Source organism: Crassostrea angulata, chromosome 5, assembly GCF_025612915.1.
Source record: "Crassostrea angulata isolate pt1a10 chromosome 5, ASM2561291v2, whole genome shotgun sequence".
Taxonomy (NCBI): Eukaryota; Metazoa; Mollusca; class Bivalvia; order Ostreida; family Ostreidae; genus Magallana; species Magallana angulata.
Genome location: NC_069115.1, coordinates 35,944,959 through 36,017,047, shown reverse-complemented (window position 1 = coordinate 36,017,047; position 72,089 = coordinate 35,944,959). Strand labels below are relative to the sequence as shown.

General features: G+C 32.6%; 5 protein-coding genes, 1 long non-coding RNA gene and 2 pseudogenes across 9 annotated transcripts; 4 read left to right on the top strand and 4 right to left on the bottom strand.

Moving 5' to 3' along the window:
* The window catches only part of LOC128185382 (uncharacterized), a 2,194-nt pseudogene extending 2,159 nt beyond the window's left edge, over window positions 1-35 (top strand).
* Window positions 36-8,476: 8,441 nt separating this feature from the next.
* On the top strand, window positions 8,477-10,594 carry LOC128184361 (uncharacterized). The gene is made up of 3 exons (XR_008243726.1): window positions 8,477-8,556; window positions 9,208-9,268; window positions 9,623-10,594. It is a non-coding gene; the product is annotated as an uncharacterized LOC128184361 (long non-coding RNA).
* Window positions 10,595-14,073: 3,479 nt separating this feature from the next.
* Window positions 14,074-15,180, bottom strand: LOC128184359 (uncharacterized; annotated as a pseudogene).
* Window positions 15,181-16,243: 1,063 nt separating this feature from the next.
* LOC128184357 (uncharacterized) lies at window positions 16,244-19,620 on the top strand. Its single transcript, XM_052853800.1, has 2 exons — window positions 16,244-16,320; window positions 16,558-19,620. The coding sequence occupies exon 2, from the start codon at window positions 16,565-16,567 to the stop codon at window positions 18,104-18,106; it is 1,542 nt and encodes a 513-aa protein (XP_052709760.1). The 5' UTR covers window positions 16,244-16,320; window positions 16,558-16,564; the 3' UTR covers window positions 18,107-19,620.
* A 1,286-nt stretch (window positions 19,621-20,906) lies between these two features.
* On the bottom strand, window positions 20,907-23,338 carry LOC128184360 (polyadenylate-binding protein 4-like). The gene has a single exon (XM_052853803.1). It carries the CDS (start codon window positions 23,282-23,284, stop codon window positions 22,796-22,798), a length of 489 nt encoding a protein of 162 aa, XP_052709763.1. The 5' UTR covers window positions 23,285-23,338; the 3' UTR covers window positions 20,907-22,795.
* A 4,274-nt stretch (window positions 23,339-27,612) lies between these two features.
* Window positions 27,613-31,655, bottom strand: LOC128184919 (uncharacterized). Its single transcript, XM_052854557.1, has 2 exons — window positions 31,598-31,655; window positions 27,613-29,397 (listed from the first exon to the last, which is right to left on the bottom strand). Exon 2 carries the CDS (start codon window positions 29,391-29,393, stop codon window positions 27,747-27,749), a length of 1,647 nt encoding a protein of 548 aa, XP_052710517.1. The 5' UTR covers window positions 29,394-29,397; window positions 31,598-31,655; the 3' UTR covers window positions 27,613-27,746.
* Window positions 31,656-33,055: 1,400 nt separating this feature from the next.
* Window positions 33,056-60,700, bottom strand: LOC128186314 (neuropilin and tolloid-like protein 2). 3 transcript variants are annotated; one of them, XM_052856110.1, is made up of 9 exons: window positions 60,450-60,700; window positions 48,507-48,750; window positions 43,543-43,717; window positions 38,816-39,006; window positions 36,754-36,951; window positions 36,271-36,436; window positions 35,337-35,410; window positions 34,201-34,353; window positions 33,056-33,756 (listed from the first exon to the last, which is right to left on the bottom strand). In XM_052856110.1, the coding sequence occupies exons 2-9, from the start codon at window positions 48,607-48,609 to the stop codon at window positions 33,191-33,193; spliced, it is 1,626 nt and encodes a 541-aa protein (XP_052712070.1). In that variant the 5' UTR covers window positions 48,610-48,750; window positions 60,450-60,700; the 3' UTR covers window positions 33,056-33,190. The 3 variants fall into 3 exon arrangements, with proteins under 3 accessions (XP_052712070.1, XP_052712069.1, XP_052712071.1); XM_052856109.1 differs by lacking the exon at window positions 60,450-60,700 and adding an exon at window positions 55,036-55,703; XM_052856111.1 differs by lacking the exon at window positions 60,450-60,700 and adding an exon at window positions 55,036-55,700 and having other exon boundaries at window positions 36,754-36,936.
* Window positions 60,701-67,643: 6,943 nt separating this feature from the next.
* Window positions 67,644-71,483, top strand: LOC128182928 (ankyrin-2-like). Of its 2 annotated transcripts, XM_052851709.1 has the most exons (3): window positions 67,644-67,865; window positions 67,970-70,865; window positions 71,066-71,483. In XM_052851709.1, exon 2 carries the CDS (start codon window positions 68,027-68,029, stop codon window positions 70,859-70,861), a length of 2,835 nt encoding a protein of 944 aa, XP_052707669.1. In that variant the 5' UTR covers window positions 67,644-67,865; window positions 67,970-68,026; the 3' UTR covers window positions 70,862-70,865; window positions 71,066-71,483. The 2 variants fall into 2 exon arrangements, with proteins under 2 accessions (XP_052707669.1, XP_052707667.1); XM_052851707.1 differs by having other exon boundaries at window positions 67,970-71,483.
* The last annotated feature ends 606 nt before the right edge of the window (window positions 71,484-72,089 follow it).

Here is a 72,089-nt window from a genome sequence, read left to right as displayed (position 1 = left end):
ATGGAAAAATAAAAATCCTGAAATATTTGGGTTAACCTTTGATCGGCATTGAAAGTACATAGCCGGTACATATCTGGCATTGCACTTTATGAATGTGACACATTCGTTTGACTGCAGTCTAATTAAATTTTGCGTGATATTATATATTTGTTTTGTTTGTCCTGATTTTTCGATGAAACCATATGTATGTGGTAATATATGCTTATATACGTATTTGAATGCATTTAGCAGTGATTAATGTGAATCTAGAATACATATCGATACTTTCAGAATTCATGTCCTATGACAGTTAGGCACAGAAAACAAATGTTCAAGTTTTTAATTCATCTGCAAAACACATTATGTTTTTTTCTTATATTTAAATTAGGGTTGAACATCATTGTTAATTTTAAATCGTCAGTCGATGACCAATACGAAACAAAGTTATCACACGATACTTCAGGTCACTATGGCATGATTTATAAAATGGTAATCAACGTTGAAGTAACAATGACTTTAAATCTCAGTTGCAAAACTAAACCAGGGGAGTGATTTTGTTTCGTGAATAATTACAACGGTGTGGAATATTAACCAGCACCCATTAGAAATTAAGCTGCATTTTTGCAATTTCATGGCAAAACTGGTCCAAAGTTCAAGGTAACTACATGTATAAGCTGTTGATAAACATCACTGAATTTTGTTCAATATATTTCAAGAGGAAAAATTGTAAAGCACACATATATAAACGTGTATTAAGCTTGTGTATTTACAATTTAATATCTTGATGTATTTTATGAGAGAGAGAGAGAGAGAGAGAGAGAGAGAGAGAGAGAGAGAGAGAGAGTTTTCACGGGTATCACTCTGGTTTTTTTTTCAACTTTGAGAAGATTAAAATTCTTTATCAAATTTATCAAGAAGGCTGGATGGATGTGGCCATTTTTAGACTATATATATTTTCTTGAGAGGAAGAGTGCTTTGTAAAGATATAGGAGATATATTCAAATTTCCAAACAGCCTCATTAACAACAATTTATTATTTATTTAAAAAATTCAATCTCATTTTGTCAAAACTTGTCTACATGTACAAGTATAGGTAGATAATGTGCGCAGGTGGATTTATTTGAAGAACACTTTCTTTGATGTAACCAAAGGATTAAGGGCCACCAAATAAAATTGTTTTGTTTGTACTAAATTTTGATAATGTTCTGATTTTGAATAAATGTTGGTTGTATCCCTCAAATTTTGATTTCAGCACGTCACACATAATATTCTATTATTAAGCTTAATAATTTAACAACTAATCATACTTACTTTAAAAGAAATAGAATGTGTATTTAAAATGTAATTAATATTATCTTAAATTAATTTTTTTCTTTGCTTTTATTGTTGATAAGGTTTTAGAAATTTGTAAATTTGAGAAAAACAAATTGATGTAATATAATCACGTATGAAAATCTATCAATATTTAAAAAACTAAAAAAGTTAAAGAAACACATGATTATACCCCATGTGGCAAACTGCAATGAGTAAATTTTTCACAAGGTATAAATTATGAAGAAAACAAGCAAACAGTTCTCACAATGTCATGATATTGTATTGAACTGTTGTATTGGATTATTCATTTCCATATAAGTTCGACCCTTGCCCATGTGATTTCAAGACTAAGAAGGTTCATACACTCCTTATGGAGATTGTGTATACTAATTTTGAACTCATTGTTAATCAAATAACAAACCTAGCAACCGATTGGCGCAAAACATTATGCCCCTATGTAGACAGGGCCATAAAAGTTGAATTCAAATCATAAGTATGATATGCAAATTATTTTTTAAAATAAAGTGTAATTGTTGCACATGTATTTAACTTCAAGAATATACCAATATCTTTTTCTTATATAATAGTTCATGAAATTAAATATTTTTATTAGCTTTTAGAATTTTTCAAAAACAATGTTATCTTCTTCTGTCTTTTGTACTCAATAGATTAGAATTTAAATAAATAAAATAATAAATGAAATATGTGTTTTACTTTGATTTACACACTGTGTATATTGTTATTCAGTTATAATGTAGTAGAGATGTAACATCATGAATAAAATGGGAACAAGAGGCCCATGGGCTACATCGCTTACCTGTGCAACAGCCAAAATAAAACCAGCTAGAGGCCCCTATGCCACATCACTCACCTGTGAAACCGTAATCATAATAAATATAGCTCTATAGAGTCGTATACAAAATTTTTAGACAATGTAGCACTTCTAGTGATTTTTACGGATATTCTCATGTTAAATATTAAGACCCTTTTAAAAGCAGGATGAGCAGTAGCTCCCGGTATGCAAAAATGCGGATGGACGGGAGCTACAGTGCCTCCCATAATAAATAACTGCAATTTACAGCGCACAAAAATTGCGTTAGTTTTGGAATTAATAACCATATTTACCAGTAATCCTTGGAGGGAAAATTGGGACCATTAAATTCTTCATTTGATTTACTACTGATATCGTATCTTTTTTTGCCTCAGACTTTCTCCGTAACACGCTAACGGACCTTGGAAAATGAAGTATGTTCAATTCACATCGAGATCGGGAGTCGCCATTTTTACGTGCAAACAAAATGCACCACTTTTCTTTATGGGGCTGGTGATGGTGTTGAAAGGGGACCATTGGCAAGTAAAGAAACGTTGTCCATCCGAATTTTTTCAAACCGGGGCCCACAGATCTACGCTAAGTCATATCACAAATTAAGCATGAAAGTTCTCGTGAAGATTTTAAACATAAAACTACATCAAACTTTGAACCCCTTGTAGGGCCCAAAAAATATACAGGGGCTACAATCTAAACAGATAAGAGTTAACAAAATGTCAAGATGACTGCATATAATACCAAATATATCAACAACAGAGTTTATGAAAATGATTTTAAAAACTTTCCTAGGTAAAATCTGACCCCTAATGTGGCCCCACCTTACCTCCAAAGATCATGATTTTGACAAAAATAAATCTACACTAACTGAGGTTGCTTTCATTGAAGTAACAGATTTTTTAGGCACATGGTTTTTATGACTGAGAAAAAACCCTATAATATGAATTATTTGAACTGAATTTAAAACTAATCAATGTGAGTTTCCAGCACAGCAATTGCTTCTTTGACCTTCGCCTCCAAAGACTCTCGGGATTGCAATGAATGCAGCAACTCTGAGTTGTCAATTTCTAGCATCATTCCTGTGATTTTACCAGCATAGTTTGGACATAGTTTAGAGATAAGAGGAAACAAGCCTTCTCCAATCATCTGCTTCTGTTTATCTGGTGGAACAGAGGCCAACATGACAGCTGTTAATGGGTCTTTGCGTTGATCCGTGAGCTATGAGCACTTTGTATGTGCAGGTATTGGAAGCTGTTAGTAGGTTTGAGCGAATATGAGCGAATGTCTAATCTGTGGCTATCTGAGAATCTTGTTCCTTTGTATGTAGTCGTGTCCAAGAAATTGACACTGGTGTGAGATAATTCATGAGTAAATATCAGATATTTATGACAAGAGTTCCCTATGTCAAAAAATTCTTTAATTTCATCCGGGCTTCCATTAAATAGAATAAAGTCGTCATCTCTTTATCTGCCGTGATTTTTTGACTGAGATATATGCAAAAGGCTATGAGTATAGGACAACTAACAGCTACAGGTCTGCAATATCTGCTTTGTATTAATGGGAATTGGAGGCAACGAAATTGGTAAACATGACCTCATTTGTCAACTTATGACAGAAATAATTTTCTCTCATATATGATATGCATCGAAAATAACAAAGATTTGTCACTGAAGGAAATTGCAATAAAGCTCTGTAAGCTAATGGCTCTTGCTTCAGCAAGCAGGTCATTTGAAATTCACAAATTTGGTATTGAAAACATGAACATCACTGAGGATGAAATTATATATACGTTGAAAGATTTAACAGTCAAGGCGAGTCGGACAAAGCCCAATTTTCTGTCAAGTTTTCAAAATATGAAGAACACCCAAAATTATATATTTTTTCTTACACAATGGAATATTTGGAAGAAAACCAAAATTATTAGGGCAGTAGAAAAAACAGTTGTTTGTGAGTTTCATAAAACCACAAAAAGCAGTTAAATCCTGTACAATAGCAAATATGTTGAAAAATCTGTTAGCACTGTCTGGAATAGAAGTTTCTGTGTTCAAACCCAACTCAACAAGTAGTGCAAGTACTTCAAAAGCTAAAAAGTATAGTATATCAATTAAACAGATTATCAACAAAGAAAATTGAAAGTAACGTTAAACTTTTAAAAAGTTCTACAATCGCCCAATTGTTGATGATGAAAATAAATTTCAGGACTTTGTTTTGAAACTATAACTCTTATGGGTTTAATGGGGGTTGGTTCCTGAAATAATAGTAATGTCAATCATCCAAAACCCTTTCAGATATAAAGAGGGGACATCAAATGTTCATTTATTTTATTTGTAATCCATTTCACATGCCATTTTTTTTTTTGAAATATAGGGCTTCAAAAAGAAATAATAATTTTCCTGAAATTATTTCTAAAATTTCATAGAGAAATTAATAAATTAAAAAAATCAAACAAATATTTATAGTTTGAACAATTACTAGTCATGATTTTAATACAGTATGAAATTGGACACATAAAGTAGCTATAAAAGTAAAATCTAAGTCAAAGTATAAAAATTCTTGCTTTACTGGTGGCTTCAAAGGCCAGTACACAATGAACACATCAACAGAAAATACAAAATTTTGGAGTAATTAACTTATAACGCAAATAAAAATAATCATAGTGATGTCATCTTTCCAAAACTTTGTATACAAGTAGACATTCATTTAATGTCTAATTTAAAAGTAAAACAGCTAGGGGTCTCAAAAATTTGAGATATAGCATGAAATAAGCTAATTTCAGGCCCAAAATTAGAGTTAATATTTTCTTTACTTTTATGAAATACAAGCTCAATATGCCAACATCTACCCAAATCAGCGAAGCGTATTGTAAAAAACCGTAAATTGCTCCAACCCAGGTTATACGAGCATAACTTGGGTAGATATTGAGTTCATTCCTTACAATTTAATTTTTGTAATTTGCTGTACAAATTGAGTCCGTTTTAATAAATTTTCTCTATCCAATCAAAGCCGCGTTACAACAAGATTTAAATTATATGAATTTATCAGTTTGTAGTTTTCAATGCATATAATGCATTTATTAGTTTCTGTTTACCAGTGTCATATAACAAAGAATACATATGTAGTTGTTTGTGACTGATAGTCGTGTTTGTTTTCAGAGACAAGGCTTTAAAAGTGTATCAGATGAAGAGGAGTGAAAACAGCTGACTGGTCTGGAGATGCGCAGGAGAGGCTGCTGACATTCAACTTATCAGCTGATATTATTGCTTTCAAAATTGCGTTTTTAGCTTCAACCAGATAGTGAAATTCTACAAAAATATTATCCTGCATCTTATATTTTAAAAATGAAATAAAGTTGTCGCTAAAGCGCACTTATAAAATTTTCAATTTTAATATCACTGTCAACAATATTAATCATCTGAGTCCTCCAACTGTGCAAAGTAAAACTAGAAACAAAAGATAAATGTTGCACTCTGCCACTATTGTGACTTAATTTTAATTCCAAATAAAATAGATAAAACCAGATAACAATAAATCATTATGTAATAATCACGTTTTATAATATCAAAATCAAATTATGAATATTTGATCCTTTCTGCACAAAATCATATAACAACCAAAATAATGATTTTTAAGAGCATGTCTACGTGAAAACCATGCAACTATAGAAAAAAGTTGTGGTGGCAAGTCTCAAGAACGAACAGAATTTTATCATAGATTTAAAGGATACCCATCTAGAGTCAGATATATGGTGTTTGTTTTTGAAATTGATGTTTCTATTTATAGTAACGGCCAGTATTGCACTCTGGTTAATTAGCCTCTAAAGGCCGGAAAAGTTAAGACAAAAATTGTCAAATTCAGTAATTAATTACAAAATGTATAAACGATGTTTGAAAAAAATGACTATATTCTTAAAGAGGAAGTTCTAACCTTTAACCGTTGCATATTTTTTCTATATTTCTATACTTCTATATACCAAGGGTGTAAATATTGGCAAGATGCCAAGAAATGATAATTATACATTTTTTTTGTCAATTTTTGAGAAAGAATTTCTCAGAGAGTTAATATATATTATGACATTGAATGATTTTAATTGCATACAAATTGTTCCGTCTTGTTAGTGTTATTCAGTATATCACACATTGAAGTTTGAAGGAGGAGACTTGTATCTAGTCTAAACTGCTATTTTCTGTCCCAATATATTTAGGCAGCACATTTGGACGATTTTTAATCAAAATATAGAAACATGTGATAGAATTTCAATTAAAATAGATGAAGGGGAAATTCTCCAAGATAATCTCATTCAGATTATCATTTTTACTCGACAAAATCCACAGAAACGAGCACTGATTTCTTACAAAGATTTATAATGGGGTATGTTGACATCATTCGGAATTCACTATGGATGTCTCGTGCACTTTTTCATCGTTATCACCAGAGTCTGTAGCAATAGACATCACATTTCTGTAAGTGTATATATCACTGGCCATCTATAAACCACCCTGCAGGTGTTAAGGTTAGACGCCTATAAGCATTAATTTTGACTGTTTGAATTTATTACGCAAACAAATTATTGTACATCTTTTCAATGTGATTTGCATTTAAATTTTAAAATCATAATTAATCACTTTTATCAATTACAACTATACCTGTACGCAGTATCATTGCAAGTTCTGATCCGCCCAATTGAAGAATTTAATGTCAGCTATTGTTCATTTCTTTAATCGTTCTTTTTACATATGTTTTATGGATCAGACTTTTTTCTAAGTTATAATATTAATGGAATCTTGAAATGCCGGGGAAGGGGCCAGGGTTTTTTAGTTCTTGAGAATGTAACACAGTAAGTACATCTGAAATAAATTAAGAGCTCTACTCCCTACCTTTCTATTAACAGTTTGTCTCCTCTTGGTAAAACTTAAAGTTTGTACCTTTTTTAAAAATTAAAATATAGTTGTAAAGGAAAAAAGGAGGTGTTAGGTTATCCTTTCCCCCGGGGATCTCAACCTACGAAAACTGCATATAAAAAAACATGACCTATAAAAAAGTTATCCCAAATATTAATATGGACATCATAACTTGTTTTTGTGGGATTTTTATTTGGGATGATATTTAATCATAGCCCATCATAAGAAGACCTGGTCCCAGAATTATGAAGAAGTCTTATAAAATAGTCAAATTATTTACACTCTCTTATTGTCTTGTGATTAAAAAATTGAAAAAATGAAATGCTAATAAAATGTGTCTCTATATTATATTACGCTGATATTATGCTGATATTTACAAATTTTAAGTGTAATTTATGATGTATTATATTTTTATTAACGATTTTTTGGGCTTGAAATTGGGTCCCTCCACCCCTCAAACAATAAAAGTTCAATCCTTTATCCTGTCGGACAAAAATAATTACCAAATCTGCCTTATTCTATGATTATTTAATGTGATGGACATTCACTGGCAATGGGTTTCACACTACTTCCGCATTTTAAAAAATCGTTTGTTACATTCAACAAATATATGCTTAATCATTTTTTTTCATGGAAGTGATCTTTTTGGTTTATTGTTTTGTTTTTGTTTGTTTGCTTGTTTTTGGTTTTTTGTTTTTGTTTTATTTTTGTAGTTGTTGTTTTTTTAAATTTTTTTTTGGGGGGGGGGGTGTAAAAAATTTGGTCCTACTAGTGTATCTTGTTAGTGCTAACTCTAAATGACTTTTTAAATTATATTTAAACTTAACTTAGAATTCTTAACCATAATTTGGTGAATTATGCGCAATTTTATTCTTTAAAAAGTCAAAATGCTATTTTTAGTAACAGAGCTGCAGGACCTAGTTTTGACTGACGATATCAAAAAATTTTTTGTGGCAAATTAATTCATATAGATGCACATTGTTACACACAAAATATGAAGTTGATCAGAGAATCTTGCTCCTACCACCTTTTGCATGGTTTTCTCGTAGACATGCTCTTAAATAACTCAAAAAATTAATGACGTAATAGATTTTTAATTTAAAAAAAAAACATTCCTTGTGTAAAATCCTTGTATATGAGAACGTTAGACCTATTTGTCGCTATAGCAACAAGAGTCCAGTGTGTATTTATTTTTACATAATGTGGCTAATACAAATCATCGGTTTTGTTCCAATTATATTTCATATAATGAAGTTCTGCTTTTAGCACTTCTTGGAATTAGACAATTATTTTTCACTATTTTTCTAATCCTAATTGATCATAGATAGTCAATGTAAAGTATTGCTCCAATTATATACATAATGTATTGTTCGAGAAAAGGAAATACATTTTCATAAAACCGTATTTAATGTTGGTTTTTTTTTTTTATAGCAAACAAGGAAGACTTTTATTTAGAATGTTAAATGTGATCACAAACAAACGTTTTAAAGTGTAGACTTAATCAGGAATGTTCCATAAGTTCTCTCATCATTTATCAGCGTAAGTATAAAAACGAACATTTTTAGGACTTTTTTCAAGATCAGTCTATGTAGTGAAAGATTTATAAATGAATTGGAGCTTTTGTTTTTAAAATCTTGAAAAGCAGAAATATCGCATTTCTAGGGCCGACTTACCTTATACTATGTTTAAAAAGATCTTATAATACAGTTCTTACAAATTTTTTTTACTTTTTTTTTTAAATGCCCGTTTGGTTTTTTATGTTGTATGTTCTCGACTGCTCTGTCTTATTTTGAATAGGCTTTTTGTGAAATGTTCTTTTTTATGCTTTTGAAAATGCATATTTATACTTATATCAAATATGGCAGAAAATGATAAATTATTAGATATTAATTGTTTAAAATTTTCTCAAAATCCAAATGCAAACATGATTTATTATTTTTTATGATCTTATCGTGAAACAACAAGATTCGAATTTGATACATAACTGCTTTAAGCATTCAAACTAACAGGTTTAAAAAAGTAAATTAAAAATTCAAAGGAACTCCCGACATAAAGTTTGATAAATCCAGTTAATTTTCATTTAGTTTCATTTAGCCTATCATTTTAGTTCTGATGTTCCGCTTTCGCTGCCCCATTTTTTATCAAAAAGTTTAACGTGTAATAAATTTTAATAGTATATTTTCTTTTTAGATTACCTCAAGAAAAATGAGATTTCCATATGTACTAGCTGTATATGTTATAGTCTGTTCAGGTGAGTTTGTTTAAAAGAATAAAAGAGGAAAAAAACTTTTATCCAACCATACTCTAAATAAGTCTTTACCACAATCATGCGTGCGTTGAAAGAATGGATATGTGGGAAGTTCAATCGGGTCAAAATTTGTAAAATTTATGAAATTCGTTCCTGAGTGGTCGTAAATAGGATGCTATTTGGCGAATTTGACTGAATAAAAAGACGCTTAAAATATCATTGTTGGAAATTAATTCAAAAATAATGTCAATTGCAATATGCTGTCTTTGAAAAATTACGTTTAGATGTTAGCAATGAGCCAAATGGAACACTTATTGTTGTATTAAATTACAGTTAAATATTTTATTATAATTTCAGGACTTCAGCACTTATTCCATCCAAATTTCAAAGCAAAACACGTCACATTCGTAATAGATAGTCATAATATTACTTATGACTTTCTTTCGAAAAAAATTCCATCTGGAGGAAGGTCGATGGGAAAGCATACCTATATAGTTGTCTTAAAGAGAAACAACAATGACGTCGAATTATTTTATCAGGAGTTAGAGTCCTTAGTATCACGTAAGATTACAAACAGAGCTTGTCGAAAGCAGAACAAAATGCCGAAGCAGAACAAAATGCCGAGATCCAAAGGCATATGCAAACAACCTAGGCCTCCATATTGGATTTGTTCTTTTCAAATGAATGAGTTGAAAACAGAATCGTATCTAGCCGAGTTCTACGTTCAAGACAGAGGGTCTTGTAAATTTTCAGTAAACGGCATGTTTGAGTTGGGAGGAGAAATGGTGACACAAAACAGTATTTATGTGGACCACCTCGAAAAGTCCTCGTTAGATTCCAATACCAAAAGATTTTGCGTTTAAAAAAGCCAAAACGGGGGTAGCTGACTACTACTTACTACATGTCTAAATGAATAATAATAATAACCCGTTTGGTAGCAATTTTCAGTTGGATAAAATAGACAGTTGTACTAATTTCTTATACTCTTTTCTCGAATATCATTTTTTGTATCATTCTTCATGTTAAAAATTCAACTCATCCATTTCATTCAATGTTTCTATTGTATTCTGTGCACAGGAGTGATTTATCAACATAACAGTAACAACATCGTCGGAAACCCACGGCCAGTCTCCCATATGCGAGACTGGCCTTGGGTTTCCGACGATAGCAAAAAGTGGTGGAAGCAAAAACTCGGGACAGAGTATAGTCTTTTTCATAAAAATAAAATACATGTATCATTTTTCGATTGAAAACTCATTCACCAGTGAATATTGCTTATATTATTACAACAATTATTCTTTGATGATTATTGTTTGTTAATTATTACATATTTTCCTCATTATTTATGTTTTTTGTTGTTGTTTTTTTAATTACGGAATGGCTTTGCAACAAAAGCAACACCTGTACAGATTTCTAAAACACACGTGTAGACCTGGCAATTTGTTGCCGAGGCAATTGCAAAATCGCGATAGAAGAAAGTTCAGCAAACTGTGCATAAATTTTGAAAATCAAAAATTGTTTTTGAATAATAAAGCTATATAAAATTATGTTAAGAATTGTTCATGGTTAAGTATCAAGTAATGTCCAGCAGATTCTATGCAAATGCAGTGTCATTTCGCGCCTTTTGTCGACGAGAGTTGAGACGAAACTGTTAACACTGAATTTGTGTCATTGTGAGCGTGTTTGTGTGTGTTTGCTACGGTAATGAAAAACTACATACAGCGATTTCTTTGTAAGTTCGGTGTTTATAACTTCAAAATCAGCTGAACAGATTGAAAATTCAAATAATTTTAAAGTCAGATATCTTGGATACGGGGTTACCAAATTCCATTCTTGCTAAAAAATAACCCCTGGGTCTTTTTTCTTCAGAAAAATCCGCTTATTCTACAGCAAGTGGGGTCATTATTCTACGTAAAAAAATGACCCCCAGTCATTATTCTACGGGGTTCACAATTTTTTTTTACACCGGCACCGATTATGTGTAATAAATATTGTTTATGCTGTAAAACGAGAAAATTTGGAGCAAACGTATTTTAACGCAAAAGCAAGTGCCAATGCACTGGCGCAATTAAATTTTAGCGCGTGCAACTTTTTAAAAACAGGTTAAATAAAATATGTTCTTGTTCTAGCTACAGCTACGCTAAAAATTTTATTCTATGTCACTCAAGCACGTAAACCCAACGATTTTTATTTCTTTTTTGCAAACGCAGTAAACTGTTGTTGAAAACACATGATACACTTAGATTTGCTTAAATCGTCATTAGATAGATATTAATAAAACTTCATTTACTGTCGATGATGTATATGTTTTTGTTGGTAAACAAGTTTGAGTTATCGAACCATATTTACATTCACTTTCTTTCCCTCTATTAAATTACATTGGTTGATTTGAGTGATATTTACGCATAACACAGAAGACCCATTCACCAATTCTGGTGCGTAGGAATACTTTCAGTATTCCTTCAGTATTTCTCGAAGAACATGAGTTGACTCTTCTCGCGACTTCAAACCGGATCACGACCTGATATTATACTTACGCTGATTATAATATTTCATTGATGTAAATATATTTTGACGGTTAAATAAATTCAATTGATTAATTTCTTAGTGTACAAAAAGTAAAATCATTAAATCACAGAAAGTGAATAAGTCAGAGCTTTGTACAAACAAATCATATTTACGGGAAAGAAATAAATGTTTAAAAACGTAAATATAAGCATTGAATCATTATTCTTTTAAAGATGTGGTCTCATAACTGCAGCGGTGTGTGCAAACAAATTATCTTAACGCGCTAGCGCGCGTTATTCATTTCGTATGCACACACCGTTGCAGTTATGAGACCACATCTTTAAAAAAATAATGATTCAATGCTTAATTCAATTTAATGTACCGACTTAGATATCACAAAAAGAGTTCGGAAACTAAAGGGAGGGAAATAGAATGCTACCACTATGTTTTATATAAGCGAATCTTTTCACAGTAGTTTTACATTTAAATAACACAAACGGAGGTACTCTTATCATTTTTTAATTCGCTAAAAAGATCGCTAGAAATTAATCAATCATGTATTCTTAGCGTGGATGATCGACATTATTGATGACATTTTCACTTCGAGGCATACAATGGAAAAGACACGGCGAGAAGCCCAATTTTACGAGTGCTAATAATAGATAATACAATACTTACAATAATAAGCAATAAACTTGTATTATTCAATTCCCGTTTTAGTAGAGCTTATTCGATTACGCATGATTTCTGACACCAAAAACTGTACGATTCTTTAGCACCCTGTCAAATGCAAATTAGCTCACAGCTTTCCTGCCCTCTGTTTAATTGACGAATAAGTTTTAACAAATACGAAGAGGAAAGGGAAGAGGGTTACCTTCCTTTTCCGAGTTCTCGTACAAATCGTTTCGTATTCCGGATCTTGAAAAGATATGACTAAATTCCATGACCTCGTTTTAAAAAAAAATATTAAGTCAAAATCATATCCGCCATTCAATAATAATTAAAATTCCAGTTCAGTTTATAGAAAAAAAACCTTTTATGTTACACAAGATAAAAATAACAGTCACTTGTAATCACCACCATTAATTGCATTTTTTTTTAATGTAGGAAGGTAACTGTAGTGTTTACAACTGGCAATCACACGTTTGTTTAGTTAAAAAGTTATATGCATTATTTGGTACATGTATACTTATTTTCATCATAAAGTCGCCCATATTTTGATAATGAACCTAAGCTTTCGCGAGTCTTCCGGGTTTTGGTTAAATTAAAATAAAGCGTTTAGAGCGTATAATGCTAACCGCTTAAAATAGGTTATAATTGATGCAGATTCATTCAGTGCCAATTAAATGAAAAATTAAAAAGCACGCACTTAGGTATTTAACAACAGTATACACTAAGAAGAAAACATAGTTAATTTTTCAAAAATATTGTTCATACCGAGTTACTTTGTTTATAATCTTCGCTGTGTTGGTGAATGCGTTGATTTAGTGTTTCATTTGTATGAGTAATCTCATGGCGTTAAAATTCAGTGATATCTTCTTCATTTCTTACCTAGCTAAAATAAATACTGTGGCTAAATTTTGTATTTTAAAGGTCAAAAAAATGTAGTTAGTCTTGAATCACGCTGTTTTTCATCATGATAACACCCAGTCTAATTAAATAAAATCTTTGATCCGCTCCCGGTAGATCGTTACACAAAGTGTAGCGATCTACTATACTCTGTCCCGAGTTTTTGATTTCACTACTTTTTGCTTGATATTTTGATAATCATAAATACCTTTGTGCTCAAACTATACGTTCATCCACTAATATGAAAAATGTCCAGATTATCGTTTTGAAACGCCCACTCTACCGCTTCAGGTTTCAAATACACATTTAAAAATAGAAAGTCTACGGAGATTTTGCATTGCATCAGCCATTAATAAGCCCAGATTATAACGTTGAAAAATTGCGCGAGGTATCTCGAATACTTCCGAATGGAGAAAAGATGTAAACATTTCCCATTATAAATCTCTGTAAGAAATTTTTTTTCGTTCCCGTGAACTTAATGAGTAAAATGTGATAATTGCTCAATGAAGATATCTTGGATATATTCCCTTTTATCGATTTCAACTGTATTTTCTTTTACATGTATGTGTATTTTTTAATAAAAAAATCATTGAAAAAGTGATGGAAGCAAATAACTTTGGACAAACTATAGGTGCGGATCAATTTATAATTTTATATAGATTGGGATATATGCATCACTCCATATATATACTGCAATATCATTTAATTGAAGATAATCTATTTCATTTACTCTAGTACAATTTCCAGCCATTAAAAGATGATCGCCAGTCTGGATGACTGTTGAGATTTCCAGAGTGGTTACCTGTAGGGTGAATCCGAACAAATACTATATCACCCTGGTTGACCTCGACAACCACAATGCCAGTTGAGCTTCTGATATTAGAAGCACCCTCTCCGCTTGAAAACATAGCTCCAACTACACTGGAGTTCACAACAATCTGAGAAAATATGTATCCTCCCGTATTACAGTAAATATTCCAGGTAAACACGTACACACCGTGTTGTGGCGCGGTGAATATTCCAGAATGCCTATTATAATGGTTGCCGATATTTGTAACAATGGTGTCAAAGTGAATGGTAGAACCCTTGGATATTTCCGTTGTATGGACATACATGTATGCAGAAAATGCAACGTCATCTGGGAATGGCGTTGGGGTTGACTGAATTCCTGAAATACATCAATGAATTAGAATAGCATTACAGTGTGGTAAAGGTAGTTCCCGATGTTCTCAATGTTATCTGTAAGATGAAATATTGTCGAGTAAATGTATATGTTGGTATTTAATATATAGTTTACCTGTCAGGAGACGTTTTTCTTGCGATACACTCGGTTTTTTCTCTAACTGCCTAATTTTGCGTTTTACCATTGAAATTTGGAGTCTTGTCTTCATCTCATTGCCGTGAGTTGTCGATGTTTTGGTAGTCGTGCTTTCTTTCCGTGAATAACTTGCTTTCAGATTCCAAAATAATGAACTTAAATAGTTTTCATCAAAACTATAGTTTTTGTTCGCTGTTGTCAATCTGGATTTCAGAAACCAACTAGAAGATTCTAAATCTGCGATCCTAGCTTCAAGTTTCTCCGTCCTGTAGGTAGAAGTAAGAACAATTTCTTCTAAAGATTTCAGTCTTCTTTTCAAATAACTATTTTCGTCTTGAATATCGCGTCATCTTTGGTGCTGTCCGTTTGATGGTTTTCGAGTTTCTCATTCAATTTTGCTAAAAGTATCTCATGATTTATCAAGCCTCTCTTTGCAACTTTCATTTGACGACAAACCATAGACATTCACATCAATTTGAAAGAGGACGACTACAAGAGTTATAGTCTTTGATGTTGCCATTTTTCTTTGCACTAGCTTCGCACTGTGTGAGGTTTGGTTCGGTTTGATAAGCATTCATGAACTTTATCTAGATTCGTTTTCCCAACTTGCCAAATGATAACACTAAAGGGGGGTCATTTTTTTAAAGTTGAATATTGAGATCAAATGTATTCATGTAATTAAGACTCTTGTCATTTGAAAAATGAGGCGCGTCGTTGAATTTTATTTAAGGAAATGGTTCTAAATCGAACAAAAAAAAACCCTGATGAGTTGACATTTTTACTGTAATTAATTATTACAAGATACGCATTGGCCACATTGCTCACCTAAACACAGTTTTCCAATCTTTTTCAAAATTTTAAGAATGTGAAACTCTAATATATTGTACAGGTCACAAACATTCTCAAATCGATACTACTAAATTAAAATAATAGACTCGAAATTTTTGGCCTTTATACCGAGATATCAGAATAGTACTGTCTTTTGTTTTAAATATTTTTAATATTATTGGTATTTGAAGATTACCAATTTATTTTTATTTTTCTCAATCAGGCTTCGCTAATTAATAATCAACGAAAATTCCTTTAAAAAATCCGGAAATTGTCTGAATTTTTCGGATTTAGAAATCTTGTGCATGTGCATTACATTCACGCTAAATCACGGGATGCTCTTTAGTTTATGTTCCCACAATATTACATTTGCATGGATAAACTAAAAAACGATAATACAAATACATCTAAATTTTCATTAAGAATTTTCTATATAGTCTGTTCATGAAAGAGAGTACGGTAGATAACTCTAACTCAGTGCGTTTCATATGAAAAATTCGGAGAGTTCTGAATGTCAACATGGTCTGCAAATTTGATGTATCTATTTCGTAAATGCCAGACATAATCGCAATGTCAACCCGTGCACGCACGGGTCAAAGTCTAGTATTCATAAATGAAACAATATATAACAAATTTAAAGTTAATAATTGATTGAAATACAAAAAAATCCCATTTTTTTCGGCATGACAACAGTATACACATACCATATTACAGGAGCAGATATTAAATATTAATTCATCAACACATTCCACAATGTGTAGATCATTCCACACGCCATTTACTCCATACATTCATGGGAGACTGACTGGACGTGAATATGGCGACTCCACTGGTAATGTTCTGAAATGTTTTTGCATGATTTTTATTTTAAGAGGGCTGAATGGCAGTGACCAGTTTAAGAATATATATCATTCTCCTTGAAAAGAAGAGCTTTGAGCAAAGATAAAAGAAAAACTAAAATCCTTAAGTAAGGTGTGTGTTTCTTTTCAAATGATATGCATGTATATATAGAAAAACCTAATTTTCAGATTTGTAAACGGAATTGTTATTGAAAGTATCTATATTGCAGTTATAGAATGGCTACTCCATCCGACAGAAGTCGCCAAATGCAGAAAACTGCCACCAGTACGTCGTCTTCTGGATATCTATATCATCAAGTATGCAAGAAACACCCCAACTTTCGTGCTTGTATTGGATGTCAAAAATGCGACGTTCCAGTCTGTGAGAAATGCCTTGTTGGAGAGCACAATGGACACAATCTGATAGAATTAGAAAAACTGTATCAAAACAGGAAGGAAAAACTAGAGCAGAAGCTACCAACAGTTCGCTCTGAGCTTACAAAATTTGAAACTGAGTTAGAGAGGGTAAAAAGGAGACAGAAAGAAGTGTCCGAAAACATTGACACAGTTAAAGGAGAAATTGAATGTCATTTTGAAAGTGCTATCTCTGCTTTCGAAGACTTCAAACGACAACTTTTGAACAGAGTTGATTTGAAAACTTCAACATCCCTACATTTGCTGAAAGATCAAGAAAAACATTTACAAACATGTATCCAAAAAATGCTGGAATACATAGTCAACTTTCAAAATGCAGATTTAGAAAAGAAAATATCATTTATTTTATACAGTGCATGTTCTACAGAAGAATTTATACCGGAACATTGCCCCTTATCTTTTAAGCCGGGAATTGTAAAATACTCAAAAGGCTGTATAGAGAAAAGTGTTATGCACAAACTTTCTGGATATGTTTTTGAAAAACAAGATAATGCCACAATTCTGGAGAAAGAAGCAATACAGGTGATAAAAACTATTAATCTAAACCAAGCAGATGTGTTATCACTTTCTTCGGATTCAGGCTTATACTGGGTCTTTTTATCAAATAAAAATCATTTTGAGAAATATAACGAGAAAGGCGTTTGCGTTGAAGAAATCAAAGTTGATCTTCAGAGCACAAGAAACAAGCCATTTTGCATCGTAGACAACACGGGTGTACATGCAATTTACAGAACCGGAACTAATAAACTCTCCATGTTGAAACATTCACAGCAGAAATCGTTCATTGATGTTGCACCTTTGAGGATTACGTGTCTTTGTTTAACCAGAATTGGTGAAATATTGGCAGGATTAGTAAAGCTTACAAAAGAAAACTATTTTGGAATTGCTCGTTATAGTCTTGAGGGTGAACGCAAACAGTTTATAACACAGATGATGAAAAAATGGGAACGAGAACCCATTCTGGAAGGTTTAGTTTACCGTACATATATCACGGAAAATATTAATGGGGACATTTGTCTGTCAGGTGAAACATCCTTGACGAAAGTTGTGAATATTATCCGACCCAATGGAGATCATAGGTTTACCTATGAAGGAAAAGAAGCTTCTATGTCTCAGCCGTTCTTACCCCGTGGAATATGTACCAATGAATTAGGTAATATTCTTATTGCAGACGAGAGCAACCATGGGATCCATGTTTTAAACAAGGACGGTGGATTCCTGACTATGTTAACCATTCCTGACGATCCACGGGCCAGTCCAATTTCTTTGTGCCTAGACCATCATAACAATATCTGCATTGGATGTGCAGATGGAAAAATAAAAATCCTGAAATATTTGGGCTAACCTTTGATCGGCATTGAAAGTACATAGCCGGTACATATCTGGCATTGCACTCTATGAATGTGACACAAAGCACTGGCTTTCCATTCGTTTGCTAATTAAATTTTGCGTGATATTATATATTTGTTTTGTTAGTCCTGATTTAACTTTTCGATGAAACCATATGGATGTGGTACATGCTTACATACGTGTTTGAATGTTTTTAGCAGTGATTAATGTGAATCTAAAATACATGCCGGTACTTTCAGAATTCATGTCCTATTACTGTACGGCACAGAAAACAAATGTGTAATGTTTTATATTTTTTTAATTCATCTGCAAAACACATTATGTATTATCTTATGCTTAAATTAGGGTTGAAAATCATTGTTAATTTTGAATTGTCAGTCGATGACTAATACTATCACACGATACTTCATATCAATATTGCATGATTTATAAAATTTGTAATCAACGCTGAAGTAACGAAGACTTTAAATCTCAGTTGCAAAACTAAACCAGGGGAGTGATCTTGTTTCGTGAATAATTACAACGGTGTGGAATATAACCAGCACCAATTAAAAATTAAACTGCATTTTTGTGCAATTTCATGGCAAAGATGGTACAAAGTTTAAGGTAACAATAAGCTTTTGATAAACACTAGACTTTGACCCGTGCGTGCACGGGTTGACATTGTATATGTTATCGGACATTTACGAAATAGATACATCGACACACCGTTTTGTTGCCATTTACATAATAAAGCTTAAAGCCTACAATAATGCTATTAATTTCACTACACTCTGCTTAGTTAGAAAAATCTAAATGTGTCTCGGGACAGGCACATACCACAGTTAATATGCCTCCCATATACCAATGTATACCCGTAAAGTAGCAAAAAATTGTAGAATCGCTCCGAAACGATTTTAGAGAACATTAATGAAGCTGCATTGAAAATATAACAGTCAAACCATTTTGAGGTTGTAAATACCTTTCATCTAAAAATTTAATTTATATATTAATGAAGAATTCAACACTTTCTCCAGCAACGTTTTTCACTCGCTTCGAGTTGACATTCGGAACTATTGGGATTTTTCATATTAAATGCACTGAGTTAGAGTTATCTCCCGTATTTCCTCTGATGAACAGAATATATATGTGACAAATTTTCAATGAAAATTTACACGTATTTGTAATATTGTTTCTGAGTTTATCCATGCAAATGTGCAATTGTGGTAACAAAAACTAAAGAGCCTCCCGTGATTCAGCGTGAATGTAATGCGCATGCGCAAGATTGTAAAATCCGAAAAATTCATATGATTTCCGGATTTTTAGAAGGAATTTTCGTTGATTTTTAAATTGACTGAGAAAAAATAAAAACAAATTGGTAATCTTCAAGTGCTAATAATGTTTAAAATATATAAAACAAATGATAGTACTCTTCCGATTTCTCGGTATTAAAGCTAAACAAGTATTCCTTTTAAAGGAATGATCGGCAATAATGATAAATAGATAGCTAGAAGCAATTAACATGATCAGTTTGAACACTGTATTTTATCAAAATATATAATATTCTGAATCTGTACACCATAATTTCATCATTATAAACCGTGAACAAATTTAATTTTGAAATAAATTTGGGGAAAGCCGTACGTAAACTCATTGTCTTGTTTTATATTTTTAACGTAATTATTAAATGTTAATGTATTTTCTTCTTATTCTTCAGAATACTAGGTAGGGCTCTTCAAAGAACATTAATACGTATACAAAGAAAGAGTTGTACATGTATTAAAATAATTTATAGCGACTGAAAAACATTGAATGCCATCATAACTTGCTATTGAGGTCGCATTATAACGTAACCTTGTTTATCAATCAAGCCGTCTTCCTAGCTACTATTATGCAACATCAATAGATCGAGGTCATTTCATGGAACATCTTCTTATGATCGAGGTCAGTTCATCGATGTCAACTGCATTACTGAATGAATCTTTCGATCGAAATTCTTACGCGTGAGACAAAATGTGCATTCTCGAATTAACAGGTCGAACTCTATTTAAGGTATGTTCGCATCTCTTAAGGTAAATGAATGGAAATTAAACTGAGTAAAATGTTATCTAAATACTAAACCAAAGCTTCAAGTTTTATAAGAACTACTTGTGCAAGCGGAATGTGTGCGCACTTGGAAGCATTTGCCGGATGCCTCATATGGACACAATAGTGATCGGCCGAAGCCGATCACAAAAATTCTATTATTTTAATATAGTAGTATAGATTATTACCATATTATTACATTGTTGCCCCGAAATTAACATTTTATATCTATAGACATCACTGAATTTTGTTCAATGTATTTCAAGAGGAACAATTTTAAAATGTGAAACGCATATACATGTATTTAGCTTGTGTATTTACAATTTAATATATCGATGTATTTTATGAGAGAGAGAGAGAGAGAGAGAGAGAGAGAGAGAGAGAGAGAGAGAGAGAGAGAGAGAGTTTTCACGGGTATCACTCTGTTTTCTTTTCAACTGTGAGAAGGTTTAAAATTCTTTATCAAATTTATTCAGAAGGCTGGATGGCTGTGGTCATTTTTAGACTATATATATTTTCTTGAGAAGGAGAGTGCTGTATAAAAATATAGGAGATGTAATAAAATTTACAAACTAAAATGTATGAAATTTTTTCCCCCAAGGAATAGCTCATACCGTAGCTTAAAACAAAAAAACTAAACAAATTTGGTAGATCTGATAGTTATGTGGAATCATTTTGTGAGTGCTAAATTTTCGTGGTATTCGTGGGTAGCCCCCCCCCCCCCCCCCCCCCCCCCCCCCCCACGAATCTAAATCCCCAATGAAAATAATTTTAGAAAGAGTTATCTTTGTTACTGAAACAGTTTGACGCATCCACGAAATAACATCCCCGCGAATGAATAAAAAAACTCACAATCCACGAAAATTGGCCCCCACGAATTTAAATGATTATACTGTAGTTATTTGTACAACTAGCCTCCTATCAACAGTTTATTATTTTAAAAAATTCAATCTTATATTGTCAAAACTTATCAATGTCTACATGTAAAAGTATAGGTAGATAATGCGTGCAGGTGGGTTTTTTTTTTTTAACATTTTCTTTGATGTATCCAAATTATTTACCCACGTGGCAAACTGCAATGAGTAAATTTTTCACAAGGTATAAGAAGAAAACAAGCAAACGGTCCTCACAGTCTAATAATTGTATTGCACCATAATTATTCGTTTCAATATAAGTTCGACCTTGCCTTTGTGACCTCAAAATTAAGAAGGGTCATACACTTCTTATTGAGTTTTTGTATACTAATTTTGAACTTATTGTTGATCGGACAACAAACCTAGCAACCGATTGGCGCAAAACATTCTGCCCCCTATTTAGACAGGGCCATAAAAGTTGCATTCACATCATAAATATGACATGCAAATTATTTTTAAAAATAAATTGTAATTGTTGTACATGTATTTCACTACAGGTACATAGCAATATATAGCAATATATTTTTCTGCTTTGATAGTGCATGGCATTAAATATTTTTTATTTGCTTTTAGAATTTTTCAAAAACAATGTTATCTTCTTTTGTCTTGTGTACTCAATAGATTAGAATATAGATAAATAAAATAATAAAATACTTATGAATATGTGTTTTACTTTGATTTACAAACTGTGTTTATTGTCATTCAGTTATAATCTAGAAGGAATGCAACGCCGTGAATAAAATGGGAATAAGAGGCCCATGGGCCACATCACTTACCTGTGCAACCGTAATCATAATAAAACTAGCTCTATAGGGTCATATACAAATTTTTTGGACAATGTAGTAGTATAGATCTTGTATAAAATGACTTTTTATTCGGATATTCTCATGTTAAATATTAAGCCCCTTTTGGATGACCTGTAGCTCCCGGTATGAAAAAATTCGGGTGGACGACCTGGGAGCTACAGTGCATCCCAAAATAAACAACTGCAATTTACAGCGCACAAAAATGGCGCTAGTTTTCGATTGAATAACCTTATTTACACACAAATTCTTTAGGGGGAAAATTGGGACCATTTAATTCTTTATTCAATTTACTACTGATATTGTATCTTTATTTGCCTCAGACTTTCTCCGAAACACGCCAACGGAACTTGGAAAATGAAGTATGTTCAATTCACATCGGGAGTCGCCATTTTTTCGTGTAAACAAAATGCACCACCTCTTCTTTACGTAGTTGGTGATGGTGTTTAAAAGAATACCATTGGCAATTAATGAGACGTTGTCCATCCGAATTTTTTTCAGACCGGGGGCCACAGATCTGCAGCTAAGTCATATCACATATTAAAGTTCTCGAGAAGATTTTAAACATAAAACTACATCAAACTTTGAACCCCTTGTAGGGCCCAAAAATTGTACAGGGGCTACAGTCTAAACAAATAAGAATCAACAAAATGTCAAGATGACTGCATATAATACCAAATGTTATAACATTTGAGTTTATGAAAATGATTTTAAAAACTTTCCTAGGTAAAATTTGACCCCCTAATGTGGCCCCACCTTACCTCCAAAGATCATGATTTTGACAAATATAAATCTACATTATCTGAGGTTGGTTTCATTAAAGTAACAGATTTTTAGGCACATGGTTTTTAAGATTGAAAAAAAACTTTAATATGAATAATTTGAACTGAATTTAAAACTAATCAATGCTTGTGAGTTTCCAGCACAGCAATTGCTTCTTTGACCTTTGCCTCCAAAAACTCTCGGGATTCCAATAAATGCAGCAGCTCTAAGTTGTCAATTTCTAACATCATCCCTGTGATTTTACCAGCATATTCCAGACATATCTTAGAGATAAGAGGAAACAAGCGTTCGCCAATGATCTGCTTCTGTTTATCTGGTGGAACAGAGGCCAACATGGCGGCTGTTAATGGGTCTTTGCTTTGATCCGTGACAACATGTTCCGAGTGCATAGTCCAACGAGCTTGCAACACAGCAACCGCTTCTTCTACTTTCGCCTCCAATGATTCTCGAGATTCCAACAAATGCAATAACTCTGTGTTGTCAAGTTCTAGCAACATTCCAGTAATCTTTGTAGCAAAAGCAAGTTCCGGTTGCATTTGGGAGACGAGAGGGTACAAACGCTCACCAATCATTTGCTTCTGCGCCTCCGATGAGTCGGTGGTTGACATGGCGACTGTCTATGGGTCCTGATCGTGGCTGGCGAGAATTCTGTAGCTTGATGATCTAGCTTCGAAAAAAAATATTTTTTTTATACTCCAATTTTTAATTTTGTTTCTTTGCGTGTTAGAAAGATTTAAAGAGGTGGGTTTTTTGGTAATCAGATACTTTTACTTAACTTTAAATAAAGCAAAAGAAGTTCCAATTTAACTCATTCTTTTATTGTGTTGTAATATGTAACAATTAAATTTTAAATTTGTATTTAATAGATGCTATTGTTTAAATTAATACATAAATATTTATTCTTTAACAGAAAGCTTTAAGAACAAAACTTGGACTTGATACACTATTTAAGAAATATACAGAGAATAACTTTTTATTCCACTTAAAATTGTTCCCTATCCTAACCATCCCGGTAAGTCTTTCCCGAAACTCGATGAATCTGTTCCCAAATATCGTTTCAATAGTCATACACAGGCTGGCTTAAAGAAATATTTATCTATATACGTCTTATGTGTTATCTTTTGTTTGTATTAAATTAGAACAGACTTGGTACTTATCAGTAAATATCTTCATTTTTTTTTTTGCCCTAATCGTTTTTTAATACACACGATCTTTGTTATTAAGGTTGACAAGTACAACAATGCTTGATAAAAAAAATCAATTTTTTTTAATGACCGTGAATTTTAATAAAATTGTTTTTGATTTATCTACTTAGCTATGGTTTGGGATATTTAATACAAATGGTATGTTACATAAAACAATATCACAATATCGTTTTCGTTAATTTGATTTTTGATATTTTTATTAATATCATATACTCTTTTGGGGCCTTTTTACAAATTTACTTAAGGAATGATTTCAATATTTATTTGTTTTATATGATATAAAATGGTTTGGGGAAGTTTACGCTTTATACACCGCGAAGCGGTTTATAAAAAAGCGTAAACTATTTTAAACAATTTAAAATGACGTAAAATTGTAGAAATACTCAAACGTAACGTCAGGCGTATTGATACATTTTTGACATTGGTCTAACTATGACGTAGGCAACATTCTTTATACGATATAAAATTGTTTTTAGCCAATCAGAAAGCGCGTTACAACCAGAATTAAATTATTTATACATAGTTGGAAACTATTTAAATTGAATATAATATATGTCAATGTCATTTTCTTAGGGATAAATCGCCACATTTTGAGGTCGGATTGATCAGCAATAGAGTAATTAATAACATATACTCAAATAATTCAGAGATGGTTTGGAAAAAGAAACAACTTATAAAATGATTAGAATTTTAGAGGTGGATTGACCGTGCGAATTTGTTTGAGGACGAAATGACTATATCCTTTTGGTTGACCTACATTTTTTCATCGACATTCGATTGTATATTTTATGGTATGATACTTAAGTATGACTGTCTAACATTAAATAAATTACCTTAACGTTCCTTTTTCCTTGCCGTTAATATACACTGTATATAACAATGTACATGTAATATGTCAATTGCATATGTACACGGGACACAGAGATCGATGTCAAACACGAGTCTGTTTGTACACCCGTAAATCGGTATCAATTTAAACCCACTAACGGTCAACGCAAACCCCACAGTGATTGATTTCGGTTAACTTAACTATAAGGACTTAGAAAGGTCGCTTTGGATAGGTTTAGAGGTAAAATGAATATATGTACATGTATATATGCGCATACTCTGAAAATGCTCTGAGTTTACCAATTTGTTCATCTGCTTAATGTCTGCAAGTGCATTTCTCCAAGTGATTTTATATATTTCACAAAATTTGCTTGAAGCTATTGACGCAATATTTCTATCATATATATGGTGTTGTAAATGTAGTTTATCTAGGATAAAATGAATACTGCTACTCCAGCTGCTTTTGTTTTTCTGATATAAGAAATTGTTTCATACATTGCATTTTTTAATAAAGAATGTTCAGGGAGAGCTTCAATTCTTTGTAAACAAACATAGGGAAACGACCAAGTACACCAAAACTGCTTGGTTACAAGCTTTTTTATGTGCACCACTTACATATTTCAAAAATTTAATATGTAATTTTTCACAATAGAACTTATTGAAGAAGATTTCTAAACAATAATTGGGGCGTTTAGTAGAATTCACATTTGTATTTATTGTTCCCCAAATTTCACAAGCGTATAATAAAATTGGCTTAATAGTATGGTCAAATAAATGTATTAAATTGTGGACACTTTGTTTATTATTTCCAAAATACTTTTTAAGTTTTAAATATGCTTTTAAAGCTCGTTTGTAGAGATCAAGCTGGCAATTTGTAAAAGTACCTGAGGAGCTAAACACAATTCCTAGATATTTACATGATTTTTATACTAGAATGTTTGAACCGACTTTGAGGTTTTTATTTTTATTTTTTTTTACAAAATACCATAATTTCATATAGTATATCTATAACTTCAATTTCACTCAATTTCATATCAAATTTTTACATAGTCTCCAAAAAGGTGGGGGACCAACTTCATGATTATTCAATTTTTTATATATGTAAATTTTAAAAAAAAATTGTTGCTGCGAGAAAAAGTGCCCCCCCCCCCCCGATGCTACGTGCCTGAATTGTATAAATACATATTGTGTACGTATCACTGAAATAAAAAATATTGCTGGTAAAAAGAAATTGCTGAAAATACAAAAAAAAAGTGTATAAAAGTTATCATAACCTTTTTCGTTCGGCACGTGTTTACTTATTATAGTTAAAACAGAGACACCCCTGCGAATGTGTTCGGAATGTTTTCTTTATCGTTGCTAAGTATGTAATAAATCCAGAGGTGCTCGAATGAAAAATCACGAGACTTCACCGAGATTTGTTCAGTTCCTGTGAAATTTCGAGCGGAAGTATAAGTGTTCTGATAATATTCTCAAATTACGTAAGTACTGGTCGTTTTTATATCATATCCTACTTGGATTCATGTTAAAACATGAAAACCTTTTAAGATGTATGTCTTATTTCACCATATAGCGGTTATTTACATAAAACGATAATAATCAGGTCAGAGTTATCGTTCGTGTTCAACCACGTGCAGAGTGGTTGAAAAAATAAACATTGGGTTGCTTAATAAAATCATAGTCATGTTTGATGCTTATGGTGTGCAATACCATGTTTTTAGAAAAATAATGGGTATCTGTTTTGCATGAAAAACTTAGTATATCGAGCAATTTTCAGGGAACATTCTGCATAAAATAGTATAGTCTGTTTAACTGTTGATGCTATTACTAGGTCAGGCGCGGATCGAAAATTAATCCTCAGGGGGTATATCTCTACAAGCATGTTAATTGTTGCAACAACAGACAAAAACTATATTATGTATTGTCGCATTTATTTCTAGAACACATTTTATCCACCAATTAATGAAGATAAAGTTTAAAATCAATAAACCTCTAGATTTTATATTTGACTACAAGTACCTAGATTCTATGAAATAAACTATAAACACGAGGCATGATTTTTACTGCGAAACTGAAAGGGTCAAATAAAAACACGTGGTCTAAAATTTAAATGACAATAACATTCGCAGGGGTGAGAGAATTTGAATCTCTTTTTAAAACACACTATCATGCTATGCATTCTTTTTTTTAGATGCTTCATTACACCGAATACTCGGCAACATTTACAAAATTCAATTTGCTAAATATGAAACGGATTTATAAATTTAACAATATCTTTAATCTGCCTTGAATTTTGCAAATGATGATTGCATTTAAGGGCATTTAAAAGTATAGTTTTAAAATTGGCAATTGACTACTTTTAATTGTAGGAATTGTTGATCGATATCTTAACTGCAACATTATGTAATTACATTAATTAAAAGTTCATTATTACAAAGTACGAAGTCGTTTTCATGCAGAAAAGTTGATCTTACCCCTTCACACTGCATGGGAAGCTTTGAATAAATGTTATACCGTATAGCAGATTATTAGACTACGTGAGTCTTTTGCATTATAACTTCTAAATCACACATTTTAAGTTAATTGTATGTCTTCGAAGTTTGCTTATAGTGTCACACATTTCTGCCGTTTACTTATACGCAGCAAACGCTTTTGATGCAGAGGTATTTATTATATTAAAGGTTATGAGTTTGAGTAAGTGTCCACAAAAGTAATGCTTTTATTTTTTTCCGTCAATTTCACTTCCTGAAGTAATATCCATCAAATGGTTGATAAAACATCTATGAGAAAATATATTTCTAATATTAATTTTTTAAAAAGGTTAATCGATAACGTTACCTAAATTAGGATTTACTGTGCTATTGTTACATAAATACAGTTTGTCCAGGTAAATGTACTATGTTTTGTTTTATTGTATAAGAACACCTTCAAAGCAAGAATATACATGTACAAACTTGTTTTAATTTAATGATAAATCATATATCTAGGCACTGTACAATCCATCTGTAACAAGCATTATCTGTCTTGCAAGGTAAGATTACAAGTTGCCAAGAACTGATAAATAGTCGATAAATCTAATCTTCCCATCAGAACACCCAACACACAGACAACGATTTATATCAATTGTCAAAGATATGGGATAGCTTCTGTTCAGTCCAGGTAGTTTTACCATCTTTAGCAAACCACCATCTTTGTTTAGAATGTGAATGAGGCGGCTTCTTTTATCTGCAATTAAAATGTGTCCGAAATCGTCGGTATATATATCTTGAGGAAGGAAATCGCTAACATCTGTTAATTCTGGGTAGGAGAAGCGATGCTGAAGATTTGAATCGTAAACTTCTACACTTCTGTTTGAAAAACATATATCCCCGTTCACGTTTTCAGCTACATATGCCCGATTGCGTAAAACAAAATATTTTTTGTATACATCATTCCAGGCGGAGTCTTTTCTAATTTCTTTTTCTATAACTGCATCCTCTGTAAGCCAAAAAAATCCGCCATCGCTTTCATCTTTGTCTAAAAACCCAACAATAACACCACCTTCTTTTCTTGCCCATAAACACAGTGGTGCAGAGTAGCTGGTAGTAAAAAACTCTTTATCAAAACCGCAGTATTTCTTCTCATTGAGAGTGAACTGTTTTTGTCTGTAAATGACTGTACCTGAACGAGAAACAACAACTGGTTTATTGTTTAAAGTCTGAATGTGTGCCACTATTTTATGCAAAACGCTTCCCTTCCTGTCAATTTGAAATATGTTTCCATCTGTATATAGCCAAAACGTGTCATCTTGATATCTGTAGGCTAAAGACTTAATATCATTGTTTCCCACAGATATATCTTGCAACGTTTTGGTGTAATTTTCGCGTTGAATTATGTTTCCCTCAAAGAGACGACCACAGAGAGAATTCAAAGGAACTGCATCATGTAATTCTGTTTTATACTGAAGTAGTTCTGGAAATTGTGTCCTCGGAATACCATTTGGCATTGTTGCACCTACATCACAATTTCCAAATAAGATGAAATGATTTTTTGCATTGGTTTTGAATTCCGACATAAACGTTTTCATTTCTTTAATGTATTCTTCAAACTTTTCTTCGTGCGACTTCAAATTATCCATGACAACTGTTTTGTTTTTACGCACATCTTTTATCAGCCTTGACTTATGATTTTCAATTTGGGATTTGATAGTTCGAAAATGCTTCTCTATCTTCTCTTCCAAATGGTCGCCGTTTTTTGCAACCATATAGCTTCTCTCTTTGATTTCTGCCAGTTTTTCTTCATATTGAGGAAGCTGAGAGGAAATCGCCAAATACTTTGCTTCGAGCTTTGGTTTTTTCTGCTTAATTAAATCCGGAATGCTTATTACTCGGTGTCCATTGTGATCGGGTAGAAGACACTTTTCGCAGATTGGTATTTCACAATCACCACAGCAAATGCTTATTCTATAACCGACGTGCTTGCTACAGACCTGTTGAGAGGAAAAACGTTCCTCATGTGCCTGGGAAATGGAACTGGAACTCAACAAAACAACTTCATGGTCAAATGACGCCTTACTCCTACTGTGAACTACTTTACATCTAGGACACAGTCTATCCTGGCAAGTTATACAAAGATGCTCTGCTGTTTCGTCGCACGTATCACAAGTAACCACACTTTGCATTTGGTCATCCTGAGATTCCGCCATTTGACTACAATCAAGATACATGTTATATAAAAATACATGTACGCGTTTACGTTTTTGTTTGCAAGAATCTATCAGATGTATTATTCAAACTCAATATCATTTTGTTGTACAATTCAAAACTACTAGCATTCTGTAAATTTATTACCTTTAGTAGTGAGGATGGGGGTGGGGGCAAAGGGGATAAATATTTGTTTCATGACTCAGAAATTATTACAGTTTTTCAGAATTGTTTCGAGTTCGCTTTGCCTTAATTTTGAAAAAAAAGTAAAGACAAGTATTTCATTGTATACGGTATGTACATACTGTATATATAAAATTTACATCCACTATATATTTTTAGCCGGGCTCTGCTGAAAGCAGAGTCCTGGCTGTAGGCAGGCAAATCGCCAATGTTACTATAAATAGTACAACTTCAAAAGTAAACAAAAAACCGAACAGCGTCAAAGTAAAAGCTTCCGCTATACCAAATAGTTACAAAAAGAGCCACGTTTTGTTAAAAGTGTTGGCATTTTGTTTCTTTTATTTTAATTTCGAGAGAATTGTCTATCTTTTTTAGTTTTCTTATCAATAACTTGTTTTAAAAGCAAGACTATCATACATACAATGCGCATGAATTTTCATGAACTATTTTGCTGCGCGTTGAAGAAATAGGGATTGAATATATAACGCTTGTTGCAAAATTCAAGGCAGCAGCTGTTGAACTTTTTTCTACTAGACAGACATATTTTTGTTTATAGCCGCTTACAAAATTTGGTCGCTCTCTGACACTTTGCCGACATTAAAACATGAGAGAGAGAGAGAGAGAGAGAGAGAGAGAGAGAGAGAGAGAGAGAGAGATTTTCAGTCTTTACCACACAATATGCATAAAGACACACCAAAAGAGCCCGGCTTTCAGTACTTCAGTACTTTGATTTTATCAAGGACTTAATAGTGATTCATATAATAGTGTCGTTTACTGAATTTTGTTTTATCAAATTAAATTACTTAGTCTAGTAAGTACACAGCTATAGTCGTGTTCTTAATGCAATTTGATAAAAATCAAATTCAGTAATAAAGAAATTGACAAGACAAAATTTTTATACCAGTCTATCTCTTTCTAATTAGTTTCTAAATGACCTGCTCAATTATATGAATATACTAGTACGCGTTCCTTTACGAAAACCGCTTTCATATGCGTTGTTTTACTTATGGAATTTTATCTAAATACTTATAACATGGAATGTTTACATTGCTCATTGATGTGTTTCTTATAAATACTTATCAGGTTTATCTAAATTGGATTGTTTCGTGATCTATCGAAACTTTGCCTATATTGAGAACACAAAACTAACGGACTGCAAGTGTTGATTTCGGATTTTAATGTTGTGGTATTATGAATTATTATTGGTTGTTACTTCTATATAATGTGCCGATCGACTATAATGACTGATAATGATTTAAGTACTTATATACCCTTTATTTAAATATTTGGGGGATAAGTTTATCATTACTGTAAAATGCTTTCTTTGGTTTTTTATACGGGCTATGGATGGAAGCTATCATTGAAAAAAAAATATTAACCCGCTTGTACGATTTATGCATTTTGTCTGCAAAGATCACTACCTTCATACACACATAAAACACACAGAAAGCATTAAATTTTATATATGTAAGCATTAAAAAGCAGTTTTAAAATCAGTTATGGGAAATTCGAATTGTGAAATGACTGAAACCCAAATTTTCGTTGATATATATTTGAAATTATAAAAAGACAAATGATAGCCCCCACCTTTTCAAAAGAGAGAAAACAATTTATGCGTATGCTGAAGATCAAATTACATTTTAGTTTAAAAAGGGCCGAAAAGCGTTCCATACATATCATAGTATAAAAACTGCAGCCAGAGTTCGTTTGCTAACTTTGCACGATTGTAATGCTCACTTTTGAAAACTTAGAAATTTAAAACGATCAAATTAATCTTCCTTACTCCTGTAAATGCAACTCCAACTTAGCAAACCAAAAATTGATATCTATATTTGTTATATTTCGAAGAAAAAAATTGCAACAGGAGCTATAAAGTAAACAATTGGAAATCGGGATATAAAGTAACCTTTATTGTCTAAGAAGCCTCAAAGTGGGAAGAAATATTAAACTTTAAAAAAAATATATTGTTTCGTTCATTCTTTAATCATACACTCATTGATAATTATGAACTTACACCACCTACCTTCTTGTAGACGAACAACATAGGGACAACTGGAATGCGTCGCTTTACTCCATTTTGGAGTATTTTATGGAACACCATTGGTGTGACCGATTAAAGTCCGATTTATGTACAGTATGTAATTACTATTTTACTAACTGTCGCTTTGTATACAATCATAGTGCAATATCTACAAAACGACATTTTCTTTACTATTTTTCTTTACTATTAGTAAAATTATAATGACATGAGACTTGATTAAAAATATCTTAATTAGTTTTATGATGAGCCTATATTAAATCAGATAGTTCTTGTCGGCAAAAAAATCAAATAAAATTGATTTTTATTTATTTAACTTTTTAAAAAATAAGAAAGAAAGAAAGAAAAGAAAGAAACTATGACTGGTTGACGAGCATTTGAAAAATCTTGTAAATAAAGGTAATTTGAGAAAACAAACTTCACCTATTTATTATTGATTTCTAGCAGAATAAAGACAACAAAAGCAAATTTAATTATCTTCTTATGCAATCATTTAGTGCTGTTATTATTAGTTTTATTCTTGAAAAAATATTGTTGCATAAAATTAATTACAACTCAATTATATATAATTTACGATAGTTTGTCAACATTAATTACACTCTTCAATATGTAAAAAAATTAAGGAGTCATTTAGAAATAGGTATGATCAATATTCAACTGTAGACTTTTTGAAATTCATTGAGTCTTAATCTATTTTTAATGTCTATAATAATGAAATGTGCATTGTAATGCTCGATAGGAATTTAAATGTAATTAGTAGATTTACAAACGAGATACATTTATAGCTATAGGGTTCTGTTTTGTAAACAAAGTTTTTGCCTATAAACAAATAAAGTCACTGTAACGATCACACATGTATAATTACTTAATCAGTTTGTACTAATTGCAGTGATGTTCGATATTAATTCATCTTTATATATTTTTAAAGAATGAACTTACAAATGCAAACGATTTTACAAATAGTTAATTTCTGAAAGGAAAAAATTTAATACAAAATTGCAAAATTATGTGTAAATATAACTCAACTGAATAAAATAAAAGGATAATTTGCTTTGCCCTCGTTCACAACATATTCCCACTCATTCAGTAAGCTTACTACATATTGTACATGCCTCAATTTAAATGATTATCAAGCGTTTTAAAATAGTCAGAAAAAAATGTTTCGAGCCAATTACATATTTTGAACATTTTCTATTACATTGTTTTCATTTACCAACAATGCTTACGTCAGTTTTTTTTTATAATTTTTATTCATCAGAGACGTTAATAGGAGAAAGGTCTATGTATGTAGAACAAATTTGTTCTACAAATAACTTTTGAAAAGCAGAACTCTGAATACTTAATATTAAAAAATGAATATTCAAAATTACCATAGTTTGGTTTTGATTTATTGAACTTATATTCAAATTTAAAAAAATAAACTGTCAAGTTTTTAGAAGATAAAGATGGTAAAAATGCATACATTTAAGTTTTATTTTATAAATGAAAGATACGAAGAGCTTCTTGCGATTTGCTAATCAAATTTTTCAACAAATAAAAAGATGACACAAGGGAAAGCAAAACAGTTGTATAAAATTTTCATTGTAAAATATCCGTTCCCTCCATGTTAAACTCTTGCATCAAATGATAAGATGGTCTCTTTTGATGAGTTCTATAATGTTGCGGTGGCGTCCTTAAAGCGCCATCCACGTGAACACGAGTTGCTACCTCTTTGACATTATTTTCACTGCAAGGTGTTACTATATGTTTCCTGTCTCTACCAGCTTCATGAAGCTGAACGCCTCCATTCACACTGTGTCTCTCTGGAGAACGCTTGAACTCTTCCATGTCAATATGATCTACGATGGTCACACGCTTGCTGTCTCGTTTTGGAGACGACTCAGGGTTAGCGGAATGTTTGGATGTTACAAAAGAGGTGGTATGAATCAGAGGTGATCTGTTAGTGACTGGACTGTTTTCTAGGCTTCGGATGTGAGGGGAAACCCAATGAGTTTGAGGGGATGCGACGCTCTCTGTAGATTTCACAATATGGAGCTGTTTCCGCTTGTGGCGACGATAACAATACACCACGAGAATTATGATCAGAATTAGTATCACAGACGGCACTGCAGCATATAACACTATCATCAGGATCTTGTTCACACCTTGGAAAAAAGACAAGTCAAACTAAATGGCCAATAATTGTTGCTTTACATTGTCAAGATTTTCTTCATTCAATAATCATTTATGCAATTTAAAATTGGCTTCAAGTTAAGATGCACATATGGTACTGTAAATGGACAAATAATCACGATGGATTAATTTTATTATTCTAAAAAAATATATATTTTTAATTTTAATTTTTTTTATAATTAAACCCATCGTAAATATTATCATTAGTCTTTAAAAACGATTCAATGTTTTATTTTTATTAATTTTATCACAGCGTGTATTTGAAACCATTTCAATTGGTAAAAGAAATCGTGAAATTTTTAACATCGTGGAATTAAAACGACTTACATTCATAACCTTCTTAAATTCATCTTTTGAATTTCATATTGTAAAAGAGTTAATATCAATAAAAAAAATTGAAATATAATGTTATTTACATTTTTCTTCATCACTTTTGTCTGAGTATCCACAATTCGGTGCATCATTGCATTGAAGAGACTTGTCAATACAGACTTTCAGCTTCGACGTGCAAGACTGTGAGTCTCCATCCTCGCATGGCTCTCCTTTGCACAGAAATCTTGGACAATTGTCTGGGGGAAAGTTTGAATAGAAATAGCTAAGTGGTGCACACAATTTTTAATCAGGTATTCGAGCTAAGTGTATCAATAGGAATGGTTACTCAGATTGCATATTCAAAATGAATTCTTCTTTAAAGAGAAATGTACAAGTCATGTGTAAGTGATGTTTCCCATATATTTTGTGGTTTGCTAGCAGCGTTTTACAGATTAAATGTATGTTTAAATTTTAAACGCAATATACAATCTGATATTAATCAAATTTGTTTTTTTCTGATTTATTCTAATTGAGTTGGGGGTGAGGGGTGCCAATCCACCTCACCAAAGAAACATTTAATACTATACAAAAATAGAAAATGAACTTATAGGGGCATGGTCAAGATTTGGGTCAAAAATTATTTTTCCCATTGGAATAGTTACAATGCTTTAGTGGGGCATTCTTAATAGGCAAACAAAATTTGAGTGTCATTTGTTGAGTTATAAGCGAGTCACAGAGCATACAATTCTTTGACATGTAAACAAAGCTTGTGTTTACATTTTGAATGTTGAAGTGAAAATTTCAAATTAAGACCTAAAATGAATGTGTTAAACGTTAGGAACTGTTTATCTATGCATAAAATTAATAAGAAGATAGAAAAATCAGATAGAAAAAGGTTTTTAATTGGTAAATTGAACCTATGTAAACAAAAACAGGGCACGAGCCTTGTTTACATGACACAGATTTTTGAGCTCTGTATCTTGCTTAAAACTAAAAGACTGACTCTCAAATTTCATTGGATAATTAGAAATGCCCCAGACCCCCCAGACTCCCCCCAATCCGGCAAACTCAAATAACCGTCGGACCCCCTCGCCCCCTGGAAATTTGTTTTGGATCCGCGCTTAAAACAATAGCTCTTAACAAGACAAGATGATAAATTAGGTCAAAAGCTGATAATTTAAAGGATATGTTATATCATGTGAAATAAAAATTCATTTTGAATGAATATCATTATGCCTACCATTTTCCACTAGTTCAACGGCTGTCCAAGATAGTTTGAATGATAGCATTGGACCATCTATATCTGTTTCAAATCTATAACAGAAATTTAAACCATAGAAATATTATCAATAGAAATAAAAAAATAAATGTAAAACCAGCTAACAGAACATTTAGATATATCCGTTAAATAATTCCATCTTGCTTTTTAAACATTTTCAATTACATGTATATAAAACACCCATTGTAGCTTTTATTTATTTTTCTCTTTTTTTTTTTTTTTTTTTTTTTTTTTTTTTTTTTTTTTATAAAATGTTGAATGTGTCTTTTAAATCATTATACAAACTTTCATTAAAGGAATAAGAATGGATTGACCTTCAGGACATGAAACTATCCATCAGATTTGCCTTAAAATTTTCACTTTGATTCTTATACCATTTTTTTTTTACAGAAAACATTTACAACTTCTACCTTATTTAAGATACCTCACTTCACCTAGACTTATACTTTTTTGAGACATTACGTCGCAAAATGTTCATTTATATGTTTTGTTGAATTGTTTGTATCAATTGTTTTGGTTGAATAGTGTCATAGCTCAGTGGTTAAAGTATTTTGTCTGAGAACTACAGATCATGAGTTCGAATCCGCCTGAAGATTTTGTTCACATTTACTGAATAAAAGTTTTGAAAATAAAATTTGTATTTCAAAATTGCCCATTTTTTCGCCAATTTGACTTATCTACTTCTTATCCATTATGCTGTCTATCATAGTCAAGTAATTGTCTGCCGTTTTAGAAACTATATCAATGTGAAGAAAGCCACCGTAAACTTAAATTTCAAATATAATATCTATACTAGTACAGAGCTCTTCTATTCCAGGAGGTTGAAATAGCGTCAGACATGGCTACGACCATTCATCCCTTTGAACACTATTGAACCTTCATTAGTGACACTGACCGGACAACCACTCTGCTGGACGAGGACCAGTACTCCCTCTTCCCGTAATAGACATCAGCCATTGGTGCACAGTAAGCCCTCTCTGGAAGCATCCCGGGTACAGCGAATCCGTTGTAGAAGGCTAGGCGAGATCTTCCACATAGATGCTCCTCAGTACCTTGATTATCTGTAGATTTTCATTTGAAAAAAAAACTTATCATAGTTGACTGCTTTATTAGCATATAACATATCAACAAATCTAAAATACAGATGAATGAATATAGTTTTGGACGACGGGTTATCTTTGAACATTTCAAAAATAGAAAATCTTTGGTCTAGGATGAATTCATATGGATGCAATATAGATGTTATTATGTTATGTTATGTTATTATGCAAACTTGTATACAAACAATACACTTATTTATTTATTTTTTATGCGTATGGTTTTATTTTGATCCATTTTAAACATTTTAGACATAAAAGTAAGACAAGTAATAACCTACTGCTACTGGAAAGGTCAACAAGGGTCAACAGAACTTTCTCTGTGTCCTCCACAATGATGATCCAGGTACAGCTGGATCTTGGACGGGCGAGGCTGGGGTACCCCGGTGACTGGATGATTCCTCCTGACCCCAAGAGAAATTCCGGCCCACAACCCATTGTGGATGGTCCAAAGTAATGCCAGTCTGCGGTAGAATATTCTACGATATTTGTATTAGGCTGTTAAATAGGCAAAGCTAGGGGTACTGACTATTGATATTGCATATTTTAGCTTGGTACTATTTAAACGTAATTCATTATCCTATTTAATTTTGACAAACGTTTTTCCAATTTAATCATTTTTTTGTATTTAATTTTAAACATAAAAAATAAGAACACTCTAGAAATCTGTTTGTTTGATGCTTCGAGTTACTTAGCTGTTATTAAGGGAAAAAAAATTCAAATCGCAAGGATCGTTTTTTTTTCGGGGGGGGGGGGGGGGAGGGGGGGTCAACACTTAAGGGATGCCCTTTTTCATAAATTCCCACAAAGGATTTCGAACACTTTAAAAAGATGAATACAACATTAATCAGGATATAAAAATTCTTCACAAAGATTTACTCACACATTGGAATCAATATGATAAACTTAAGGTAATGGTCCATACCCCAATAGATAAATAAAATGCGTACAGAATTTTTTCATATTTTTCAAACATGTATCTGAGGATATGTTCTCATCAAATTTTATCCTGTTGGGTGGTCCATCGGTATTATAAAAGCTAGGGTCGTTGCTAAAAATAGAACCGATTGCGGAAAATGGCGCTTTTTCATACATAAAGAATAGAAGCCTAAGCCTGAAATTAGAATTTCACAAAATAATTTTTTGACTTATATTCTATGTAAAATAAAGGAATTATTATTTCAAAACAAAAATTTTTATGTTACACTTGCTTATTTATCAAAAATTGATAAATCTGCATACAAATGAGATAAAATGAAATAAATTTTCAAAGAGAATTTAAGCTCTTATAATTTTATTTACGTACAGAATTCTCTAAAATTTTGATATTATTTACACATTAACGCCCTTAATCAATTGAAAATAAAATTACCCAAGGGATCGGCCTTTTCAGGATCACAATGGGCGTATTTTGGGTAAAAATCATTAAAATATATATTTTGAAAAAAGATCCGTAAAAATTAAATTGTGCATAGGTTTATTATTTCATCACTCTAAAAAAAATGTTTAGATTATTGTTGAATAGAAAACATGATTGAAACAAACTGTTGATCAATCTGTATTATCTAGTCCGCAAAAGATTGTATCTTTGGATATCGGTAAGTATTATGGATCGAGATCGGTATTTAGAAGTTGCAGTCCCACGCTTGGATAATGCTAACTACCTGATATATGCCTGTAAGACAAAACCTCTATTCAACTTTTTTTTACTGGTTTTAAAGACTGTTCTTAAAATGAAATAACTTTTCTTAAGCGCATTTTTAATTCTAAAAACATTTTTTGTGGGAAAATATATCTATGCTCGTTGCTAAGCGAATATAGAATATAGATGAAATAAGTCAAATTATTTCCCCTTGTGTATTTATCTCCCTTATGCACTGGAATATAGATCTCGGTCAGGATGTTTATGCTTCTTCAGGGATTAACGTTCAAAGAATTGGATTAAGTTCAACCTTGTAATGAATTGATGTTTATGCAGGACAAAAGTAAGCGGTATGTATTTTCAAAACGAGTACTCAATCGACACAACCCAGTCAATTTCTCATTTCGCTGAGTAATAGGCTAATTGATTGCAGTTTTCAGGATTTTTAATAGATTTGTTTTGAATTAATTTCTAGGTCAGCTTGATTTTTTTTGTTTTGAAACACATGTACACCTTTTAGCGTTAGGTCTCGATTAGATCGGGCACGGAAAAGACGTAATAACGCGTGAATTACGTCAGACGTTGTTTTGTGACGTATGGATCATTACCTTAAAAGCGAAATTCATACATGTACGTGGAGAACAAATACCGGTACATATACAGCTGTATTTTGTATTTCGTCGTTATCCTTGATTACTTACTGTCTCCTAGAAAAGTATAGTGAGCCAGAAATCCGTTAGAGTGCTTGGTGAAATCGGATACAAACAGTATCTCCATTTTAGGGTGATGAGAAATGAAATCTTTCGGAGTGTTGGTCCCACAGAATCTGTCGATCAAGTCCTTGAAGCCGTTGTTATTGACGTAGTATATTTCCAGGTAATCAAATGTACACCTGTAATTAATTAAATTAAAACAATCAGTCATTGGACACGTTACATGTAAGTAAAATTATATATCCCATTACCATTACCATCAATCGGAACTTGCATGCATTTTACATTTTTTATTAGAATATTAAACGTAAGGTTGAAAAAATACGTTTATTATTCCTCTTTTTGTGTGTTACTAGTTCGTCTAGTGAATATAAATTTTATGATATAAAAAAAAGTAATTTTGAATTAAATTTTTTTGTTTACAAAGGTAATTTTGTTAAACACGAATGTATATGTAAGTTAAGATTTACTCCGTTTGAAACTCGACACTATATATTTTCATCCTAACTTACTTAGAAGAATTTTAATAAATATGCATGTATGTTTTTTTGGTGTTAATTCTATGCAACAATACACTAAAAATGCAGCGTACGTAGAGGTAAATTGCCAAGTTTTTTTTCCTGAAAATTATTATTTCTTCCTCTTTCGGAATATAAATACATCTTCCTTTTTTGTATCCAATGATTTTCCCCCGACATTTGTACTATTAACTTTTGGTGATTTATAACATTATTTTTATGATCCTTTTATGATCGAACAAACCACAAAACCCAGAGAACATTTATTTGTCGATTTTTTATCGAGTTCTGTCAGTTTTTATTCCCTTCTTTTAAGTAATAATTCGGGGATAAGGGAACAATATCAGAAATATAATGATGATGGTTGTCAATAGAGTCACCATAAATATGCTAAACGGCACTAGAAAATAATTTATGGATTGCATAACAAATAGAAACACTAAACAGCTGATTGTCCTGATGTGAACAAGTATTTTCATAAAAGATTAAGAGGGCTGGATAGTCGAAGCAAATTTTAGGACTGTTTTTAACTCCAGGGATGAAGAGCTCCGTTGAAAAACATACGGAAATATTACAAATCAATTATATTTTTAATCATTATTTTTTCTCTCTCTCTTCTTTGTGATAGTTTATTCACAGCTAGACAATCGTATCAATATTTTTCAACTGGATCTAATCTGTTAGCTGATCGTCGAGCCTTCAAATGTATTTCTTAAAATAACCCTGTATTTTTTCAGTAACGATGAGAGATATATTATTCAGGTAGGTGGTGTACATTGATGAAGAAAAGTATATTGCTCTACTAGTAATCATACAGAAACGTATTCTTATATCCGTGGTTTCGCGGGTTTAACTTGTAATAGAATACATGTAACTAATGTTCATGTACTTTTCGAATCACAACAATATAATTTTTTTTTGTTCTAAACTAGTTACTTGCTGATTATCCTCTGTTTGGCAAAGCTATCTGTATCTTTTAAAAAAAAAGCCATCAAAAAACTCAAAGTGGTTTCGTTTTTTGGTTTCTTTCATCTATCAAATTATTTAGGAATAGGAAGCAATGTCATATATGTGCCCGTCTTAATCCATTATTTAAAAACAAAAACGTTAATAATTTTTTATTAGAATTAATGGCAGAGTCGACTGACTGCATTTTCCGGGGGAAAATGATTAATATGACTCTGAAACGTCCGATTCGTAGACAAGTACAAAAATTCATATTGTCTAGACCATTGAAAATGAACTTTCCGGGATGATGCTTTTCGAAAATAACTAACGTTGATAGAGTCTGCCACATTTTGTCATTCCGCTAAGCCGATCTTTTTTAATATACTTCTACTGATTATAACGCTGCGTAATAGATTTTTGAGCAAATGAATTCTGAATATGGACGCAGAAAATGAATTTTTTAAAAATAGAGATCAAAAGCAATTCGAGTTCTCTCGACTGGAACTACAGTTATCGAATAATAGATTTAGTATCTGATCATGAGTAAAATTTCGACTTGACACGAAAATTGAAATATTGATCTGTAAACACGAGGATTTTAGTAAATTAATCAAATAAGAAATAAGGGTCATTAAATCTGATTTTCCATAGCAATGTCAATTGAATTTCCTATAACAGATTGAAAAATGTAATTTCTTTTATGTATACATAGATAATTTTGGTCCTATCTTGTTACATAATTACAGCATCTCGCAAACTTCTCAACAATTGATAATAAAAATCAATTTATTTTAATGAAAATATAAAATATAGGAAAAAATCATATAGCAAGTAAAATCAAGGGATAAAGTTATGTCCACCGGGTCTTTTAGTTTTAATATGGATATACATGTAACTTACGAGGCTTTAAGACATGGAACTATTTCCGCCAAAACTCAAGTTATCTGAAGTAGATATGCATGACTAACTATAACTGATTTGTGAGTTTCTTAATCATGCATGGTGGATACCTGAAATTCCTAATAGTTTGATGGTGCATAACGTATTTTGCAACATTGCTGTGAAAACTTAACCTTCAGGGTAGATGACTCAGAATGATGATACTAATGACACTATTAGTTGTAGTGTTTCAAAGGTACGCCAAGAAAATGCAATTATTTAATACTGGATCTAAAAGAACATTAATTCGCCCACTAGATGTAAAAGAATACCGATTCCTTCAGAAGAAGAGACATTAAGGCAAGATCTTAATCTAGTTCGGTTTGAAATTAAAGTCAGTCAGGAATTATTTTTTGCCAGACAAAGTGACCCATTTCAGAGGCTATACATTTTGATGGCGAATTATTCGAACCTTTTGTAATAGACTTTATGGTAATAAGATGATAAATTGTATCAACTTTGGACAGATTAATGAATATGTCTGACGCATCTGCCTATCCACGTATAACAGGATGTTGGCATTTTTCAATTTTGGCCACAGGAACCTAGAAATTATTTACCATAACGTATACGTGTCTATGTTTTAGCAAAATTCACCAAAATCGTAATAATATAAAACTATATAAACCAGCTTTTATTCGCGTGTGGCAACTTTACTTCCTCTGTATTTTATAAAATATATCATGATAGACTCAATATCGGTTTTAAAATTAAGTCACTGCAAAATAAAGATGCGGCAAAAAAATTGGTATAATACAGAGTACATTGTATTACTAGACTAAAGGTATCGACTCTTTAAGTATAAACCATCTGAATTGGCCAAATACATGTACATGTATTTTACTTGTTGAATTTTTCATTCACAAACATTCATTCAAAGCAGACAATATAATTATTCTTTTGCTTCTTTTTAAATTTTATCTTTAAAACTTTCACTACCGTTCCAAATCGAGAGAGAAAACAATTCATTCAAATTGAATTCATGCAATTTGTTTTATGTGAAACACTCCTAGCAAAAATGTCTATGTAGATATATTCAGGAGAATACATTTGTATCGTTTTAATTTTCTCCTTCAAATGAGGTAGACACCATGAAAGTAAGATATGTATACATGTACAGGGTTATTTTCGCCTTTCTACACTTTCAAACAATTTTGCCCCGTCCTTAATTCGCCCAGACACAATTTTGTTTAAATAGATAGTTTGAGATACTGGAATTTGTCCAGTCTTAAATTCGCCCGCTGACAATGAGGGCGAAAGGGGCAAAAATGAAACAGGGGTGTCGATTTCCCTGTATACGGTACATGAATTATCCCTATCAAAATGAGAACTTAACACGGGCAGAAGTCAATACAATACTTCTCTTCTGTACTTCGTGGAATGATAGTTTGTGATCAATTTGTGTGCCCAAATTTCCGATTATGGTATGGATCATTGAAGTCCCAGTCCATTCATATCGTTGTGGTTTTTATTGGATATCATCGATTGGTCAATTTATGTTGGCTAAACATGCATCCACGACCTTGCGTGCATGTTATGAAGCAATGTAACATAGAAAATTATATCACATGATTCAAATGTTGTATGATGTTTGTTATCAAAAAGATTATATCATTGCTTTAACTGCTCGGATGAAAAATATTCTCTTCCATGCAATGTTATTGATACCAAGTTAATACGACCTTCATATGAAATAAAAACGTTTAAAGGGGCAAGGTCACGATTTTGGTCTAATTTTACTGATTTAATTATTTACATTGCTTAAGGGTTGTTTTACTAATGGACATGTGAGAGCCAGTCGTAGAGTTATAAGCAAGATACTCAGTAGATGGCTTGCAATTCTTTGTCATGTAAACAAGGCTCGTATCCTGTTTTTGTTTACATAGGTTCAATGTACCAGTAAAAAACTTTTTCATGCTGATTTGTCTATCTTCTTATTCTCCATAGACATAAATAAACAGTTCCTTTCGTTTAACATATTTATTTTAGGTATAAAACTGGAATTTCACTTCAACGTACAAAATGTAAACAAAAGCTTTGATTACATAGCAGGAATTGTAAGCACTGTTACTCGCTTCAAACTCAACAAATGACAATCAAATTTTGGTTGCTTATTAGAATGCTTTACTGAGGCATTGTAAACATTGAAACATTAAAATCAGAAAAATAATTTTTGACCAAAATTGTGACCATGCTCCTTTAATATCTATGTCATCTGCTTATAGAATGTTGTTGTGATGCACTGGAGGATCTTAGTCAAACCAAAAACCTAAGGTAACTTTTACTCTTTAACTTTTATAACAATTGTACCCTTTGTCCGAAGGTTTCTCCAGACTGAAGAAATCGAAAGTGATCTGAACTCTTCCACTTGCGGAGGCATGAAAGAAGTAGCTACAGGTGACACTGTCGGGGTATTCGCTGGGAAATCCTGGGGAGGCAAACATGCCCTTTGTGTCCGTCTTATAACTGTAGGCAAAGTGGCAGTCTGTAAGAAGAAAGAGACATACAAATACGAATACGGACTTTTTTGTTTTTCAACTAAATCGGGCTCCAACAGTTTCATTAAAATTGTAAAGTTTTAATCTCAGTTTTACTTTTAACAAAAGTTATATTTCTAGGAGGGTTATGAAATAGGATCAAAAGTATCTTCGGGTTTTTTTTGTTCTTTCTTAACAATTATTTTCAAAGGTGATGATTGAATTTGGTTATTTATCAAACTACTCCTAAAGCTTTTGATTATTCAGATGATAATTGACAAGAATTCCACAAAGGATATATATATCACCTTTCTAATGTAATAACTTAAAGAAACGTAATGGTTGGTGTACATTATTAATGTTTCTTTTCTGCAAATGCTGCGTCAAATCATTTCAATGACTGAAATCGTGTGCGTGTTTATAATTAGAAGAGAAGCAATTTCATTCATTTCAACTTGAAAGACTTAATAAAGTTTGGTGTTAAATGATCTCTCCTTAAGTTGAACTCCTTGATCTTATTTTACATTTACGCAATAAACAATATACTGAAGTGAACTTATTTTATGAATATAAGTGCAGTATATATAATACATAAATTGTGAGAAGATGCTATGATGCATATTGGCGCATGCTGAAAAATAAATATGTCTTTACATACTGAAATATGCAGTTTATCATATCTAAATATTTTGCTAAAATATTAAAATTGAAAAAAAAAAAAGAATATACACTGCATTTATATAGTTATGAACGCAAATGGTGGCTATTTCTGGCTACAGGTTAGCCATAGATTGGCTACAGATTGCTATAGAAAGCTATAAAACACGTCTGTGATCGATATCATCAAAAAGCAGGTCCATATTAGAAATCAGAACATGCTGAAACATGAAAGGATGTCTGAAGATTTAGACAGAATTATCTGTCAAATAGAGGATTAGTGTATTAGTAGTTCAAACGATGAGCATGTCGAGAGATTTGATAATTGTTATCAAATATACTAGTTATTGTGTAACATGCTCTAAGTAACCTGCTTAGAGCATGTTACAACATATTACTACAAGATGGCATCAAGCATTTATTTACATGATTCTTTGATGTTGTGTTAATTGCTCTTTTGGAGTTTGTCCTTATTATGAATGATTGGATACTGGTAACAAGCATATTAAATCATCGTCATTTGATTAGAACACAATAAGACGATTGTATTTTGAGCATTAGACGTATCAGAATACTAGTTTATCAATTTACAGACAATTATATTACGTAATACACAAAGCAAGAGGAATGAGTAGAAGGCACTCTGCCTAATAATCCCTCAGACCAACTAGAAAATATGACAACATATACGTTGTCATCGAACATCATAGGGCCAATTTGTAGATTTAAAAAAAAGCTGTATAATAAAGAACAAGTAAAGTATTAAGAATAGTTATAACCAGCGTATGTACTGTAAAATAAAAAAGAACTTTCATCTATACATTTACTTTTTCCTTTGGAATCATTTAGATTTTGCGAAAATTCAGATTAGTACGATGTGATTGAATGTAAGAAATGAACGCTGTAAGAATGACAAAATGATCTTGAATCTTAATTTAAAGGGACTTGGACACGATTTTAGATCAAAATTTTAATTTTTTTATTTTTTAGATATAAAATGGTTTACTTGCAGATTTTGAATATGATTGACCAACATTTGAATGTTATCATTTAAGTTATAAGAGAGATACAGAGGTAAGAATTCATCATTATGTAAACAAAGATCGAGTCTCATATTTGTTTACAAATAATTTAAAATATGGAATTACCATTTCTTTGACAAATATCTCATAAGAAACAAGGCAAACCTGTTCAATGTGTTTATAAATATATAATCATAGAAGAAACCAATACTTGATTGAAACCAATAAAACACATATGTAAACAATAACAAGGCTCGAGCTTTGTTTACAAAACAAAGAATTCCGAACTCTATATCTTGCTTATGACTCAATATTTGACTTTCAAATTATGATAAAGCATTAAAAATACTTATATTTACCTTTCTTAACATTGAAAATGGAAAAATGAAATTTAAGATATTGAGCTCAAATCCTGTCCAAGTCCCTTTAATAGACAAGGAAAACGGTTATATCAACGCAACATATTTATATAATAACTAGATAAGTCACTTAAAAGAGGAAAAACCGTTATCAATACAAACAAAAATGTGCCCATTATTTCTCTATTTAATTTCACCCTGCATGAATGGTTGAAAATGTTATATACATCTTGATCTAAATCAAACTGTTTCATTTCTTTTTTTAGGTTAAAACGAAAATCAATCATCTAGATAAGACGTCTAGCTATTAAAAAGACCTATTTCAAGAACACATTGTAACATATTTCTTAATTTGTCAGGTTTTCAGCAGTACATAAAGTACATGAAAGAAAATAAAAAAAATATCTAAGTACTGACCGATATCTTCAATCGAGAAAACCCAAAATAGAAATCTTTATTCTTTAAATTAAGTAACAAATACAAAAGTTTCTAACTGTATACAAAGACTTTTAAAATAATGCAAACATTGCTTAACTTAATAAATGAAACAGAGACCAAATATAGGTGCATTGACTGGGATCAATAATTGTTGTCACCCCCACCCCGAGACGAGATGAGCTATTCAATCGTAATGATTCTTTGGCTGTAACTTTGTACATTACTTAAGATTAAATGTCCTTAACCCGAAATGTCAAAACTTCTAGAATATTTGTTGGATGAAAATGCTCTGGTTTATATAATATCAATGATATATGATTTCACTACCAAAGTTTGTTCATCAGAGAATATAAATATGACAACAGACTATTTGTTTTTAAATTGACATGAGGCAACGAGGGGGGTTGGAGATGGGGGTGGAGATGGCATGGGCGTTTGTATAAGATTGTTGTCTTTTGGTCTCACTGTAATGAATACAGTTTCCCAAATATATGTACATCTATCAGTTCAATGTACATGTATATAAAAATTATAATCTAATTGTATATAAGGACCCAATTGATATCACAAAAGGTATTTTTTTGTTCATAGGTAAAGTTTATATCGACTAATTAAATGAAATATCCCTCCACTTATTTGACAATATATCTTTTTAAGATAAATTTAAGAGTAGACGAACCTACTCCTTATCATACCAATTCTCATGAATTAGGAATTTTATATTTATCAAAGTCTGTATATTGACTTTATCAACAACAAAGAAAACTTTATATTTGCTTTTCAAATTTTGTAGGTCTGTCATCAGCCTTTACAATTTTGAAAAACATGTCCGTTTTTTAAAAAAGAGGAAAATTAAGACTTGGGTTTTTTAATTCTTCCTACAAGTCATTTTGAACTGCAACAAGTGAAAGGCGATACATGTAAGAAAGTATGGCAACTGTTTCAAAAACTCGTAGGTCTGGATAAAAAAAAAAAATCCGAGCAAGGTTCAAATCTTTGCGGTTAAAGCTGATACACATGTATAACATGTCGGTCTCTATGCCAAGTTAAATTCTGCATTATACCGTATATAATGTACATGTGCTGAACATCAAAGAACGTCGGCTAATGAGGCATCATTATCTACCGAATAGTGATTTACTCTTTTGAATTTTCGCCTTTTTTTGGTAACAAGGGAATAATAAACGGCACATTCACTATAGTTTTTTTTCTTTGACATTAGAAAACATTTGTCCGTTATCGCGCACTTTTTCGATTGTCGTAATATTTTTACGGCATTACTAAACAGAATCCTTGAAGATGATGGCCATTTATGGTAGGCCAGGATTGATTGGGGTTGATTCTTGTCCGTTTGCCTTGGGAATAGATGTCAGATGTGATTATAGACTCCCTCTCCGGAATAGTGATCTAATATTCAGACTGTCAGAAAACCTCCGAACCAAATAACCTGTATTTGCCAAAACGAAATCAGTTGATGGTTTTTTGGCGGTCGAGAGTTTTTTTTTTGTTGGTAAATAGTTAAAGTGTTTCTATGCATACTGCATCTTGCTAACATTGATTTATATATTTCGGTATATTTATATATATAATTCTAATTAAAACAACTTGCATTGATGGTTCATTCGATGAAAAATGGAATAAATATATTTATTTTTTTTTTTTCAAATCGAGTTTGTTCTTTAAGATAAATCAATGCCTTTGTACTTTTTTTTTCAAATCGAGTTTGTTCTTTAAGATAAATCAATGCCTTTGTACTTTTTTTTTCAAATCGAGTTTGTTCTTTAAGATAAATCAATGTTTTTGTACTTGAGTTTGAAAAGCATGTATTTTCAACATGCTGAATACAGATTCACAAATATTGACAACCACTCGTCGCTTATTTATTTCCTTTTTAAAAAGAAAGAAAAGAATAGGGGGTAAACTGTCTCTGTTTGGACGGATAAGAAACTGAAAATGGCGTTAAAAATTTTAAGAACTTGTGCCAAATCCTCATTTCATCAACATCTGGACAAAGAAAATTTGTTCAAAGCAGAGCATTAGCAATGCTCTGACATCACAAAATTGACTTTAAAAGCTGAAATTTCGATACTAATTTCAGTTTTGTTTTCTTCGATTCGTATTTGTTTAAATAAAATAATAATTTAAAACCGACTATACATGTAGTTGAAAGGTTTGCTCTTTCCATGTGCATATTTTTTTTCAAAGTATTGTTCTCCTCTTAAATTTAAAAGTAGCATTAAAGTAATGATTTACTATTGTTAAAGTATAAGTTTATAAAATAAAATTTAAACTAGTGTGATATAAATAGAATCAGTACGTACCTGATGAGTTTTTGATCGGCGGGTGATAATCCCCCATAGGTAATTCAGGCGGCGGCCCAATGGAGGCAACCATCATAGTCTGAACTAATAAACCAAATATCATCTTTCCATTTCAGATCTATATCCGATAGATACCACAGTTCATTCTCCCAACACGAGTCAAACCTTGGGTCAGCATCTTCATTAAAATCGACCTTGGTATGTGGTCCATTGAGTTATTCAAGTTTTAAGTGTTGAAGACGATCTGAAGCGAAAGAAGACGAAGAAAACTATAATGGCAAGCACTCTCTCTCTCTCTCACTCTTTCTTCTCTCTAACGATCAAGATGATAAGCAGTCTTGTAATAGAGTCCAAATGATGAACGAGACAATAAGAGTTCCTAGACGACGTACGTATTAGACGTGTTAAGAGAACAGAAGAGGAAAAAAACCCAAAATTTGCGGCTGGCTTAATGATGAAATGTCAACAAGCAAACCAAAAATGCAATTCTGTCAGAAAGTGGAGCGAGGGATCGGAATATACATACAGGAACTCTTTTTTAAAAGAAATCAATATAGAAGAGTAGTAAAGTATCTGGAGGTGATATTCGTCAATAGGGTCTCCAGCTTGATTTATTGACTACCGCCATGCAAAGATATTTGATTACATTAGTTAATAACTCAAGATCACGTTTCTATATGGTGGTATCTACATACAATTCATTGTTTCATTGCAGTTCGTCGGTATTATGCAATACTAATTTGCTCTCTTCAAATAATGGAGTACATGTATGAATGACCAAAAAAAAGATATATAACATCTTAAACTAATTATGTTATAATACTTCTAATACAATATGATTATAGATATTTAAACAAGAATTTAGCAAGATATAAAATTTTCTTAACCCCCCCCCCCAAAAAAAAAAAAAAAATTCTCTTTTTTATAGTCTTTGACACAGTGCAGCATATCTTGACAAACTCAATCATCTAATTACTAAATTAATTTTTCATAAAGCTTTGATAGTTGAAAAACTTGAAGCACACAATGTCAAGTTAGAGTGTATGATATACTGTGTTTAAACATTAAAATTTCGTTCGAGGTACTGACAACATAAGTCATTTAAACCTTTTATCTTGTTGCTGCAAAATTTATATGTTTCGCTTACATCAAAAGCGGGGTTTTAAAGTATATAGAAATAAACGGCAAAGAGCCTTATACTGATGAAGCAGGCAAGCCGAATTGCATCAATCATTATCGGATAAAAGTTAGGTACCTTTTGGTTCTGATATTAAAGGAGCACTTTTGCATGACTTTAGTATAATGCCAACAGGAAAGATCAATAATTTTCCAACAGGCCTAATTACTGAATAATTGGGATAATAATTTCCGTTGAGTATTGTTCATCATAAACCACGCATCTTGCCTGGCTCACGCACTAGAGAAGCATCTTATATTTAATAATCGTGATGATACCCTGCACGATAATTTCAAGGAACAGTATTCATGTCAATTTGTAATTTCATTCAAAGCCAAAATGATTGACGAACATTATTTTTGTTTTCAAAACAGTTTTAACGTCCGAAATAATTAAATTTTGCGATAGCCGATTCTTTAAAGAACAAAATTGTTGATGAGCATTAACGATATACGTTTTAAATTATCTATTTGTATTTTATTGTACATGCCTTGCATGCTTCTAATTATTATTCAGTGAATATTTTATTCGCTTCCCAAATAGTCAAAAGCTTAAACTTAAAAACCATAGGTATATGTTCCTGGCGACTTCCGGTAAATTTGACACAACAACGATGCTCAGTTACACCCCATTGTTTGAAGTGTGAATTTTAAAAAAATCCTATTGACCTGAAAGTAACGGAACCAAGAAAGCTCAAGCTCTCTCTCTCTCTCTCTCTCTCTCTCTCTCTCTCTCTCTCTCTCAACACCGCTTTTTAAGTGCCCTGTCTTACACATTTCCAAAGTGCTAGACACCCCCAAGCTTTTCACACCACTTTGAGGGTAAGACTCTTTATAGGGTTTACAGTACATTGCCATCAGTCAAGTCCACATTTCTCAGAACCAATCTGACAAGTGTCGAACGAGCGACACAGAATAGTGCCTGAAGTCTCACAACACATAAGAACCATGCAGATATCGTGTTCTTCTCAGTATAAAAAAAAATTGCCATTACAGTAATAAATGGACATCTTAATGAATGCCTATAAGTGTAGAATGGTTAGATAAAACACTTTGATGCCACTTTAGCACATCCATAGCACAAAAGCCTTGGCACAAATTTCAATTCAATGCACTTTATTTCTCAATCTGTAATTTTTTTACTATTTTAAGACGACACAAAAGCTTAGAACGTCTTGCAACACTGCTATTTCAGCGTATTGCGTCTAGCTTGTATGACATTTGGTGAAAATTAACTATGATTGTAATTTTTGGTTTATATATATTCAAATAAATTTGAATAAAATATAAATAAGCACGATATTTGGTTATGCACTTTTTTTTCTTTTATTGATTATATATAAAACAATTTACAAAATTGTGGTCATAGATAGCTTATACGTAGATATGAATTTCAATTGAAATCATAATTTGGTTATGCACTTGATTAAGCTGAGTTTCAGCCGAAAAAAATCTTTTAAAAAACACACAACTTGATGAAATACATTTAAATGCATTGCATATAATATCCTTCACCTGTGTTAATTTGTAAAAATTCTTAACCTTAATCGATTTTTTTTTTTGTCTTTTCCAATTTTTTTTTTTATAAATGCAACATCATATTTTTATGGATTGCAACTTTAAGTGGAAATATATTTATCTGCAAGTACATGTATATGCATACCCTGTATGAGTAACTTTTCCGATGGTTTTGATGACTCTTGAGTCGCTCTTCAGGGGTCAAGATTAATATTGGAGACCCCACCAAAAGAACATACATGTAGATTCAATGAGTTTAAAAACTTTATTCAAAACTTAAAAAAATTAAAATCGATTAACTTAAAATTTCTGAAAAATAGAACGAAATTCCTTAAAATAGCCGATCTACAAACACTACTTCATCTTCGTGTGAATGAGATATTTAATTGTGTTTGCGAGAATAAAAATTCTCGATTATAAAACTTGGCATTTGAAGTGAATTGCACGAAAAGATTAAATACTTATTTTTGTCCTTCAATTTGCCAATACACTTATTAGGTTTACTCGAGCAAGAACTTAGAATTTATTTCAATTATTAGCTTCGATACCACCATGAAACGAGTGGAACGAGAATGTCTATTCATGCCAAAACAAATAAGTATTGATTTCCTTTCAAATACACACACAATAGTTGAAACAAAAGGCTGATTTCAATATCAGAGAGAGAAAGGGAGAGATAGAAAGTATTACAAATGTTGCGTAATTCTACAGGACAGGAATAATACAGTGGCAGACTGTAAGATGGGCCGACACAGAACAAGCAATAAATCCTCGGAACAGACAATGATAGTTATGTTAAAACTGAAGATAAAACAACAACGACTCTATTTCAGACTTCTATAAAGGCTGCGAGTTATTATGAGTTTTCTCAAAGTTTTACAAAGAGACATGTGTTGTTTGTTTGATGAAAGATTAAACTGACTTGCACCAGTGCAAAAAGGGTATTAACTGAATCTACATTTTAAGGCTTACTTGAGAACGACACAGCATCTGTTGGACATTTTATTAGATATAAACATGTTACATTGACGACAGATCGTGAAGAAGACAAAAAACTTTGACATCTAAGACATGTGTTTTAATTACATTTTATCATTTAGTCTAAATCATAATGAAACCGGCTTCAAATGAAGAAACCTCCAAGTTTGGCTAATGATTTTGTCAAAAATGTCAAAATGGATTTAAAAAATCGGAACTCCTGTTCTGGTATTGTATACTAATTCTACCAATTTACACGTACCAACATGTAGTACAAATTAGTCTTCCGAGATGTCATTAAGTTGCTAGATAAATTTCGGAAATTGCAAACTTTCTTGAAATAATAGATGATAGAGGTTATATGCATATCATACAGTCCTTAAACTTAGGGATCTGCATGTACATTTGATCTCGTATCTATTTTGACTAATGCAATTTGCAATTATATCACTATACACGGCATATTGTATTTCAATGAGTTTCTTTATCAAATTTGCAGTGAGAATGGTCCCAACTTTATCGTAATATCTATGACATTCAATTACATAACAACAGCTAATAATATCACCTCTTCTGATAAACATCATGAAGTTGCACCTTCAATCGCGTTTGCAGGCCCGAGATTGATAAAATATTTGATAAAAGAGCATTTCAAAACATTAGTCTGAACTGTTGTCTTTCTGGTTTTGGTTTTTTGTTTTTTGTTTGTCAGACATTCTGTCCCAACTTTGTTTTACAGACTGTTTTTCTTTATGGTATGGTGAATTGATTTGAAACTTGCTGTTTATCTTCATAATGATACACTATACAGATCAAGTTTGACTAGTTATTTTTATCTAAACGTATTTAAACGATTATTTTTCAAATGTTACTCGAATTTAGATCGGGTTAGAGCTACACTCGAATGGTGTTCCACTTAAAACAAGGTGAGCAAGGGGAAAAAATGCATTTGTCATGCAGACCCTACTGTACAACCACATGTACGTCTGACACAGCAAGTACTTCTTATCAAGTTCGACTATACCTTGCTTTTAATCATCAGGTGTTTATTAATATTTGAACGTCACTTATAAAATTATGTTTATGATGGGTCAGTGCTACTCAACTGCAAACTTCGAGTACAAAATCCTCCAGAATTAAGGACCAGTGCTATTTTTTACTGAATCATCTAAAAGTAAAGCCTTGTAACAAATATCACATTCGTATGTTTCTCAGAACGATAGACAAATGAGTTTTGATTCATATATGTACATATCATACAGATCTTGAACTTGGGGAGTTGCACGTAAATCTGATGTCATATTTATTTTGCTAAACTGTGTAGAATGATTTGTGAATAATGTAATTTGCAATTATATCATTATACACGGAATATTGTATTTTAAGGAGATTCGTTATCAAATCTCCAGTGAGAAAAGTCTATCCCAATTGCATCTTAATATCTATGACATTCAATTACATCACAACAGCTCTTAATATCACCCCTTGTGATAAATATTCCGATGGCTGCAACTTCCACTGCGTCTGTAGGCTTGATAAACTTTTATCATGAATATACGGGCATTCTATTACATAAGTCTCAAGGTATACAAAAAATTGCAAAAAGTACCAGCAAATATCATCAATAGACTATATTTATTCTATATTTTGAAATTTCCTTATGTGGAAAGCTTTTTAATGTTGCATATTTGATTGAATTATCAGAATTAGATTAGAGTTTCAAGAATCCTTCTATTGAAATTTACGTCGAGTCGCAAATCAATAACTCTCCAATTTGGAAACACTATAAAGGGAAACGAAGCTGAATATTTGCTCCATGGAAAAACTCTTACTTTTTGTTCTTCAACAGTTGTAATAACATTTTGGTTTAAAATTCAGCAACATTTTGACTTATTTTTATTTTATTATTTTGACATTCCCGATATCTTATTTCCTTTGCTTGCTTGTCAAAACAACGTGTTTTATGCAACTATTCTTACAAAGAAAACTTGACACATACATTCATGTATAAAATATGAAACCAACCGTCACGGAAATCGGGACGTGTCCCTCGTGCTTTGGCAAAAGAATTAATTTTTTGAAAGAAAAAAATAACACTCTAACTCTATGGAACGTGACTTATTCGGCATTCAAAACAATAGTATCCTCTTCGATGATGATGGTAATAGGATATAATTACTGATAACGAAGAACAATCTTGGGCATCAAATTGTTCTGGATTTGCATGTGACTTGTGCAGGTTTTTTTTTAATATTATTGGCATGAATCATAGCAAAAGATGGCAATGTATTTTGATGATTTAATTACACTGTTTCACGAAATCATGATGTTTTTGTATTAAATGCATGAATAAATTAGCAAGCAGATGGTATGGTGTAAAAAGGGTAAAATCGACTAAGCTTATTGAGAGAGAGAGAGAGAGAGAGAGAGAGAGAGAGAGAGAGAGAGAGAGAGAGAGAGAGAGAGAGAGAGAGAGAGATCTAGGAAAAAAACCAAAAACAACCAAATCATGAAAATTTAAAAGAAAATCGTACAGTCTTCATCAACCTATCTTATCATATGAGATCTTATATGTCGGCTGCATCTTAACGTTGAGTTCAAATTAAAACTTTGCCCTAAAAGGCAGCAAATATGTCAGACATTTTTGGTAGACCTGAATTTAAAAAACATCAATCAAATTAATGAGATTAGTTTATGATTCAAAGCTATTCGATTAGTGACTCTATGCGAGTGTATGATACTAAGTTCCTTCAATTTCTAACAATAACATCCTTTAAAAAAGAAAGCCAGTTCTTGTAAAGAAACAAGCTTTCGTCCATGTTTCTTATACCAGTTAACCTTTAGTTTAAAAGCTTACCTCCCAATCACACCGTATCTGTAAGAATAAAGTTGGCACATGAAAGTCTATAGTCCTTTCAATGGTTCTCAGTCAATTTGTTAACTGTACGGTATATACTGTCTGACTATTTTATCCTGCTACACACGATCAATTTTTCACTAAGTCTAGACGAACCACCTTGAACCAAAAAACCAACAGCCAATTCGTTTGACACAACATATCAGTCCTCCTTACTGTAACAGCTGACTCGCGGTGCATTCTGGGATCAATCGCTCAAAGAACAGATGTACATGTATATTTTACAAACGCATTACTGGTGCATTAAAACACATATTTCAAATCACGTCTTACTTCTTTTGTATCCATTAATGTCATATTTTCAACAACAAAAAAAAACCCTGTGAATTTCCGAATATTTTTGGGGGATCTATTTTGCCAAAGAAGATTATCGGTTGCGGCAAAAGGTTTTGTTTTGTCCGTCCGTCTCTCTTTCCGTACACCAATACTTTAATAGTCGATTATATCTTTAGGACCTCTGCCGCAAAATAAACTAGTAATATTCTGAGCCATGGTAGGTTAACACTTAATGTTTGGCATGCATGTCCAACTTTAAAAGTCCTTCCGAAATTATTCACGTCTGAGCTCTAGATTCTGTGTTTGTCTGGTCATCTGAAAACTAAAACATTCTAACTATACTCGACCGGGATCGCACAACATAAGAAGACATATTCGATCGGGATCGGCGTATATTTTTTGTAACATTTGGTAGAAGTGGAATTCTTCGAATGATCAATAACTTAACTGATGCGTGCAATATAGCAACATCTTTATTCATTATAATGATCCTCATCATTAATTCTTTAATTGCCTATTTTCGGGCGCATTTGCTTTCAGCAAACACAATATGTTTTCTTTTACATGTTTGCACATGACATCATAACATTTTGCTATTTATTGATAAAATAACTAGTCAGTTTAAAATTTGTTTAGTCTACTATAAATCAAGGATTTATAGGAAAAACAGGGAAAAAATCAAGCCAGAATTCGAAAAGATATAAAAGATCCATTTTCCTTATAGGAAATCGTGTTGAGAACAAATAAAGTTTTACCCAGCATCTGTGTATTTAAGAAAAGATTAGGTGAGATCGACTGTTGAATAAAAAATTAGCTTTGTTCTTGAACAGTATAAGTATATCTTAACACAGGATCTAATCAATATTAAAACAAACACAATTTGCAAGGCTTGGTAACAGATTCCGCAACTCATATCGTGAGTTTTGTCTTTGTGTCAACTACAAATTATCGTTGGCTGCATGATGAATGAAGAGTTTCATTTTAATCGCTCTTTGAAAATTGCTATTCAATAAAGAAAAGGAAAAAAAAACGTTCCCCATAGGGGAGTCGTATTGTCACTTCGTTCATTAGATAATTCGTACATCATCTGTCTAAATTACGGGAGATTGAATGAGAAACATGTCGTTTATTGGACTGATAAAACATTAAACAACAAGGCTTGTATTTTCTTGTGAGCGCTCCATAAGAATTGGTCTTAATTTCCTCCGCCCTTCAGTTTGGGAGATAGCAATCGACAACTACAATGAAGCAAACATGGTGCTAAGTGTAACATCAGAACAGAGCGACATAGCTTTACATGCTAAGAAGAAACCGATGAAGAATTCCCAAACTCTGAGTATATTCGACTGTAATGATTACAAATATCGTATTACACTATTCAGAAGCTCAACGGGTTTTTTCTACCTAGAAAGAAAACTTTCCTGCCGAAAGACAATCCTTTTTATGACGATCTCTTGTTGAAGATATATGGTTTAAATTGTTGTGATCTTCTCATCGCTTTTCTCAGCCCAGGTTTACAACATTTCAGTGAAAACGATACATTGAGTTGCATGAATAAATATTATGTACCACCAAACTGAGAAGTCGTAAAAAATCAAGAAAACAGTTTACAATTTGATTCAAAAGCTTCGATATGAAAAAAATCAATATAACTTAAGTTAAATACTAGACTAGGTATTGGTTCATGTGTGTGGGTAAGCGTTTCAAATGGACTACACATTCATATTTTTTTTTATACTGTATAACAGGGTTTTTTTTTTCAAATCGATTTTTCTTCATTAATTCATGATGGTCCCCTATTGTGTGTTTTCTTTCTTTGTTGTGGAAAGAGACCGTTTTAGACAAAAGAAACCGATTGTCCTCGGTCTCAGCTCATTTTAATTTTAAAATGGAGTGAATGGAAATCTCAAGTTCTCTCGTTATGCACGACAAATACAGAAATTGTCCTAACCACGTTAGCATATCCTTGTACGAAAAAGGATGAAACAATCAACGGCTTGGAGAAAAAAAAAATCCCGATAAACACTGATACTGTATTTTTCTTTACATGTACGGATAGCAAATTTTCTTAAATTCAACTGCAATCCAACAAATACATGACTTTTTGTATATATAAACAGAAAACGAGTTCATTGAAGTTTATGGAAAATCATGATGGATTAAAGTGTTTTTCTCGAACACGTTATTTAGAACCATTCATATAGAAAACACAAAAATTATGGCAAATGGATAAAAAAAATTTAATATTCATTAATCAAACGACATTGAAGGTTTGTCGATTATTCGATATTATACATGTAAATCAATATTTTTTTAACATTACGAACATATGTTTTTTTAGCGGAAAAACTCAACCATCACATGGTCATTTTCTTTTCTTATAACAGAGTAAAATGAACAGATTTATATTTTTGTGACGCTTGCAGAAACTTCGGGTTTAATATTGTCAGTTTGATTAAAATCCAACCTTCAAGTTCCTTTATTTTGATGATGGTCGATTTGAAAAGGTTTGATTTTAATCAGACTGAAATACTGTAAAATGAGTATCATTCTATAATAATATCTCGTAAATAACCAGTTGATAACGAATCCGCGACGACTAATTTCCTTATTTAGTGATTCAGTAATAGGCAATGCAACTGGTATCAGCATCAGTTGCTCGCGTATTTTTAGCACACGTATCACATTTTACAGTATTTCCATTGTAAAACAATGCTTAGCACAACGACCAGTTAAACGAATTTGCACGGTCAGAGAAATGAATTTGTGTATTTTACAATTTAGTACAATTATGTAGGCTCCAAGTAAATGGTCAACAAATTACTCTTCAGATCTACCCGAAACTTCTCGATATAATTTGTTTAGTAATAACTATTATTAAGTGAAGACAAATTCTTTGTATTTTTTAGCATTAAAATTCAAGTATTTTCGTAAACCTTTATACAAAGTTCTTCTTTCAAAGGAGATCAATACAGTCTATCAATGACCACGATCATATTAAGCCCTCTTAATAAATAATATTTCTTCCAAACATAAGAAAGGAGAATAAACGATGAAACAATGACCGACAACTGCAACTGAGCTCCATACAGGAAGTTGATGACTGGTCGTGACTCTTGTCGTCTGCTGTTTGGGGAGCCCCCGTCAGACATGATTAAAGATTCTTGGCTTCAATTATATGGACAATAAATTGCTTGTCATAGAACGTTCGGCGCGAATTCCCCAAGAACAGAACCCCTGTATAACGATAATACACCATTCTTTGTTTGCTAAGGGAGGGCCTCTTTTCTGTGGACTTATCATTCAGACAAAATTTTTTCTGTAGCTTGAATGAAGCATGATCTCATCAAAGCTTTCACTTACAGAAAAAACCCAGAGTTCTTTTTTTTTTAAAGCGCGGGGTTTCCTTCGAAGTGCTAAAAAGGACAATTCTGCATTTAAATAACATTGCATGCTGTGCTAGGAAATTAGAAAGACGTTTTTTCCAAATTCAAGGAGTTGCTCAATAAGGCAGACTATTGCAAAATGCAGCATACCCTGATTATATCTGTTCGTATTTAGAAACCTATTGTTTGTTGTTTGATCTGGATCATAACCCAGGCGACTTGTGTCTATACAGATTTGCCGTCTTACAGACGGCAATCCCTTCACCCGAATGAATAAAAACTGAGATAGCATCCCCCATATTTTCGCCAGATACATTGTTCTCTCCGGATTGCCATTGGTAATCCTACAATGATTGCTGTACGCTATGGAGTCTGCATCAGTTTATGTCAAACCTCAGGAGTGAGTGAAAATTAAATGTTCCCGTTGAGCTGCTTTTGATGAGTAATACCGGCCCATGCAATGAGATTATAAATGATTTGGGGAAATGACATAATTTGATGGTGAAATAAAAGTGCAGTGTAGTCAAAGCTAGATTTTCCCAAAAGATATTCATTCAACGATACTCTCTCTCTCTCTCTCTCTCTCTCTCTCTCTCTCTCTCTCTCTCTCTCTCTCTCTCTCTCTCTCTCAGATAAACATACCAAGGAAATATGGTTGAAAAAATATGCCAAAAATAGACTCCAAAAGTTATTCAGTGAACGGTACCTCTCTCTCTCTCTCTCTCTCTCTCTCTCTCTCTCTCTCTCTCTCTCTCTCTCTCTCTCTTACATATTAAGGAAATGTTAAATGGAAACTTAGCAATTAACAAAAATAGCAATCAAATTCAGCTAGTAATGAATGTTTTAGTGTCCATTGAGTTAACGATGCGGTAGTGGTTCTGAGTTGTAAGGCTTTACTGCTGAATATTTTATCCTTCCGATGTATTGTGAACAACGATTACTAGAATAAAATGACAATGAAATAGTTTGCCAAAAATATATTTGTTTGTCAACAATGTCAATAAAAAGAATAATTCATTGCTCAGGAATTTCACCTGCCAGGTGGCAATTCTTTACAAATTTTTCAATTAATATTTCATGCGGTATTCCAAGCAATACGTTATGGCATTGTTAATCGGGAAATTGGACCCTATGATTATTGCTTGTTTCATATAGGAGATGACTTTGAACAATAAACAATGCAAGGAAAAACACCCCCCCCCCAAAAAAAAAAAAAGAAATAATAATAATAATATGCACTAAACCATTCAAACTTTTTACGGCAAATTTCGTTGCACTTCTAAAAGAATTCATGATCCATATTGGCAGTTTTTGGTTATGAATAATATGCAATATTACGGCCTGAACAACGAACTGCAACGTTACAAAACATTTATTGCATTTGTTCATCGTATAAGTGTTATTGGTACTATTATTTTGATAAAGAGGTTTAGTAAATAATACAGGAGGGATTGTTTAAATGCTAGACCGAACATGAAATGGTAAAACAAGAACAAGTATGTTGAAACAAGCGGTTATTAAAATTTTACAAAATACTTGCTTCTAAACAAATAGAAACCAATGGTTAAAAACCCACAAACATAACCTTATTTAAAAGAAATATTCATCATAACTGAAGCATTGAAAGTTCTTTGACGAACAAAGAGTGACAAATAATGACAAAAAATTATACGAAAACTGTAAATCACTTACTTCATAATTCTCGGTTTTCACAAACCACCAAGATATTTACTTTAGGCACAAAAAAGTGTGTGAAATCCAATTATCCTAAATTTCCTATGACGGCAAAGAGAGGGTCACAAATTTGGGTCCAGGATTTTTTTTTACGAGCTTGATAATCAAATTTGCTAGAGGATAATTTTTTTGCGTTTCACAAGTCTAGTGATTGAGATGAGCCAAGAGCGCTTATCGATTGGACGTAACGATGGAAGCCCCCTAAAATGGAAAATGTTTCGGGAACCACTTGCACTGAACAAAAGGAGCAAAAAGATATGTGTTTGGTCGGTTTTACAGGCTGTGTCTGGTCGAGGCCTATATTGACATGCATATTATAAGTCTCCGGAGGAAATTTGACAGATATGTGCTAGACTCGGTCGTGTGATGCGTTTTTGCAATTTATGTCAAGCGTTGATACCCATGTCCATTGAGACATTATATGTATATCATCAATTTACACGTATACAGTATCACCCATTTTGAGCAACCATAAGCATAATGTTTATACCTACTGCAGAGTGCTTTATAAGCACAACGAAGATACTTCAACACATAATAATATGTAAATTTTCTGCATGTAAATTTTTTCTGCATATTTTTTTGTAAATTCCATGTCCGTATGCAAAGGTCTTTATTTGAAGTAAAGCTTTCATCAATAAAGGCGATTACAAATCTGCCTGGTCTCAAATATTATTCTAAAATAAATAATAACAAAAGAATGCGCGGATCTAAGAAGGCGGGACTGGGGAGTGTCGGTTTGGTCAGACACCCCCCCCCCCCCCAAAAAAAAAAAAAAATAAAAACTGGAAAAAAATTGTCGAACTTCTTAAATTCCTATATTAATGAAGTTGAGGAAAAAAAGGCCTCAGACCCTCCTTGCAAACAAAATTATTCCTTGGACTACCCCCCCCCCCCCCCAACCGAAACCCGCGATTCACATAATAATACTCGAAGAATGATTCTATATTCCTAATTAATAATTAAACTCATGGAATAAATTATCACCTCATAATTCTCGAAGAATGATTCCTTAAAATATTTCTTAATTAAACCCTTTGATGAATTGCTAGAAGTAATACAGAAATATACTAAACAGGTCAAGTATCTAAGATATAATTAAAATAGATTTAGTAAAAATTTACTGGAAAACTTTCAATGTAGAATTGATATTGGTTTGGTTTTATTACAGTGTATTAATATTTTTATCGCTTATAATCTCAGTTAACTGGTGCATTAAAGAAGTCAACCATGTAACATAGTTTTATAGAGAGTAACAATATCATATAACGACCCGTTGTGGTAATCAATAGCCTAAACACTTCCTAAGTTAATTGTTGTTCTTGTCTCAAAGGGAATTGAAGCAATTTTAAACTTTGAGCTAGAAGTTGCTTTATCTATTTTTGATAAGAGAGAAAAAAATTACATTGAATTTAAGTGTCAAGTTTTTGTTTACATTGGTTCAATAAACCTATAAAAGCTCTTTTTCATGCTGCTATTTCTTTCTGCTAATTCGTTTTGAACGTAAAATAAATGTCACTTTAATTTCAGGTCTAAACCTAGAATTTCCCTATCAACATTCATAATGTCAACTAAAACATGACGTGAGCTTTGTTTACATAACAAAGAATTGTAAGCTCTGTATCTCTCTTATATTTATACGACTGACAATCAAATGCGTTTACTATTAGAAACGCCTTACTGAAGCATTGTAAACATTAAAAAAGGGGAAAAAAATGTTGGCCAAAATCGTGACCATTGGACGTCTTTAACTGTTATAGAGTTACCATGTCGTTCATCCGAATCTCAAGTTTGTTTTTTTACCAATAGGTAAATGCATACATCATTAAAATTCTTCGTTCTTTGAATAATCAAAATGCCGCAAACAGTTATAGCTAATAATTTTCTATTCAAGATTGACGAGTAGGTTTTTTCTTTCTTTCTTCTTTGGGGGTTGTTTTTCTTGTTTGTTTGTTTTTTGAGGGTTTTTTTATTTGGCTTTTTGTTTTGTTTGGTTTGGGGTTTTTTATTTGGTTTTGTTATGGGTTTTTTGTGGGGTTCTCTTTTTTTGGTTTTGTTTTTTGTTTTGTTTTTTTGATGTTTTTTTTTAATTCTAATTTGAATGCAACCAAAAATAGCCAACCTTTATAAGCAGGTTTTCCCTGTATAGAATTAACCATGGCATTTAATCGCTATATATCATTGATATCTTTAGTCAAAGGGCACCTGCAATGTTTCCCTAGAACCGACATCTTCTACCACAATTACAGCTAGCAATCCCAAATTAAAAATAAGGCAATATCGTTTATGTCCTCCCTCTTGCGCTGTCGGGGATAATGTAAACCCTTAAAAAAGTTCAATATAAACGAAGAGTGCAGAAAGAAATACCTACATTAGCTCTAGACCCTTTATGTGGTGGTGGTCAATTTTTCATACTAGATTCTACAGGCTGTGCTCTCATGAAGAAACAATTTAAACTGTTTTAATGTTGCATGGCTATAGACAAACTGAATGTTTTTATACGGCGGTAATAAAAAAATAACTTCATTTGAGCGACTTCCCACTTTTTATTTGAAGTACAAGATTATTTATGATAAAATACAATTACATATTAAAATGTGAGAATTTATAATTTATGCCCCACACTCAAAGAGGAAGGCAATGCTACAGATTGTGTCTATACTTATGGACTTTTTAAGTGAATCAGCCCCTAGGGGCCTCTGTAACTGATTTAAATTTTGCAGGGGTCAATTTCAGTTGACTGCTAGTAATTTCGCGTATTAATTCATATATAATGAATGATTTTTTCACTATTTGTTGAGGATTTAATACATTTAAGTATATAATCGTTACCCAACAAATCCACAAAAATTAAGCTTTAACGAATATAAATATTTTTCACTGTTACCATAAAGTCTCTAGATCCAATAAAATTGCCAGTTACTGAGTAAATGATATACAAGAACACGTAAAAGAACGGAGTCAAGAGCAAAGAGAAGAATGACTTTCTTATAAAGAATCTTTTGTACATGTATTCTCGAACTGAAAACAAAACATTGGAAATAAAACAATTTTACACCAAATCTTAAACAGGGGAATTTTTAACACCTTCTTCAGCAAACAGGGACCCTGATGAGTGCAAGGAGAGGGGGTGTGGTAGTGATACTTAATTTACTAGATACATGTAGTGTCAGGTAAATTTTACCTGTGCATGTTCATTTTTTGTCTTTGTGTAGTTTGAACTTTTATCATATATTTCATCTCTCGTGTGAATACTTTTATTAACGAAAAATGCAAAGTAAGATTGCTGTACGCAGAAAATGTTTGTAAATTGCAAAGGTTACTTGTTGTTGCAGAAAACAGAAGAATAGTGGCTATATATAGCAATAGTTTCGTAAGGAGAGATGTATTTCAATGATAACATTTCACATGAAGCTCTAGAATCCAGATAAGATTTTAGAGGATGGCAAGGGAATAATTCTTGTACTCCATTCAACGGAAAATAGCAAAAATTAATACCCAGGGGAAAAAATGGGAATATGCAATTTGATTTAGAAAGAGGATCTTTATTCGAGGCTCTTGTTTTTTTTCCCCAATCAGTTATTCTGGATAATATTTTGGAAATTAAATCGTTCGGAAATGATTGAAATCTTGGGTGATGCCATACAATATATTGTGTGAAAACACTCTTGTCTGTCTTATTTCGAGGTCACTGTAATTGAAGCTTTATTTCATTATCTCTGACGGCGAAATAAAGTGAGTTTAGGTCGTTTGTTTTCCAAAATGCCGATGTTTTACTTGAGACGAAGTCGATGCATTACTTTCACGAGACTTCAATTCAATATCGATGTTTTGGGGGTTTTTTAACTCTTTTTTTCTAAAATAATTTAACATCAAATTTCTACCATACACTGAATGGCTTTTATCATGGTGCAACAATCCATGGTAATAATTTTGACTCTATGGAATTAACTCATCTGTCATTTCCTTCAATTGCATGAATTTCACAAGTGGAAGGCACGCTCTAAAGGAAATAATTACGTGTTGAAACCTATTTAAACATTCTCAAGTGTATTATTTCAACAAAATTGCTTTGCATGATATATATATATATATATATATATATATATATATATATATATATATATATATATATATATATATATATATATATATATATATATATATATATATATATAATGCTATTTTATCCATATATATTTCACGTGTAGTTTCCATGTAATATTTAATGTTAAATACATTTTCGCGAGCATAGCTTAAAGAATTCCAGCAAATTTACGCTCAGGGACATCTTCTTTCTCTTTGACCAAGAGCATAGAGTATATAATATACACAACACCTATTTTGGACGACCACCATGGATTTAGCAAAATCTCTAACTTGCTTCGCCCGCGCGATCTGCCACTACAATCCAATATAGCTCCGAAAATTGTGCATAAATCGATATTAATCGTCAATTTCCTTCAGGAAATTGGGAGGATTATTGAAAAGAAGAATCGCCTTAACTGTTTTGATGTCTGCACTTTCAAGAAACAATTATAGAAAGCAAGTATCATTCCGTAAGAACCTTATCACTTATTCTATGTTGACGAATTCCTAAGAATTTAATAATTCTGTATTATTTGAATCGTTTTTGCAATTTATTACATACTGATGTTAGAAAAGCGTGACGTTAAAAAAGTTATTAAATGCATTACTGCTGAATTTTTTTTGGGGGGGGGGGGGGGTTACAAAAACTTTAAAAATATACATTAGTCTTGACTCAGCATTGCACAAAGGGCTCTGTGAAGAGAATGTGAAGACAATAATTTTACTTACAATGCCGAAAAAAAATTCCAAATTAGGTTACAATGAATCAATTGTTATATATATTTAAACGGTTAAAATTTCTCAGAAACAGAATTGGTTTGAACACATATCTGTCAAGATGTTAGTACAACAGGATCATAAGTTATGTTGAATAAACTAGAACATCCCATCCTCTCCCTTATAGTTTTAACACAAAACAATATTCAATATTAAAATAGCACACTGATACACAAGGTCATTAGAAATGCAAATAATTGAAACAATCACAGTAGACATGACGTGTAGAAAAACAGCTTTGAAAAATATATTTTTTGATTAAAATCAAACATGGAAAAGTTTATGTCAGTCCAATATCTCTCACAATTATTGAGCGTTAAAAATATTACATATAAATTAATAACTGTACAGTAGAACTCCACTCAAATGAATACTAGTAGCATGTTCCTAAACAAATTTTAAAAAAATAATTCAATGAGGAAAAAAAAAAAACTGGTTTGCAAAATAAACTGAGTTATTTCTCTTCCACTTACCTGCACACTAATATAATATTACACGTGTACATTGTCACCATGAAACTCTTCACATATGAAGATCATTGACTGTTTGATATTCCTTTCTACGCTTATTCAACGCAATAAAACCACGTAATTGGAAATTGTTTCGTGAAATTGAAATAAAAACTCCATTTTGGGATGAAAAAAAAAGATGGATGAGAAGTACATGGGAGTGGGAAGTCCACTTATAATCATTGTGACATTATTTTATTACAAATGCTATACTCTGCGAATGTAATTGAAGTTTACTAGACTAGAGTAAAACTGTCTTTTTTTTTAAAGATGTGCAGTTCCTGGCAAAAGTGATTGTTGGTTTTTAGCGGTCAAGTTTTAGCTTGTCAAATCGCCAATTATCAATTCTCCATCGTCGGATACCCACGGGTGATCGCGTCTTTTACTTGATAAGTAAAAGACGCGATCATCCGTGGGTATCCGACGATGCAATTCTCAAGCAATGATATTTGTGAACCACTTCAGAAAATAAAGTTTATGTTTTCCAATATTCTTTGCAATTGGATTCGCATGTACAGGCTTTGGAAAAAAAATGCATTGTTTATTTAGAGTCTATAAATACAGTTAAATTATTGAGTTATCTTCCTAATAATAAAATTCCTATTTTACCTATTATGGGTATATATGTGTGGCCTTAATGCAAATCTTTTTTGTAACATTGAACACAAGTAATATGTAATAGCAAAACGAGAATAAAGGGATGGTGAGTGTATAAATAATACATGTACAGTGTAGTCTTCAACAACAACCAACCCCTACCATCTATCTTTTTGAGAGAAATAAAATGGTCATTATAAAAAAGTCACATGCCAAAAGCCTGAATTTGAAAACTAGGATTCCAGAGTAAAAGTTTTATGGGTTGCAAATCTACGGTTAAAAATTTTCTAAAAAGTCTCAGGGGAGATTTATGACACAATTTCTCTAGCTAATGTTTATCAAGTACTTCAGGAACATGATGTCTAGAGGACCTAAGACGAACTTTCTAAAGTTACACAATTTATATTAGGGTCACCTTGTACAGATATGTCTTTTTTTATAATTTCATTTCTCTCTTAGTTTCGTTTTAAAAGATACAAGAGGAAAATAAGATAAATTTCTATTAAAGTTTAAAAAAAATGTTTCACAAATTTAGAGATTGTGAATGAAATTGTATTTTCACATGCATACAATTATCTATCATACATGAGCTGAACAGGACATTATTTAATAAGCGGATATGAAAACAGAGACAAACATATTTCATGCGTAATCTATCAATTTGGAGAAAGAAAACCACAAATTAACAACACAGAACAGAGGTCGCCGTTTCCTTCACCTAATGTCTGAACGTTGTGTCTCCATTACTGTGCACTTAACAACACACTATATAATTAGTCTGTTAATGTACAAAAACTTTGCTCCTAAATAATTCATAATTATAAACTTAAGTTTTATTGTGGGGATAGGATCATAACATAACTTTTTAATGCAAGCAAAGATATGCGCGGATTCAGAAATTTTTTCCGGGGGTGGGGGTGGGGGTGGTAGTTGGGGGGGCTCTGATGGTTATTTGAGTTTGCCAGGAGGCTCTGAGGCATATCTTTGGAACTTTTATTAAGTAAATACAAAAATACAAAGAAATTTAAATTTTTCAGAGGGGGGGGGGGGGGGGTCTGGACCCCCGGATCCCCTCTAGATCGGCGCATGAAAGAGACACTTTTCATATCAAATATATAGATAATATAGAAACCAAAATATAATTAATCACATGAATTTAAAAATGGAACGCAATGATCTTAATTTAAATGAGACAAACCGCAAGCAAAGTCATAAATCCATCAGACCGTATCAAAGGAGAATTGAAGAACACGTGTTCTACGTCATCCCGTGACGTGTACGTTATTATTGCTGTGTCAGGGAGTCTATTTGGATTTGTCAGGACATTACATAACGTATAGAGGACATAGAGAAAGTCAAGGAACAGAGAAGCCGCCATGTCAATGTGAAACTGATCACAAACGTAAGTTTTATTTTTTACCGTCTTCTACAGCTATTTTTGAAAATGGTATGATTGATAAAAAAGGGACACGTGTACTGAAGATTATTTTTTAATTTTCAAAATAGTGTTAGAGAGAGAAAGGAAGAGAAGTTTAGCACTACTCTGCCGTCGAAAGTTTCAAGATGGAAAATTCAGCGGAGGAGGAGGTGAAATCGTTATGTGGTCATAAAAGTGACATGCCCGTGTGCATGAACTGCATTCTGTCAAACAAATTACAAGATTCTCACTTGGAACTTTTGTCTGACATATGTGAGTCACTGAGCGTCTCAAAGAAGGACAAGATTCGGAAGGATCTGCTGGATTTGGAGGACAACATTGGACCATCGTACGATTCCAATTTAGGTAAAGTTGAAGAGCTGCTCTCCTCGGTCATAAGGCAGCATAAAGATAGAAAGAATGTGATTCTGGATCTAGGCGACGAGCTGCATAAAGTAGTTGACCTTGTCATTAATAAATATCTGTCCGAAGCTGGAAAGATGGAAAAGGAAGACATCGACTTCCTTCAGTCTCTTAAATCGAAATTCAAATCGTCCGCCTCTGAGATAAAGGCAGCTATAAAAGAATATCGCGAATTTCTTGCGACAGACAACAATAAAAAGCTGGCGAAATATCAGTCAAAGAATGAACATTTTAGAAAAATGCCCGCCAGTTATGATGTGACGGTCACTAAATTTCAACCAAAACATCTCACTGATGACAAGCTGTGCCAGATCATCGGAGTTATACCATGGTCTGTCAAAACGGAAATAAAACCACAGGAAAATGGCATTTCCGGTTCAGAGGCAAGCTCGGCCGATAGTTCTCCGGTTGCCAAAAATGAAAGCAGTTCATCAAAATCAAAAGATGACAAGTTATCGGAACTGAACGAGCTTATGGAATCCATATCAAAGGCCACAAAGGACCTTGTGGTTGCCCTCAGTCCTAAGGTAACGAGAAAACTTGCTGTACCTAAAGAATTCAGCTCAAAGGCCACAAGTCAAAAAGAACAGGTCGCAACAAGCTCAAGTTTTGCAGCAACGGTAAAAAGTCTGAAGGAATCTAAATCAAAATCATTTTCAAGCATGAATGGTCACACTGAAATTACTTCAAAGACCACAGTGCAATCTAACACATCTTTGTCTTCCAGCTCCAAGATACCAACACCATCTAGTCCTAAGACATCTAGTATGCCCTCTAGCCCTAAAACACCCACAAGCCCACAGGATCAAAAGGTTGAGATTTCTAATCCCTCTAGTCCTAAAACACCCACAAGCCCACAGGATCAAAAGGTTGAGATTTCCAATCCCGCTAGTCCTAAAACACCCACAAGCCCACAGGATCAAAAGGTTGAGATTTCCAATCCCGCTAGTCCTAAAACACCCACAAGCCCACAGGATCAAAAGGTTGAGATTTCCAATCCTTCGAGTCCTAAAACACTTAATGGACCAAAGGACAAAAAAGCTGAAATTTCAAGTCCGAAAGCTAAATCCGAAATATCTGTAGCAAAAAACATGGAAATTGATATCCCAATAGAGCCGATGAATGAACCGTGTGTAGAAACTGATCAGAAGTCCACATTAACACCTTCCAAAGAGCCAAATTGTATTTCGGATCCAAAATGTAGTCCAGTGAATGAGCCATGTGAGGAAACTCATCAGAGGTCCATTTTAAAACCTTCCAAAGAACCAGATGGTCTTTCGGACCTAAAATGTAGCCCTGAGAATGAACTCTGTGAAGAAAGTCATCATCAGAGGTCCATCCTGAAACCCTCTAAAGACCCAAATGGTATTTTGGATCCAAAATGTCATTCTGAAACACAAAAAGATTTTGGTTGTCTTGACGACTCGCCACTGCTAATAACGAAACACATAGCCGGTATTCATCACGTGACGTTCAGTTCGAAAGCAACAGCAGAACTCAGCAAAGGGAATAAAGAGGCTAAATCTACCCCTTATCATAGTGAAGAACTCAATAATTTATCAAATGCAAGCAACGGTGCAGACGATGAAGTCGTATGCCCTGTAAACCCAACTCCAAATACAGCCTCAACAGAACACAGCAGCGTGATGGAAAGCACCGAAAGGGAAAAGAGAGATGATGGTCCATTGTTAGATTTTTTCTCAAGCACAGATCTTGAGGCTAACATGATGTCTGAAGAAACCAACATCTTTGCTAATGCCCCGTGGGTCATGGACACGATGGAGACCGGATATACCTATACTTACAAGATCGCCTGTGCATCGAGCACGAATCAGATTTTCGTCTGTGGCAATAACAAGATTATTAAGCAGATGAATTCAGAAGGAAAGTTTGTAGAGAAAGCGACCACCGAGTCTGGAAATCAGCCATTTGATCTCTCACTGACCAGTGATGCACAGCTGATGTACAGTGATCACAACGGGAAGTGTGTCAACGTGGTCAGAAATAACGGCAAGATAGAAAACCTGATCAAATTCCAGAAATGGTTTCCAATGGCCCTTTGCACGACGGCTGCCAACGACTTACTGGTCACAATGGAATCTGAGGATCTAGTCATGTGTAAAGTGGTTCGTTACTCGGGATCCAAAGTCAAGCAAGAGATTCAGTTCAACGTGAAAGGGGAGCAGTTGTATTGCCGAGCGGATTTCATCGACGAGAATGCCAACCTCGATGTTGTTGTGTCTGATCTTGGAGCTCGTCGCGTCGTAGTGGTTGACAAGTACGGGATCTTCAGGTTCAATTACTCGGGCAACATGCAAAGCAATAGGTACAAGAGCTTCGGTTGCTCGGGAGTGGCCACCAATAGCAAATGTCACATCGTTGTAGCAGACGAGTACAACGACGTGTTGCATGTTATTGACCAAAACGGTCAGTTCCTGACCTACGTTGATAACTGCAAGCTACAGCGCCCGGGGGATCTGTGTGCTGATGGTGACGACATTTTATACGTCACCCAGCCTGTTACCAACCAAGTCAAGAAAATCAAACTTTACCGGTAGATACATGCAAAACAAACTTTACCGGTAGATACTTACAAAATTAAACTTTACCGGTAGACGCATACAAAATCAAACTTAACCGGTAGATCCTTACAAAATCAAAATACCGGTAAATACTTACAAAAATAAACTTTACCGATAGACACATACAAAATCAAATTTTACCGGTAGACACATACAAAATCAAACTTTACCGGTAGATACTTACAAAATCAAACTTTACCGGGAGATACATACAAAATCAAACTTTACCGGTAGATACATACAAACTCGTCTTATTCATGCAATGTAAATAGTAAGGTCATAAACTACTAAATAAGTCAAGAAAAGCAAACTTTACAGACTATTTTCAGTGACAAGTGAAAGAAAAACCATCGATATAAAATCGCCTCATTCACCCGATGTAAATAACTCGTAAAAAATTACATAACTACATGTAACCAAGTGAAGAAAAGCAGACTTATCAGTTACTAGTGACCGGCAGATTCAAATAAAGTAGTCTCCTTCATTCACTGTAAATAACTCATATTAACCCATAATCGAACTAACCAAGTGGAGTTGAGCAAACTTTATCAGTAGAGTCATATAAAATCATCTCAATTCATCCCAGTGTATTTAACTCGTAGACAATAATCTGACTAGGCCTATCCAAGTGAAGAAAAGTTAAAAAGACGCAACATTTGTAGAAAGATCAACAAGGTTCAATGAAGAACAATTCTCACGGAGAAGTTAAAATCCTCACAAAGATTACAGCAAGTATTTCAGAGTTTAAAAATCTAGGATATATTTATCTATGGTCTTTAATGTCAAACAATAACAATACACCTTGGTTAATTATTTATATTATATTAGAGTACTTTACTCGTAAGGACAATATAAAAGTTCATCCGGTTTTCTTATTGCCACTACGTACGCTAAGGAGAAACTCGACAGGTGACATTACCTACAGAAAAAAACACCTGATTACTAATTAAGTCAGAAATAAACCTAGAACGAATTCACAGCCAGAGAAAAGAGAACTCGATGACATTTAGTTTATATGGGTCGTAAAATATAACATAAAAACGTGAAAAGATATATATAGCGGACTTTCAGTTATCGCAAGGATTTCCCGGGCGCGTTGGTTTAAAGTGTTCTTTCTATTTGCAGCTCTCTCGAAGCTTTCCTGCAAAGAATATACATCATAACCCAAAGATTTTATTTTCAAAACAATCATGAATGCCATGTA

Bases quoted from the DNA above. Each gene is read 5' to 3' on its own strand.
- LOC128184357 (XM_052853800.1), top strand. From the start codon at position 16,565: ATGGCTACTCCATCCGACAGAAGTCGCCAAATGCAGAAAACTGCCACC.
- LOC128184360 (XM_052853803.1), bottom strand. From the start codon at position 23,284: ATGTCAACCACCGACTCATCGGAGGCGCAGAAGCAAATGATTGGTGAG.
- LOC128184919 (XM_052854557.1), bottom strand. From the start codon at position 29,393: ATGGCGGAATCTCAGGATGACCAAATGCAAAGTGTGGTTACTTGTGAT.
- LOC128186314 (XM_052856110.1), bottom strand. From the start codon at position 48,609: ATGATATTTGGTTTATTAGTTCAGACTATGATGGTTGCCTCCATTGGG. The intron at 39,007-43,542 runs GTACAATTGTTA...AATTAATTACAG, and splicing joins GAGAAACCTTCGGACAAAGG to GTGTACATTTGATTACCTGG. The intron at 35,411-36,270 runs GTCAGTGTCACT...TTTCTGTTATAG, and splicing joins TCCAGCAGAGTGGTTGTCCG to ATTTGAAACAGATATAGATG.
- LOC128182928 (XM_052851709.1), top strand. From the start codon at position 68,027: ATGGAAAATTCAGCGGAGGAGGAGGTGAAATCGTTATGTGGTCATAAA.